The sequence below is a fragment of the Pteronotus mesoamericanus genome, unplaced genomic scaffold (assembly GCF_021234165.1).
Source record: "Pteronotus mesoamericanus isolate MK-2021 breed Mesoamerican mustached bat unplaced genomic scaffold, CSHL_Meso_final contig_591, whole genome shotgun sequence".
NCBI lineage: Eukaryota > Metazoa > Chordata > Mammalia > Chiroptera > Mormoopidae > Pteronotus > Pteronotus mesoamericanus.
Window position 1 is genome coordinate 362,950 of NW_026555208.1, and position 72,089 is coordinate 435,038.

Below are 72,089 nucleotides of genomic sequence, written 5' to 3' on the forward strand. Positions count from 1 at the left end.
GTTGTAAATATTTCTAATCAATTTGAGTCTGAGTGTCTCCCTACAGATTGCTTAACTATATGAAAAATTCAGAAATATTGTAAGATGGAGCAATGCTATTTTAGTAGTTTTCTTTGACATCACTGTCAAGATTTATCATTGAAATTAGTGGATTTCTCATAACTAGAAAAGATCTTGCAGAGAGAAGACCAGCCAGAAAAGCTCTAGAAAGGAATAATTATTTTGTTTTAATTGAAATATAACTCATACACACTATAAAATGCATATTTTGTAGCTTTATACTTAAGTATTTTTCTTTTCTGATCTATTAAAGATAATCTTTAAAAATTCATTTTCAATTGTTCATTGATATTGTAAGGAAATATAATTAATTTTTTTTACATTGATCTGTTTTCATGGTATCTTGATGAAAATCATTAGTTCTAGGAGGATTTTGTAGAACATTTGATATTTTCCACATAGATAGTTATATTATCAGGTTCTTTGAAGGTATTATTGACAAATCAAATTATGAGATATTTAAAGTGTACAATATGATGATTTAATATATGAATACATTGTGAAAAAATTTCCCCCACTGAGTTAATTAACACATCTATCATTTCACATATTTATCTTTTTTTGTGAGAATATTTAAGTTTTATACTCTTAGCTTTTTCAGTTATACAGTACAGTGTTATCAACTTAAATGTAATAAACACATTATCAAATATTATATTATTATTTGACACACTAGGCCCTACTCCTGAGGGTAAAGAATAAAAATGTAAGCTTCCTAACATAATTTTACAAGCAGTTAATGATACCCTATGACAAAGAAATGTGTTACATAAACTTTGTAATAAGAATGCAGCTTCAGATTTGATACATTTGAAATATTCTCCAAATTTCTATAAAGCTTATTGCCTGGAGATGTTAAGTAAATTACTCTGATATTAGAGTTTCCTAAGTAGTCACTGAAAAATTTCATAAACATTACCAACAGAGGTGGTGAAAAGTAGTGTCAAATTGGAATAAGGATGAAAATGATAAATTCTCAAATTGCCCTAGGCAACAAGAAAAGCCTGCAGTATTTTTCTTGATGCTAAAGATATAAAAATTTTATCTTTTTGTTTTTTGAAAATGTAAAGTGCTCTAATGGTTTCAAACAATTTTATTCGTGGTAATAGCTGTAGTAATAATAATAGTAAAAATTCTTGTAACCATAAGTCCCTATGTATTAATATACAATTATATAAAATAGTAATATTATATTTACAAAGATAAATATCTTTTGTTTCCTTAAGCTATAATTCTGGCCAAAGGCCAGAAAGTAGACTAAATTACTGTCTTCCTTCATTTTAGTCTACAAATTTTCATTTCTCTGATTTTCTTTCCCTACACTCCAATTGATTTCAGATTCTTCTTGCTCTTAAATGACCCATGGTTTGAGATTTCCTTTTTCTTTCTTGGAAACAACTCATGATTGACTGAGTGCTTTCTGGCCATCTGCCTTCCAGCAAGGGACACCTTTCTCCTACAAAAGTGGGCTCAGTTTCAGCCCAGTAATGACCTCTCTAGGGCAAGGTTTGAAAATTGCACTGGGATCAGATAAGATTCTAAGGTCAAGAAAAGCAACAGCTGAACAGGTGATGACACTTAGTAGCTAATACCTTTTCAAATCCAAAGCCTGGCAGAAAAGGGCTCATTTGTCTACTGATTTTACATTCTAGCCAGCTGTTTTTCTAGGTGAGTTTCTTCTCCATAAATTTGGATCTGTGTATTGCTCAGAATTTCTAATTGCAACAAATTTTAACTGAAGCGGAAAGGATAGTGAATCAGAGTCTTGATCCTGTATCTTTTCAGTAACAAACTTTTCTTTAGTATGTCACCGTTTTTTCTTTTATTCACGTTTATCAATAATAAGACAGATAAATTACACTCATTTAGAGATAGAAGAGATGCAAGGATAATCTACTACTATTTAGTAATTACATATGGAGAAAACTTAGAACTGACACGTCCCAGTTAATTAGCATGACAAGATGAAAATAAGGTTTTCAGCTTCCTCTTCTAAGGTTTACCTGCAAAGTAGTTCTAGCATTGCTTGGTTTATTAAAAATAGGAGATAGTCTTGTGATTTAGAAAGAGTATGTGCGTGTGTTTGCAATTTGAGCAGGACAGCTTGAAATATGTGGAAAGAATGTCAAAGATAGAAGCACCTTTTTACTTTAAGAGCTTTGGTATCTGGTCTTGTTATCATTGTAATTACAGATAATATCCTGTCCCCTGAAATATAGGCTATTCTTTATGGAAGCATTAAAACCTCATATTTTCATATCTTGTTTGTAACACTTTACCCTACTTCCATTTAAGATATCTTTTTATTCCTTTCTCTTTCATACAGAGAATGAAATGTATGCTCATGCTGTCTTAGAAGATATTTTTATTATTTTATTTTGCCTATTCAATCTTAGAAGCTATTTTTAATATAAACACTTTTAGAAAACTGCTTTTCTTCTCCATATGCTTTCCGTATACCTAGTAAGACTTTAAAGGAGGATATGATTATTTCTCAGTTGAAGTGGCCAAATCAACTTAAATAAGTGAAATATAGACCCCATCAAGGTCTTCACATCATTGGAAAGTCATTTCATTTGCCTACATGAATGTCCAATCTTATGGATCAAATTGAGGAAGGTTATCCTGCTCCAGAAAATTTATCATCTCATGGGTTTCTAATCTTTTCTTCAGAAAGTATTCTCATTTTCGTATGCTTGTTTTAGACATCCTTAATAGGCAATATGTCTTTCTCTTCACAGAAATTCCCTACAAGTTCTAACAAACACTTGCTACCAAACATTGAGTGCTTACTTTCTTCCATACTTTGTACTGAGTTTTTCATTTGTAAACTTATTTAGCCCTCCCAATAATTCAATGAGTTAAGTGATATTATTACATTCGTTTATAGTTAGGTAAACCTAAGAAACTTGGACAAGTTTCCATGTGAGGTAAATACATAGATGATATTATATTTCAAAATTTCTATCCCATGATTTTAAATATGTTTTCTTTTTGTTTGTTTTGTTTTAAGAGATGATGAGTCAGATGAAGCCACAAGAAGACAGAGGAAAGGCTCAGGAAAACAAAGGTTATTATGCCAACAGGTCCTGGAGACTTGAGGCACAGCAGGCCTTACAAGATCAAATGAAAAAAAACAATCACCAAGGTGATAGGAGGATGAGGCTGGGGTGTGAGCGTGTGAGACAGTAGGAAGAGATGGCGGTGGGGGAGCTTAGGTGGTTAAGTCAAGGCCTTTACTAGGGTTTCCACAGTAAATGCAAGACAGGGAAGGGTGAACAATTTAGAACTGAATAGTCTGAATAATTTCAGTGGACTTTGGGTATATGCATGACCTCTACTAGCCTAGTACCTAGACCCAGTACAATTAAGGCAGGGGAAGATTGCCTCCTGGAGGGCATAGGACAGACAAAGGCCTATGGATTGTTTAGTTTGCATATCAAAGGAATCCTCCCCGCTGGGCCTTTTGCTATGTTTAAGAGTTGGCTAGCTCAGACAGGGAGGGGCAGTCTCTCCCCAGAAAGAAAGGTTTTTTAAGATGTCAAAAATTATAATACAGAAGTAATTACATACATATATAGATATATGTATACATATATCTATATATATACATATAGATATATACACATATATAATATAATATATGTTCCTAGAAAATATTATATATTTTATATTATGTATGTAAATACATATCTACATATATAATATGCAGTCATTAATATACAGGGTCTGGCACTAATAATGCCACTTTTTTATTACAAAATCATAAGCATGTAATACTGTAATATAATATCACACTCAAGCACAACGTATGCCATTTCAGTTGAAATGTTCAAATTAAAACTATAAATTATTACACCCATATTGTTACCCTACCAATCACACTCAAGCAGGCATTTCTTCTGCCAGACCCTGTATTATATATAATACACAAACAATGCTTACACAGAAGAAAAGTAATTTGATAAATTCATTATCACCTATATCTGTTTACTTGGAGCTATATTTTACTTTTATCCTTATATGGTCAGACAATTTATAAATAATTTTGTAGGCTATAGTGTCTTTTATACATCAAAGCTATTTCTTTGCTTATGTCACACTAACAAGATATATCTATGTTTATCACAATCACGTCCAGGGAATCACTTTCCTAACCTTATTTTATATGGGCAACAAAGAGAATTTCTTATCACATAATTTCTAATCGTTTTACTCTATATCTTTTTATTGCCTTAGACATAGTCTACTGATGAATGTAACTACTGAAACTCATATAACAAGATCTCCTTCTCTTAACTATTAAAGTATTTTATTACATTGTGGATTTTCAAGTTAAATCCCTGTTTATATTCCTACTGACTGTGAACTTGTCTCTTTTTCTATAATTTTACAGTGGTAATCTCTCTAGTTTCCTTTTAAAGAAAAATATATAATATCTCATTTATAGTGTTATTCCTTATTCAATGTATTTGGATTTGACAGAAGCATAAGGAAGACAAAGAAAACTTTCAAAAGATGTTAAGCATGTAAATTGGTTAATGAAAAAGAAAAAAGAGAGCATGTAATGTTATCTTAAGCTTTAGTGAGCAGATTTCTAAAGAAAAAGAGTTGGACAATTATTAAAATATCAGCAGTTTATGGTGGGAGTGAAGTGAAACAATATAAGAAATATCAGAATTTATTTTTACTTTCAAATGGCAACAGTAAAACAAAAGAAAGCACTTAGGTTAAGTTAAACTCCATTATAAATAATAGATAGGCCCACAGCCCAACCTGCTTTTTTGTATCTAAAACACATTAATATCATCAAAATATTTAAGTTACAAAGTTTAGCCAAAAGGCCAGTTTGTGTAGGTTACAATTCTACCTTAATTGATTGTGACTTTTAACTCAGCTGACTTTCTAGCTTCTCAACTTTCTGTCTCCTTTAAGATCTGTGAAGATTTATATCACCTTCTACCCCATTCTATTACACATCCACTTTCCTAATAGGCTAGAATTATCTTAGTACACTAAGTATACTTCTCCACTACTGATAAAAAACAACTCTTCCACATCACTTCCAAGAACTTGGATAAAGGGCCTGCACATAGGCAACTCAACCCATATTTGCTGAAAGAACAGACCTCTCTCCACCGAGTCAATTTGTTAGATTTGTGGGGAGGTATTTTACTTCCTCTAGTAAAGAAAATGGAAAGAATGGGAAAGTCAGCCACTCTCTGGGGATTCTGAGCTTTAAAAAAAATGAATGAGGCAATGAAATTAAGGATCCAGTCTATAATTTCAAGTGTCACAGGTAAATTTTGCCTAATATGAAATGTGTCTGGAGTTTGGAGATACAGACAAAAAAGTTAATCTCCTCTGTGACATTATCTGAGAACACTTCAAAGGCTAGCAAGGTCAATGTTGCTATAATTTCAATTTCTACAATTTCTAGGCAATAAAAACTGAATTTATCTTTCTCATTCACAAATACCCACATTGGCTAGAAAATATATCCATAAATTCTACTATGATACTGACTTAAATTAAGTCCCAAAGATTCAGTCATGTGGCCACATTTTCATCATGCTTTTCAGGCCCTTCTTTCCTCCTATCCATATATATATATATATATATATTTTTTTTTTCTGCATAGGTAATAGAATCAGTGGTGAGGAAAGGATTTACCAACCTGATGGAATCTACCAACATGTCATATCTGAACCCAAAGACAGTGATCCTGATTGGGATCCCCGGACTACAGCATGTGCAGTTTTGGATTGGATTTCCCTTTCTTGGTGTATGCCTGGTGGCTCTGCTGGGGAACATTTTCTTGTTAATCATCATCCCTACAGAACGTAGTCTTCACCAACCCATGTACATCTTCCTGGCAGTGCTGGCAGCTACTGACCTAGGTCTCTGTGTAGCCATTGCTCCAAAGATGTTGGCCATCTTCTGGTTTGGCTCTTGTTCCATGGCTTTTGATGCCTGCCTCACCCAGCTCTTCTTCATTCATGCCTTGCAGGGTATGGAATCTGGCATCCTGTTGGCCATGGCCTTTGACCGCTATGTTGCCATCTGTGATCCTTTGAGACACATGTCCATCCTCACACCTTTCTTTTTAGTTCTGATGATTCTGATGCTGGCAATCCGAGCAACAGTGCTTGTTGGGATTTTACCCATTCTCCTTAAACGACTACAACTTTTCCGCTCTGTGGCTATTGTCCATTCCTACTGTGAGCACATGGCTGTGGTCAAGCTTGCTGCAGAAGATGTCCATATTAACAAGTCATATGGGCTCTTTGTAGCTTTTGCAATTCTGGGTTTTGACATGATCTTTGTCTTCATCTCTTATATTCTAATTCTGCAGGCTGTTTTTTGTCTTCCCCATAAGGAGGCTCGGCTTAAAGCACTCAGCACCTGTACTGCCCATATTCTTGTCTTCCTGGAGTTTTATATCCTTGCCTTTTTTTCCTTCTTCAGCCACCGTTTTGGACATGTGTCACCCCACATCCACATCCTATCATCTACCATCTATCTTCTTGTGCCCCCTGCACTGAACCCCATTGTCTATGGTGTGAAGACCAAAGAGATCCGCAGGAGGGTCAAACAGATTTGTATTCTGAAGCCTGACACACCGAAGTGATCCAAAAATATTGTAATATGACATAGGAAATATATGCATTTATCTGTTTAAGATGGAAACTCCTTGTACCATGTCTATTCTGGTGAGGTTTTAATATTATAATGCTCTTCCTTAAATCACCTACATTCCCAAAACAAGAGCACTCAGAATATGAGATAAACTTTAGTGAAAAATATGTATGTAAATCACAAATTCTTATTAACCTCAATCTCTCCCTTTCTTCTTTTATTTCTTCTTACAATCTTGATATGAGAATTAATAATATAATTTTGTACTACTATAATTGGTGCTTAAGAAAAGTACCCTTCTTTCTTTTTTATGGGGAAAACTTTGTGCGTCATCTACAAACTAAACATATTTTTGCTTTTTTTCTGAATTGAAAGTGAATATATTTACTAAAAAAACTTATAATTCTTACCATTATTAAAATAGAATTTGAAGGCTTTGGCTACTGGCTCTTCAAGTACGAGAAGTATATGCTAGACAGACTACATTTTTGTGACCACCAAATTTTATGTATTTCAAGAATTGATGATAAAATGGTAAAATTCACTATTGCTAAAAACTATATGGAAATTCACTGCTCCTAAAATAAAAATGTGTTTGTGTGAATAAAAATCTATCAGTGAAGATTTTTCATATAGTGAATGAGTAATCCTCTATAAGGGTAACATTCTTCACATGGCAGATGAGGTTTAAAGAACATCATAGCAACTATAAGTCCAACTGGCTGGATTGAGTCAGGGCTATCAGCAACCATTGTCCACAACAAATAAATTTGCATTAACTATAAATAAAGACACTATCCATTCATAGCATATAGAGTACAAAGATGTCACATTCCAAAAGATGTTATTATTGGCAAGTGCCAACTGTGGCTATAATTATTTTTAGTAGGTAGAAATGTGAACTGATGAATGAGTGTTTGTTGGAGTATTTAATGAGTGAAAGTAAGTATTTCTTTCCTCTATATGGTTTACCACTCCTAAGGTTGCCCAACCCATCTTTCTTTTCTTTCTTTATTTTTTTTTTTTTCCTGGAATAGTACCTGGAGTGGATTGAGAATCTTTTCACTGTGGAGCAGGGGCCAGAAGGTAAGCCAACTGCTTGAGTTACGGGAGAAAACCGCTGTCATGCAGAATAAGGCTCACGTGTTGTCTTGGAAAGGAAGGGATGTGTCCTAGCTCCATGGATTCCTATACATCTATCATACATAAGCAAGGCACTTTGGCTATGTTGGAATTTCCAGAGGGGAAAAAAAAACTAATTCACAAAACTGAGAGAGGACCATATATGTATATAAGAACTAATCTGGGGAGCACTGTGGTGAATAATGATAGAGATGTTTGGAAACAATGTAGAACCTAGAGAGGATATAGAAACTGAAAAATCATTTATGATGAAAGTGAAAGAAAGCTTAATGTGGCAAATTGTATATTCTAAGCATGGCTATAAGTGTATCTTCCATGTGTGATCTTGCCCCACCCTCATGAAAAATGAATTTTTTTCTCCCTGGCTGGGTAGCTCATTTGGCTAGAATATCCCGATATGCCCAGGTACCAAGGCTGTGTGTTTGATCCCTGGTCAAGGCACATACAAGAATCAACCAACAAATGCTTAAATAAGTAAGACAACAAATTGACGTCTCTCTCTCTTTCTCTCTCTCAAATCAGTAAAAGTAAAAAATTAAAAAATGAATGATTCTATACCTTTCAATAAGTTTGAGACCCTGCACCTGCTATGAATACAACAGAAGTCAATCTGTGCTAGTTCCTGTAGAGTCCTTAACTGATATTGTACCTTTTCTTATTTTCATGCCATCATGTAAGAACCCCCTGGGTTCTATTGTGATGGAACAGGAGTCAGTGTGGAAGAGGACTGAGGTGTCTGATATCTGAGTGAAAAAGAGGCCTTCTTCCTGGACCTGGATTCCTGTTCTAAACACTATCTGCAACTGTTTGAGGGACTCCAAGTGAGAACTTCACAGCTGAGTCCAAGCAATCAACTGAACCTTGAGGAAAAAGAAATCATAAACTACTGTTGAAAGCCACTAAGTTTGGGGCATTGTATTACACAATAATAATTACACATGGGGGGAAAATGGTGTCAAGTGTTGAATTCTGCAGTAACAAAAGCCTGAAACATGCAGCATTGGCTTTGGGTGGATGGACAGAAGCTTAAAGTATGCCAATATTGAAGAAGGTTTTAAATAGAGTGACAAAATTGTTATGTACCAGAGAATAAAGGGATCTGTGCTTTGTAATGGTGGAACAATTGACAAAATTGTTGCCCTTTTTCACACAGAAAATTTATATATCTCCAATGAACCTGTAGGTTTGATAAATGGAATTTCCAGGGAAGGTTGAAAGTACCACATAAAATAAACATATATAGGAAAAGATGAGTCAAAGAAGTATTTAACTTTCAAGTAGGCCTCAGGGAAACCATAAAGGCTTCTGGTATTTCTGAGTTTGAACACAAAACTGTTTCTTATTCACTTTTTCTTTTAGACATTAAACACTGGCCTCTGGGGGAAAATGATGCATTTTTAAGATACTATATTATTCAAAAGAACTACCAGGTTAGACTGAAAAGGATAGTGACAGATAACGAAAAGAATCATTGCAATCCCCAACCTATTAGCTTAGATGAAGTGAAATGTGAGCCATTTAAAAAAAATAAATGATGACTCAAAGTATAGAGCCTAAATCTTAAAGGATAAAACCAAGAACAATGGAGGAAAAAAGAATTATTCTTATGGAGCTAAATAGGACTCTAAATCAAGAAACTGGCAATATGTGCCTTAAATTTCAGTATGCTATGAACCAATAAGTGCATGTTCCATTTTTCTCCCTCTCTGAGATAGATTGTTTCTGCAGTTATCTTATTGCTGTATTAACATTGTATGTTGGCAATGTAAGAAGCAAATGACTTATCTCCTCCATTAATATATGTTCAGAGAAAGAGAAACCATATTCCAAGAACAATACTTAAAGAACCACACTTATCAAGGTTTGGGTATAATTTAGATGATGAGATTTTGGATGAATGCCAAAATGGAATGACACCTGAAAGTTTGGAGCAGGCATGAATGTATGGTGTGTATGAGGGAAAGTATGCTGGACTATCTTTGCCAAAGACGAATATGACAATATCTTCTAAACATCATGTTCTTTGGCAATGCAACCACCAGGAGTCTATTTCTCATCCCCTTGAATTTGGTCAGATTCTACGACTGCTTTGTACAACAGAATACAATAGAAGTGATGCTGTGTAAGTCTTGTATATAAACCCTATCTAGCCTAGCAGCTTCTGCTTTTTATATTTTGAGGCCCTAAAACACCAGGCAAGAAACCCAGGCTAATTTAAAGGGACAGAGCCTAGGGGAGGAGTAGTTAAACACCAGGCTTGTCAGTGAAGAAGCCATATTGGATGACTTCCATCCTTATGAACCTTCTGAGAATCCAGCTGCAGCCCCTTTTTTTCATGCAATCATGTGAGAACATAAAGTAAGAACATTAAATTAAGCCCAGTCAACTCAAAACTCAAAATTTTGGTTTTCTGTGATGTAGCAAAAATTATTCATAATAATTAAGAAGGGGGATTGTAGTTGAGGAAACACACTGCCCAATTGAAGGTGAAAGAACATATCCTACATAATATTCAGAAGTGGAGCTGAGATTTCACTATGAAAGGATCTTCAATGGAGAAGAATGTTGGCCAGTCAAACAACATGCTTCATTTCTCCATCCCTCCCACTGTCTGCCATTTCTCTACCTCCTTTCTTTCCTCCCTCTCATCTTTAATTTGTTTCTTTTATTTTTACCACATAGGCTGAATGTATTAAGTTCATGCATTCTTTTATATTCACTTGCTTCATTCAGAGACGTTATTTGAAATGGGCTTTGACCTATTCAGCACATGTTTATTAAACTTATATCACGTACTATTGAAATTCTAGATATAATGAAAACAAGTATAAACCAAACATTTGTTAACATTTGAGAACATCATGTAAATAAGCAATTATCATACTGTGCATTATGTGTTATGATTTAGAAAGAATAGGATGACACCAGAGACCATTGAAATCAATTCAATATAAAGTGAAGGAAAAAAAGAGGCAGGAGTTTAGGGAAGGCTTAAAAAAGAAGTATTGTTTAACATTAGCTCTAAAAGTTGATAAAGAGCATGTAGTTATAGCATTCTGAGGGTTATTAATTTATTTAAGCATATTTATGTATCTGAAAACTGGTGCAGCCAAATTGGAGGAGGTTAATAGTGATTTTGCATATTTATTAATAAAATTGATATGTGCATCACATATATATGTATATGTAAACAGGTTGTTATGAATGTATAAATATCTCAGAAGAGGTGTATGAATGTGTGTAAATATGAGTATGATATGTTAGAGAGAGAGGCAGAAAGAGAGATAGTGAGAGATGTTTATAAACAAATAAGATGATTAGAGATATGTATATGAAAGAAAAACCATGTATATTTATATATGGTTGTATGAAATAAATATCACCTGTGTGATGTTTCTTCCAGGTAGACCTGGGGTTATCTAAATTATGAACTTTAGGGATGGGGAAATGGTCATGATTTACATGTCAAGTGTTTAGAATTTGCTTATGTATAGTGAAAAAATCAATTTCTGGGCACGGCCTTTGTTCTTAATGAAATGTCAGTGTAAAAAGAGAACCCTAGTGCACTCTTGGTGGGAATGCAGACTGTGGAAAACAGTATGGAATTTCCTCAGAAAACTAAAAATGGAGTTGCCTTTTGATGCAGAGATTCCACTGCTGGGATTATACCTTAAGAATCTTGAAACACCAATTCAAAAGAACCTATGAACCCCAATGTTCATAGCAGCACAATTTTCAGTAGCCAAGTGCTGGAAGCAACCTAAGTGCCCATCAGTAAATGAGTGGATCAAAAAACTATGGTACATTTACACAATGGAAGTACAGGACAATTCATAGACAAATGAGTATCAAAGCAGCTGAAAGTGTTTGGCAGTACAGAAAATGACAGTTTGGTGTCATTTGAGGACAGGCATTAAGGAAAGCGAATGAAAGAAAGTGTCTCTTGAGGTGGGAAAGAGTTCAACTAAGAAAGATCAAGGGAAATGCCCCTAAAGTAGCACAGAAAATGAGCTAAAGCAGCAAGGAATGTGTAGTTTCTTTATAAATAAAGTGGGTTTGGCTGGATTGATGTCTGTACTATAATTTAGTAAAAATAAAGCACATGGAAAGGGAGATTGGAGCTAAGTCATGCAATTATTTTAATGTCATGTTATAGAGTTAAGACTTTTTCTTGAGAAACAGGCCGCTGAAGATTTTAAGTAGACAAAAGAATATATTTGTTTGCAAAATACAACATTTTCAGAGTTAATAACAACTTTGAATATTAAAGAAATTGATTATATGAAGATTAGTTAAAAGAATTTTAAAGTAAAAAAATTCAAAGTGATAAAGTATGACAGAAAGAAAATACTGGAAATGTGCAGGGAAACTTGGTCATTGTTTGGATGAAGGGAAGCAAATAAAAATAATTAAGAATATCATGGTTTTAAACAATTTAACTTAAGTCAAATAAACAACAATGGGGAATATAGAGGGATAATATAGCTGGCAAAGAGATTAAGAGTTTAGCTTGGAAAGACTTAAGTTGAAGGTACTTATAAAGAGTGGTTCACAATGCTGTTGCAATGTGTCTTCTGGAACACAGGCATAATTCATGGTTTAAGATACAGATTTGGATGCCTTAACCATGTGAAAACAAATTTAAGTAGTTAGGGAATGAAAAGTAAAGCTAGAGAAAAAATAGTTTCTTTAGGTTCTTTTTTTTTTATTTTCCATGTTTTTCCTTCAAGTCTAATCTACTGTATATTGGTTCCATAATTTGACCCTAACAGTAATTCTTTGAAGAGGACTATTCTCTATTAAAACCCTTCAGACAAAAAAGATCTTTACTCAGTGATGTGATTGTAGATATTTTTACATATTTATTCCCATTAGGATTATTCTCCATGATATATAATTTGGCATTGGTAAAATATCTAAAACATAAATTAGAGGAAAAATCATTAAATCTAAAAAAATCTTGGGATAAATATTTTTTCCCATACATCTTGATAATATATTCCTAAATTCATTGTTATCTCATTTGAAATAATGTGCTTACAATTTATGGTATTAATGCAATTAGATAGATGATAAAATTAACAAAAAAATATTTTCCTATGTTATTACTTGTATAATCATTTGTGGAGGGCTCTGATTATGAGGGTTGCATAACAGCTACATTCTGATGGAAATAACATGCTTCAGTTACATTCCCATACTGAATAAATTCTCCTCTTTCTTGCTTTGGTTATTCCTTTCCCTATGAGGCCCCAAATCTCATGGGAATTATGTCTACCTCCAACCTAACATTGATTTCCAGCTCCATATCCCAGGTCTCCTGTCCACTCCAGGAATCAACCTTAGTTTCCATGACAGTGCAGAATCCGCAACACCCACTCCCGCATTTGCTTGGTCCGCACTCCATATATCAAGGGATTGATCATAGGAGGCACAAGGAAGTAAAGATTGTCAATGATAATCTGTAGATGAGGAGCCATATGATAGCCTAAAATTTGGGCTAGAACAGAAAAGACAACAGGAGAATAAAAGAGAGCAATGACACAAAGATGAGAGCCACATGTGCTAAGAGCTTTGCCCCGTGCCTCCCAAGAGGGTATCTGAAAGACAGCATGAAGGATCAACCCATATGACAGAATGATAAAAATCAGATCAAATCCCACAGATGCTACAATAACCATGAGGCCATAGAAAATGTGGTCAGAGATGTCTCCACAGGCTATCTGTACCACAGCCATGTAGGCACAGTAGGAGTAAGCGATGATGTAGGTTTGGAAGCTTTCCAGTCTTTTTGCTAGGATGGGTGCTGGGGTCAGCACTGCCACTGCCCTTACCAGGACAGACAGTGCCATCTTCAGAAGCATGTTGTTAGCAAGGATGGTCGTATATCTCAGAGGGTGCCAGATAGCCACAAATCTGTCAAAAGCCATGGCCAGGAGAATCCCAGACTCCATGACATAAAACAAAGGGATGAAAAACATTTGTGTGAGGCAAGCATTGAAACTGATTTCTTTGGCATTCATCCAGAAGATACCCAGCATGCGGGGCACAGTGGCACTGACTAGGGACAGGTCAACAATTGATAGCATGGCCAGGAGGAGAAACATCGGTTCATGAAGACTCTTCTCCACCCGGATGATGCATAAGATGGTGGCATTGCCAATGACTGCAATGACAAAGACCAAGAAAAAAGGCACAGAGAACCAGCCATGGGATGATTCTAGGCCAGGAATTCCAGCCAGGACAAATATCAAGGGCTGAGGAATGGAGCTGTTGCAAGAGGACATTTCTACTCTGAGCTCCTCCCAGGTCTGATTTCTGGGGAGAAAGAAATATGGGATATTTTGAAATTACTCTATAATTTGCATTTAAAATACCAGGTATTATAGTACTTTATGATGATAATCATAGCTGTATTATGTCAACTAATGATCAAATAAATGCTTCAGCTACTTGGGGTGAGGAGGATGATAATCCCAGCCTAGCTTCTTGGCAATAGGAAGAAACAATCTCAGGGATAAATTCTCAATAAAGACGTGTTAACTCCACACTTTAGCTTCTCCTATGGCCCTGATCCCATTTCATATTCAATGTGTGAAATCCTATAGGATTTTTTCCCAGATAATAGGACCTGGAAAGAGACACAACATTATAGGCAGAAGCTGGGAATCACAGTTTCCACTCCAGATGAGGAAGCTGAATTTCATCATCCCAGGGTTCTCAGCCTTTGAGATTGGCCTTGGTGCTTTAGGATTATTCTTTGGAGTATTTGTTGATTTTTACAAAAAACCTAGAAATCTACTGATCTTACACCTGAGAAGTATGAGAGTATTTTGGAGAAATAACATTTTTAAAAAATTTCATTTATTATTTTTTAGAGAGTGGAGAGGGAGGGAAAATGAGAGGGAGAGAAACATCAATGTGTGGTTGCTTCTCATGCACTCCCTACTGGGGCCCTGATCCACTACCCAGACATGTGCCCTGACTGGGAATCGAACCAACAACCCTTGTTTTGCAGACTGGAGTTCAGTCTACTAAGTCACACCATCCAGGGCAGAAATAACATATTTCTGATGACAAAACTGGAATCCAAATAATATAATAGTTAATTTAGTATTCAAATTCCAGTATTTTAGTATTAAAGCATGGTTGGGAAATGGGTAAAAAATAAGTTAAATTAATGGGGCAGCATATGTATGTGACTTTATGTGGTTTTATATGAGGAACTCATTAGTGGTTAATTGCTATATGTATTTCTATGGATATAAGGCTATTGTATTTGCTGAACATTTTGACCCACATAACTATTTTTAATAGAAATGTGTATTTAAAAATTTACAAATTATTTGATAAAAGTTATAAAGCATATACTTAACAGATTAAAATTAAAAAAATAAACAAGTGTATAATAAATATAAAAATAAGATATAGAAATAAAGTTTTTTTGTTTTTTGTTATTAATATGATTGAAATTAAATTTCTCTATTAAGGTTTAGACTCTGGATTTTGTCAGAACCATCCCTACTATACAATATTTAAAAGAATCACACAAAAGAGAATTTTCAATGAAAGTTTAAATTAAGCTTTTAAAAGTTTATTTTTACAAATGTTGCAAAGCTGTTTGCAGATGTACCTAATTATGTACAAATTGTTACAGCTTGCTCCAAATCTATGGTTTAAAACATTTCAATTTCCTGTGACTATAAGCAAAACTTAAACTGAAATTAGAATGAAAAAATGTAACACAAAGCTGCTTTAAAAATAAAAGTACAGAAATATTAAAACTGTGTCCTTTTGTTTTAGTTGTTGATAAACTTATCTTATTTGTCTTTTTTGGTATTTTATTTACTTTAAATATTTAAGCACACAATATAAAATGACATACCTGTTCAGATCTAAGTATTTCAAATAGGAACTGCATTTCATAAAAGGCTCACCATATAGATAAATGATAGGTAGGTCTCCTGGAAGTGAACTTGGTATATTAAAAATCACAAGGTCTTTGAGATAATACATAGCTGAGATAGAGTTTCAGCCCTGATAGCAGGGTTTATTTTGTCTGATTTGACCAAGTAGTGTAAGGCTTTGACTCTCGTTCCTTTTTTTTCCTTTTCTCTAAATCATTTGTTAATTTTTATTCTATTACAGTTGTCCCAAATTTTCCCTTTGACCTCCTCTGCCTATCTTACCTCCTGTTCCCACAGTCAATTCCCACACTGTCGTCCATGTCTGTGGGTCATTCATACATGCTCATCTAGTGCGTTCCCCTTATTTCCACCATTATCCCTCTGCCCCCTCCCCTCTGGTCACTTTCAGTCTCATTTCTTCATCTCAAAAGTGGGAGGAAGCTTACCTTAAATATTGTAATGAGGGTTAAATCCATCATTAAATGTCAACATTGTATAACACATGTAATATTCCTGATGTAATTCTTTGAATATTTTGGTGCTTTAAAAATTCAAACTTTTTTTTCTGTGAAGTACAAAGTTTAAATGAGAGATGCAAAAAATAATGTCCTTTTGTGTTTTGTTTCTTGAAAGGACTGTAGCTAGAATAATTAATAGTCTTGAATTGACAACCTAAGAAGAAAGATTAGTTGGCCCTGGTAATTTTATCATCAAGTATTTTTAGATTCATTATATGTTTGAGTGAAAAAAAAATATTTAGTGTTACCAGAGACAGATACATGGCCAAATAAAGATGCTAAAAAATTTAAAAAGTACATTTTAGTTTAATAGGAGAAAGAACCATATCACAGACTCAAACAGAAATAACCTGTGGAACCAAAAGTTCATTATCAGGTAGAAACTGAATGATCATCTATCAGGAATGTTGCAGATGAAAATTCTCCATGTGGTTGGGAAATTAAGATATTATCAGAGCTTTAAGCAAAATGGTAAAGTTTTGACAGAGCTATCAGAAATAATTGCCAGCAACAGCTATAACAACATTAATTGTAAGTAAAGAGATCATCAATTTAAGTGTAAAAATTAGAAAGATAGTTATTATTTTCTAAAGAATGTCACTGGGTGTTCTAAAAATTGCAGATCCCAACCATGGACTTAAAAGAGTTGGTGATTGGTATTTAGGAATCTTTTTTTCTTGTATGATTTTGCATCTGGGATTTTCTACTTTTTTCCCTCCCTCTTTTTATGTCTTTTCCTAGAATAGTACCTGTAGATTGTTGTGAGTCTGGTCACAGTAGGAATGGGACCAGCAAAGCAACTGTCCACTTGAGGTATGGAAGAAATCTGTTGGTGTCCAGATTAAGATGGAGTGTCAGCTGGAGGGAGATTTATGCTGGTGTGTCCTGGCTTCTTCTCCTCCACCCCCTGGGTCTCTAGTGGCCTCTTTGTTAGGCAAAATGCTTTACCTAGCTTGGATATTCTGGGAAACAAAGGCTAGAGCCAGTCATTGAGGATAACACAGGTGGTTAAAGGGACAGAAGGAAAGTAGACTTTGGGCAGTGCGCACAAGAAGGAGTACACAGATGCTGTATTATAAAGTTGTATATCTGAAACTTATATAAGGTTATTAAACAATGTTACCCCCATACATTTAATTAAATTTTTAAAAAGCAGATGTTTAGGGGCACTGTCAAACTAATTGTTGGTGTGTTGAGGGAGGCGAAGTGTACAGTTTGGGAACTCTAGGGAGAAGAGTAAGGACTGGGGAATCACTTAGAATGAAATTAAAGAGCACTTGGAGTGAAATAAGGCAGAGCTGTTTGCAGCTATGATTATATACAAATTGCTACAGCTTCTTCAAAATCAATAATTTAAAACATTTTAATTTTCTGTGACCTTGGGGGCTTCATAAACAAAACTTAAACAGAAATTAAGTCTTAATTTCATAGATACAGTTAAGACCCACCAAAAGCTGAAAAAATGTATGCACTAAGTAAATTTAATTGACTGAATTAAGACCATTGTTTGGTAAATCAGATATATAAAAGAAACATGGATATGTGAGATTTAAGTAGAAGAAATGAAAAAGCTTTAGAAAAAAATATTGCATAATTCCAAGTTTAAGAGAGATTGAATTTCAGAAAGATGTGGCAAAAGTCAGAAGCTCAACTTGAGAATAAATGTAAAACAGGGAGAAAAACTGTTGAGAAATTCTTAAGGAACTTTATTGGAGAAAATGGTCAAATATAAACATTCTGAAAGTAGTGATCGGGGCTAAGTTTGTTCAATGGTATTTATCCAGGGCTTTGCAAATAGTAGGTCTTCAAATATTTTATATAAATAAATGCATGCCATATGCACATAGGTTCTTCATCAATCATCCACTCTAGACTGAAGGCCTAAAATAATATTGCAAAGCTAAGCATCGGTCACACAACCTGTGAACTTGTCAAAGTCTTCAATTAGCCATACTCCACAGTCTAAACTACAATATATTCAGGATACTCAAATCAATTTAATTCTTTTCATTATGACTGCAATCTGGATCAAGTCATTATCATATTGTCTTAGAAAATTTTTATAACCTCTTACAAGGTGTTTGCATTCATTCCTTTCATTCTTTGTCTCAAACTATTTCCTCTTTGCAGCCACATGATTTGAAAAAGAAATTCAGGGGTCACTCATTGTTTTAACTGTCCTATGTAGTAAGAATTTTTCATGTCCAGGAACCAATCCAAGATTACCTTTTACATTTCAGTTGTCATGTTTCTTCAACCTTCCTTCATTTGGATCAGTCTTAGTCATCCTCCATCCTCTCAGCTTTAACATTTTGAAGAGATGGGGCCAGTTATTTTGTAGAATATACCTCTATTTGAATTTCTCTGTTACTTCATTAGGTTCAGGTTATGGATAGGTGGCAGAAATACCCTAGAAGTGACACTATGTTCTTTCTCATTGATTCTCTCTGGTAGCAGGCTATTGTGACTTCTTCCTACATTGTTGATGTTAACTTTAATCGCCAAAACTGGGACCTGTCCTCCAAGTTTCTCTACTATAAAATCACTATTTTCCTCTTTGTAATAATAACTAACCTAGTAAGTCAAATTTAAATTTTCTTTGCAGTTTTTTGGCCTTTATATCTTCAGCTAAGGGGAGTGAATCTTCTATAGCTAAAAGTTACTTGAAGTCTTTCTATTCCACTTTCTTTTAATATGATTGTTACCCATTTGTTATGTAATTCAGTTTATTAGTTTCTGTTTGTTTCCAACTTGGAAGTTAAAAAAAAAATTCTTGTAGATTTAACTATCGACATTCTAATTATAGTATGTTTGAGTGTAGGTCTCTTTGGATTCTTCTTATTTGGGATTCTCTGAGCTTCTTGGACCTGAATATCTGCTACTTTCACCAGGTTGGGAAAATTTTCAGCCATTTTTTCTTTAGATTGGTTTTCTGTCCCTTTCTCTCTCTCTTCTCCTTCTGGGACCTGTGTGATTCAATGTTGGTATGTTTGATGTTTTCCCACATGTTGCTTAAGCTATTCTCATTTTTTAAATTCCTTTTTCTTTTTGCTGCTCTTAGTGGGTGTTTTCTGCTACCTTGTCTTCCAAATCACTGATTGGGTGCTCTGCTTCATCTAATCTGCTGTTGATTCCCACTAATATGTTCTTCGTTTTAGTTATTGTATTAATTTCCAGCTGTTTTTCAATACTTTCTGTCTCATGTTTATGTTTCCTCTCTCTTTGTTGACATTCTCACTGACATCATTGAGTATCATTATAACCAGTGTTTTTAACTCTTTATTTGATAGATTGCTTGTCTATGTGTCATTTAGTTCTTTTTCTGGGGTTTTGTCTTGGTCTTTCATTTGGAATATATTTCTCTTTTTCTTCATTTGGCTTTCTCTTTCTCTTCATTTGGCTTTTTCTTTGTGTTTGTTTCTATGAATTAGGTGAAACAACTTTTTCTGGTCTTGAAGGAGTGACTTTGTGTAGGAGCTGCCTCTTTTCAGACTCTGTGTGCTAGGTGTCCTTGGCAGGCCAGCTGGAGCTGAAGGGTGCATGGGCCACATGGAGGCAACCTGCACTGGGACCACCTTGGATGGCCAGTTGTAGCTGAAATGGGATCAGCCTCTGGTAGTCCTGGGAACAAGCCCACCAAGACCTGGAGTTGAAACTGGAGTGGGTTTGAGCTGTAGAGATTCCTAATAGTAAGCCCCTGGGGCTATAGCTGAAGCAGATTTAGTCTGCAGAAAGTTCTGGAGTCAAGCCATACCTAACCATGAGCTGTGCTAGGATAGGTACAAGCCAGACAACTGGAAGGTAGAGTTGGAGCAGTCTGCATGGACATCTATCTCTCCGCACCAACCCCCCCTCCATTTGTTGTGCAAAAGCTATTCATTCAGTCCTCAGTTTTTCTTCAGGGGGAATTGTTCTGTCTGTCAGTGTAAATTCATTGTGTTCCTGGGAAGAGTTGAGTTCAGGGTCTTCCTGTTCTGCAGTTTTGGACTGGAAGCCTACAATGATCATTTTAAAACACAAGCCTGATTACATCACTCCTGTGCATAAAACTTACATTGTCTTCCTCTTGTTTTTAGGATAAAATTAAAAGTCTTTAGCATGCCCTATACACCGCTGCATGCTCCTATCTCAGCCTGGCTAAGCAACTCATTTCAGCCTCTGTACTTCAGCCCATGAAATGGATTTCCTTCAGTTCTTTGAATGCATGGCTCCCCTTCCAATCTTAAGATCCACACATGTTCACATATCTTGTTCTCTCTCCTGTAACATTACTACCCTCTTTCATTACCTTTCTTTCTTCAACTAGTTAACTCCCAATCAGCACTCAAATAAATGTCATTTTAAAGGAAGCTTTCCTTAATTCTCCTAGACAAGATCAAAACCTCATGTTATGTACCCTTACAGAAATCTGTATTATTACTTGGTAGCACCTAATATCAACTGTAATTATGCATTTGAGCATCACTTGATTATGTCACTTCCACCAGAATATAAACTCCCTGAGACATAAACTTTTTTGCTCACTTCTCCTCATAATCTAGCAAAATCTGCCACATTTTAGCCACTCCATAATTAAATTTTTGTTGTATGAGTATATAAATAAGTTACATATCTTCTTTATCTTGACTAGAACTTAAGGTATAGTTTTTGAAGATTTAGTTTTGTGTTTGTTACTATTGTTGAATATTTCCATTGATAGATAGCTTGTGAGTGCTAACTCCTTAGTTCACATTTACAAACCTAACGTAGAAACAACCCTGATACTTGTCAGGAAATATGTTATAATTAAATTTTGTAATTAATGGTATTCCAAATAAAAAGAAAATACAGCAAGAAGGTCCAGATTTGACAGTTTATCTTCAAGAAACGTCCAACATAATGAAAATAGTCTTAAAGTTTACTTTCCTCATGGATTCTTTTTAGCCTTGGAGAGATCTGTCCCTATTGTCATTGTCATTTTTCTCCATTATCTTACAAAAAGATCATCAATCCTATCCTTCTAGTTTTTATTCAGGTACCTTATTTATAATCATCACATAGTTAGGAGTTCCAAAATATATGACACATGAATTCAAACATCTTATGTTCATTCATTCCTTTAGAAACTTTCATTAAACATACATAGGACACTGAGAAGTATCATGATAAAAAGTAAATAAAGGATAGTTTTTATATTTAGGACTGAGTACCTTTGTGCTTGTTTAAACCCAGGCTGCACCTGTTAATCAGTATGTGATATTGAGAAAATTATTTAATCTCTTGGAGTCCAAATTTCTCATTTGTAAAATCAAACTAACATTCTAGTGATTATGGTGATGATATATATGTGTATGGGTGTGTACATTGACATACATATGTCTCACAAAATCTGTCATATAATAAATAATCAAAACTATACTTGTTATGATAATCTATAGTTAAGCAGTGTTTATTTATTAAAGACTTATGTGTGGCACTATTATAAGTGTCTTTCTTATATGCTTTCACTCATTTTATCCTTAAAATTCTTTAGGGAAGGAAATGTTATGATCCCCACTTTATTGATTATGAAAACAAGGCCCAGAAAAGGACTGAATATAAATAGATAGTAAGTGGCAGAGATAAATGATGAATCCAGGCACTCTGACTCTACAACCAATTCACTTAACCTCTAACAGTAATAATTTAATTAATAAAAGGCATATTAAGAGTTAAAGGCATATTAAGAGTTAACTACAATATATCATGACATTTCTTTACAATGATGGTAGGGACAGGCTTTAGTTAGTTTTACTTGAAATAAACTTTCTGATAAGGTGAGGGAGTTTAAACAAATACTGAACCTTGAAGAATAACTGAGTTCTTTGTAGATAAGAAGGTGTCTAGACAGAGAGAAGCAGTCTAAGCAAAGCTGTGAAGATATAAAGAGGCATATTATTTGAATGAATATTGGAGTCTTCACAAATACAACAGATAGTGCAAGGGATTTATGATAACAAGAAAAACAATAGAAAGGTAATTCATAAAACCTTAATCTAGTAATCTGTGGACTCAATTATTACAATGTTGAACTGTTCCACATTATTGTTTTAACAACTTTTATATTTGTCGATTCATGTGAAAATAGCAAAGTATTTGTTGTATTCAGAGGACATGAACCTTGTTATATTGACTTTTCTATTGAACATTGAATAATCATTATTTTTTCAATTGCAGATATTTTATGTGGAATATTTTGAGGTTCTTATGAGTTTCTTCAATTTTTTAATCATTCTTCATTGGAAAAATGCACTAATACTTCCAGTTACACCACAAAAGATCAGTAGCAGCAGGGAGCAGAAGGGGATCCCTTTCAAATTCATCATGTTCTAGGTAGGCTCCCTACAATTCAGGTGCACAAAAATACAATATGCCTATTAGTTCCATTAGAATTGGGAAATTTCTCTTTTGGGTGGTCACACTTCCTTACTGAAATCTGATAAAATGTTTGATTTCAGCATAAAAAAATATCTTGTCTGTTATGAGAAAGAAAGATTATTTGAACTCTTTTCTTCCCATTCTGATGCTATCTTTGCAAACAATTTCAACATAATCAGGAAAACTTTACCTTTGGAAAACTAAGTACATAATCTCGAATTTTCTTTGTCCTAACACCATATACAATGGGGTTAAGAAAAGGTGGGACCAGAAGGTACACATTAGCAATGAAGATATGAATCTGAGGGGCCACATTGTGGCCAAAGCGGTGAGTGAGGAAGGTAAAGACAGCTGTGGAGTAGAAAACAAGGATTACACAGACATGGGAGCCACATGTGCCTAAAGCTTTAAGACTTGCTTGCCGTGATGGAAGGTGAAAAACTGCACGAAGGATTAGAACATAAGAGATAGCAATGAAAAAGCCATCACAGGAACCAATGACAGAGGCCACACTGAGGCTGTAACGCTTGGTGGCTCCTGTATCCACACAGGCGAGCTTCACCACAGCCATGAACTCACAGTAGGTGTGGGCAATTATTCGAGTCCTGCAGTAGGGCAGCTGTTTGAGCAGGATGGGATGTGGAGAAAAGAAGGCTACTCCTCGGAGTACAACAGAAGCTCCCATTTTGGCAATGTGAGCATGGGTGAGAATGGTGGTGTGGCGCAGTGGGTGACAAATGGCCACATAACGGTCAATGGCCATGGCCAAAAAGAAGCCTGATTCCATGGCAGTAAAGCTGTGGATGAAGAACATTTGGGCCAAGCAGGCATCAAAGGCGATGTCATGGGCTCCAAGCCAGAAGAGGCAGAGCATGCGGGGCAGCGTTGACGTGGAGAGGACGAGGTCGGTGACCGACAACATGCACAGAAAGAGGAACATGGGCTCGTGGAGGCTTCGCTCTGCCCTCACCACAGCCAGGATGGTCACGTTCCCCACCACAGCCACTATGTACAAGGAGCAGAAGGGAAGCCCAATCCAGACATGCAGGTGCTCTAGTCCTGGGATGCCCATCAGCAAGAAAGTGTTTGGAGATGTTTCAGATTTATTGGCTGGACCCATTGTGCTGATGCTCTGTACCTTTTGTAGATGGAATCGTCCTTTTTTGTGTAAAAGGTTTCTGCCAAGGTCATCACACCAAATCTGGTAAGAGATGAAAAACACATCTGGAAGTTCCCAAAAGTCATGTTAGAAAACCTAAAGGACTGTGATTTATAGTGAACAAAACTTAGAAACACTAGGTAAAAATTATGTAACCAAATACAAAGGTACTTACTGGAAATCTAGTCATGAATTACAAATTTTTTAAAAAACAAAACAAAACAAAAAAATCCCAATACCATTAACATATAGGTACAATAAAACTCAATATCACTTTCTGAACTCACAATCTGATTTAATCATAAGGCTAAATTAGCTTTTGATAGAAATGCCTGATATTATCAATAAAATAGATCTTAAAATTCATCTAGCCCAACTTCCTTCTTTTTTTAATTAATTAATTTTTTAGACATAGGGGAAAGGAGGGAGAGAAGTGTTGATGTGTTAGAGAAACATTGATCAGTTGCTTCTTGCATACCCTCAACCCAGGATCTGGCCCACAACCTAGGCACATGCCTTGACTGGGAATCGAACCAGTGTACTCTTGCTTTGTGGGATGAGACCCAACCCACTGAGCCACACTGGTTAGAGCCTGACTTCCTTAATGTCATTCTTAAATATAATTTTCTAGTTGATGTCTGAGTACTCTCAAGTATGCTTACTCATTTCTTACACTGTCCTTTACATATCCTAGCACTATCACAGAACCAATCCCCTGGAGCTATGAGATAGTATTACCTTTTCCTATGGCAATACTTCTTACAGACACACCTGTCTTCTTCATAGAAGTCTTCAAAAAATCTGAGTTATTTCTCATGCCATCACCATGTCTTCTCTTCTTCTATGAAACACTGCCAGGTTATATACCTACTTATCTGAAGTTTAGTCTTTAAAAAAATCCTAATTACCTATCTCTTCTGTATATTCTCCAATGTACCTAGTTCTTAACTTTTATTTCTTATATCTGAACATACTAGTCACTACAGTGATCCATCCATGTACTTGGTACCTGTTTTGATTTATACAATATTAGTGTGATTTCAGTTCATATCATTTTTTTATATGAAGTAAGAAAGAAAAGTAATACTTAGTGATCTTAACATGGAAAGGACATTGTCTGGAATCTTTATAGATGTTACATTGTAGCTGAAAAGAAAAATTCGAGCTAAATATTGTCTTTTCAATTTTTAAAAAGATTTTATTTATTTATTTTTAGAGAAAGGAAGGGAGGGAGAGAGGGAGAGAAGCATCAATCTGTGGTTGCCTCTCGCATGCCCCTTACTGGGCACCTGCCCTGCAACACAGGCATGTGCCCTAGACTAGGAATCAAACCAGCACCCCTTTAGTTCACAGAGTGGTACTCAATCCACTGAGTCATACCAGCCAGTGCTGTCTTTTCAATTTTATCATTTAGGAAGTAAAAGTCCAGAGTGTTACAAATAATGCAATGTCATCTCAAAGAGTGGCTGAGACACAAGAATTCTAACACAACTCTGCACGACTTCAAATTTCACACTATTTCCTTTATGCCAAAAATCAATATTTTCTATCGCAGATGTTAAATTCATAGTCACATTTAATCTAATGGTTTCCATAATTTTTATAGTCATATTTTCAAGATGATTTTAAATAAATGCTTAACAATTAGGCTTTTTTATTTTTATTTTAACATATTTGTGTTTATTGATTGATTGAGAGAGAGAGAAATATTGATTTGTTGTTCCACTTATTCATGCATTCATTGGTTGATACTTGTATGTACCCTGACTGGTTACCTAAGCTCCAACCTTGGCTTATAAGGATGATACTCTAACTAACTGAGATACCAGCCCAGGACTAACCTTCTCATTTAAACTTGATAATCTGTATACTTTTAGATAATACTTTAAAATAATTATTACAACTTATTTATTGCATTATGGAGAATTTATGACTGTTAATACCCAAACTATATTCAGCACTTTTTGCTGATTTTAATGGTATTTACTCTATATCCACATTGACACAATTTAAATGCAACTTTGAAACAAGTATAGAATTATTTTTATCATTCTAGAAAATTGTATTTATCCCTCTAACATACTTTGTTTATTGTTAATTATAAATGGCTCTGTTGAACTTAATAATAATGGGATTACAAATAACTGAACCCAGCTTACTCTCTTGCAGTAATTTGTAAAGTCTGATCAACTGTCTTTTTAAACTAGAATATGACTTATTTATCCACTATTTGGGTTGGAGTGTAAAGCACCTTAAACTGACTATACATTTGCTTAGAATTACTCCCAGGGTTATTTGAAAATTTTCTCAGTCTGACCAGGGCTTTATAAAATTATCATAGTTTAAAATACTATGATATTTGACTGAAAGGAAATAAAGTTCGATAAATCTTGAAAATTACCAGCTATTATAAGTAGTGCTATCACTTCTGTTTCTTCCCCTCCTATCTGATTATATTTATTCCCATCATAAGCTCTTGTTATGTCCTTTTATTAAATGCACTTATTTCTAAATAAATAAATAAATAATTTCCATAATAAAGTTTCAGTTATCTGATAGATACTGATTATATCTTTTTCTCCAGTGTTCTTAACTGTGCAGTGGGGAAAACAAAATGTGGTTGGAAGATTAAGTTATTTAATACATATTAACAAATTAGTACACTATCTTTCACGGAGCCATTAAAGAAATTAGGCATTGGGATTTGGTCATTTTTTCATATGTAATCTGACTCCAGTAAACCATTAAACATGACATGATCAGATTAGCATTTTAAATAACAAAATAAACCATCCTGCCCAGCCTTTCACCAGGTACTTTTTCTAAACCCTCCATGTGGTAATGCTGGACTTCTAACTGTTCCCCAAACATTGCATGCGTCTTTGTAAAACTGTGCCTTTTTCACACACTTTTCTGATTGCAATTTTCCTCCTTTCTGTCTCTTTTATTTATTTGCCTCTTCAACCTACGGCTTTTTTGTAGTATCTAGGTTAAAAACATCTCCTCTATGACTCTGTGTTAAATTAATTCAGACAAAAATTTGCAGGATATTTTTCTTTGCATATTTACATTTTCTTATATTTATTTGTGAAAGACCTAATCAAATTGTGGATTATTAGATTCATGAATACATTATTATGACTCATGTCTTTCTTATAAGATTAAATTCTTCTCATTTTAGAAACTGTTGCATAGCTATGTTTTACCGTAACTGAGCCCACAGACTGACATTGGATGATGCTTAACAAGAGTACTGTCCCTGCCACCTCTGTCCGTAGTGAAATAAAAGAGTTTCTTCTCCTGGGTAGATCAGTGTTCTTGTTTTGCTCTGCTGTCATTGTAAGGCAGGATTCCAGGCATAAAGAAGCAGAGCAACTAATCAAAAGTAAGTTTCAAGTCAATTACTGCTTTATCTGAGGGTTTAAAGATCTTGATTACCTAGATCTCCACTTCCAGAGAAACATAAAGCTATTCACATTTCTTTCTTAACCTCCAAAACCTTTTAAATTTAACATATTCATTCAGAGAAGACCTAGATATTTGTATTCCCATAAGGCTAAAGAGGCAAACTACCTCTTTACATTTTTGTACATCTGACATTTTCTTACATGTTGCCATACACACATTATGGTGTAATACGGGGTCTGGCACAAAAAACGCCCCTTTTTAAATATAAAATCTTTTCTTACAAAATCATAAACATGTAATTCTGTAACATAATAATATCACACTCAGGCATTGAGTGCATACGGCATTTTAGGTGAAATGGCAAAAATGCATATAGAATTTTGCGTGAAATATTCAAATTAGAACTATAAATTATTACACCCATATTATTCCCCTACCAACCACATTCAAGCAGGCCTTACTTGAGCAGGACCCTGTACATCCAGAGATCCAGGCACACAGGGACTCTTTAATTTTTCCAATGCTATACAAAGGTTCCTATATCAGTGCTCAAATGAGTGCATTCACATAGGAACACATATATTTTAAAAAGCTTATATTTAAAAGTATAAGCAAAACACTAAGTTTTACTTACTAGAACACACCCTGATTATTTTCAAAATTATTAGTCTTTCTTCAGGACAGAAATCCAGGTCTGGGTATGGAAGCGGTAGCGAGAGATGTCAACAATCTTCTGGAAAATCCATTCAGGAGAACTTATGTTCCATTCAATTTCAGTCTTGAAATCTTTTATACTTTCTACTCTCTCTTATTTGTATAGATTAACTAGTTTGAAGATAAACTACATCAAATAGTTAACAACAGTGAATGTGACTAAGAGAACGTAACAGTTTGGAGAGTTTTGAAAATGAAAACAGAGAGAAATGGTTGGCTGTGGATTGTCCAAGTGATTGCATTAATAAACAGATAGTTTTTCACCTTACTCCTAAATTTTCTTCCTCCCACAAGTGTTGCTTAATCAGGTTTAATGCTGAGTGGAAAGAAATGTGTTCTTTGCTCACAGCTTTCTCTGACTCCAAAGCCTGTCTTGGTCAAACAGTGTTAATGTTATTTTAAATATAATTTACAGTATCTGTGGCTTTATGCTCCCTATATTTTAACTAATCAACAGGTAGCTATATTCATATCAGTTACGGGAGAGAGGGTCCATCTCATCTTCTTACTATATTGAATGCTTACATTATTTTTAGTAAAGTTACTTATTCTTACCTTTACTAAGTGTTTTCAAAGAGGTGTACATTACCTTTTTGAATATCTTATAATTCTGTAAATGGAAATGTTTGAATGTAGCCCTTTCCTCTTTTTTCCTGTCCTGCATCTATATCAACTCACCAAAATTAAAATTGAGAGTCATCCAGAGAGCCAGTTTCTATAAAGAATAGATGCTAAGAAGTGTACTTCGTGAATAAGAGCTGGGTTATACCCAACTTCTAATCACATTGGATTAAAGAGTGCAGGTATCAGGAGAATCAGTGGTCCTCTGGAGTATGGGATCTTTTCACAAACTACAAGACCTAAATTACTTTCAGGTAGAGTAATTATTATTAATTATCCCTTAAGATAATAAATAAAGACATTATTATTTCCCAAAGTTCTGCTGAGTGCTTTGATATTGAATTATGTTTATATACTGAAAGGTTATCACTTTCTATGCCCCAGACTTAGTGCTTAAAATCCCTTTTTCATTGATCTTCACTAGACTTCACTAGTTCACTAAACTTTTTTTTTTTTTAATTTTCTATCAGATTCTGTTTCATGGTTTTGTTTCAGCTTCTAATGTTCTCTGCATCTAACATTGATGGGGGACTCAAAAGTTGAAAAATTTTAGCTTCAGGAAATAATTTGCTAAGTCTATGTAGTAAATATGTGTGAAAAAGCTGTTGTTTCTGGAGCTGCAGATATGGTCCACCCTGATCCCGAGAAATCACAGCAATTGATCTTTGCGTTCCTCAGAGACCATAAGCAGTCAAGGCGATATTCAGCCATTTTGCTCCAGGGAGAGACAGACAACTGCCTAGGGTAAAGCTAAGGCAACTAAAAGCTACCAACCACCTGAGGCACAGCTGGAGATATCCGGGGGGAGATGTCAAGGGTGAAAATGCTGCAGTTTTTCTTTTCTTTCTTTTTTTTTTTAAATCTAATTTTCCCTGAATTCTAAACCCCTTACCACACTTTATTCTCTGTTATAAAAAGACTGACTTGCAAGGAAATACAAGATGGTGTTTTAGGGTACAAACCCTCCATCCTCTCAGATCGCTGGCCATCTGAATAAAGTGCATATAAAGATTCAATCCCTGTCTTTGTTTATTGGGTCTGGTGATAGGCGGCCCAAACACTGGCTTTTCCAGTCTCAGTATGACTTCTCATTTCCTCATTTTAAGGTTATAGATGGAATGTCACTGCCTCAAAGATGACTTTATTTTTACTTTAAATTATGCTTATATGTTGCACTTCTACTAAACTTTGTATTTCTCCACTCTCTCATACTGGTAAAGATTTATTAAATGACTATGATGCAAGTATTATCTATATAAATCTGGGTATATGTTCTAACCTATATAAGCCTGGGGATATAAAACTTATAGACTATAATATAAATGGTGTCCTCTGGACTTATGGAATGAAAACAATCTCTGCCATGTAATACTGATATCTAATACCATGCCTACACTAAGTAGCCACTTTTCAAAGTGTTGAATGAATGAAAGAAAAGAAAGAGAAAGAAAGAAAAGAAAGATAAAGAAAGAAAAGAAATAAAAGAAATAAAAGAAAGAAAGAAAGAAAGAAAGAAAGAAAGAAAGAAAGAAAGAAAGAAAGAAAGGAAGAAAGAAAGAAAGAAAAAGAAAAGAAAGAGGAGGGGCGGGGAGGGGCGGAGAGGGAAGGGAAGGGAAGGAAAGGAAAGGAAGGGAAAGGAAGGAAGGGAAAGGAATGAACCATTTAAAATGCCTTAGGAGAATTCTAGGATAACTCTCAGGAAGATAGTTGCAACATCATCAGTGTGATTGTAATCAACATCATGACAAACATTCATCGAATGCTTATTGCATACCAGGAATTTTGCTAAATTCTTCATGTGTTACCTCCCTTTATATTTACAGAGACAGACAGATGCATACACACCAAGAATTTTGCTTACTTATTCATAAATGTTACTCTTTATATTCATAGAGACAGACAGACACACACTCACAACCTTATAAAGAAAGTGCCATTATTTTCACCAATTTATACCTAATAATCTGCCTCCCAGATCTAAATTATTCAACATTCCCTTTTCTTTGTGGATTTTAGTTGCTGGTTCATTATATCCTGAAATTGTTCTTATGTCAGTTCTTCATGATGTCAATAATATGGTTTTTCAATTCCTTGATCTCCTCTCCTCTAATGATTTTATTCTCTATCCTACTGTAGGTAGTGTTGGGAACTGTCCCACCTGGTTTCAGGAACTGTATATTCACCAACAAATGGGAGGGCCTCAAGGCTGGAGTTGAGCAAGGAGGCCTTGGGAAAATAGGCCATTAAAGGCAAGGGGACAAAACCTGTCCCCCTGGCAGGGCCATAGCCCCTGCCTCCCTCACATCACCCTACATTGCCCCGGAGGATGGCTGGTTAGTCAATGACGGGCAAGACCCCTGAATGGCAGGGGCAACCTAAGACAGGCACAGTCTCATAGGGGCCATCTGGGAAGTACCTGGGGGACATGGAGAAGGGGAAAAAGACCCTCACCCCTTGGCTTTGTCATGGCTGGTGTCCTCATTCTATCTGAAAGAAGTCTCCTTATCTCTTGGCTGCTCTGCTCCACCCACCTGACCAGGTCAGTGAAATAATACTAAAGGCAGGTACAACCCTAAACTGGATCAGGCAGTTCCCTGAGGACAATTAGACTTGGAAAAGGAATGTATTAAATCCTATGAAACTTACTTTGCTAAGAATGCCCTCGAGTTAATGAGTACTGATGTTTGGGGTCCAAGCACAGGATGCGATCAGTTTCCCAGGTTTCAGGTCCAAATGGGCACCACCTTGTCTACGAGACCCTGACCTTAGGAAAATCTCTGTGTTCCTTCAATTGTTATCTATCATCTCTATCTGTTTTCTGTAAACATAGCCTTTAGACATTGATTGATGAGCTTTGCATGAATGCTGTGTACTCCTGAATGCATATATTGTTCTCAATAAAAGCCACTTCAAGAGAAGGGCTTGGGACATTCTTCACTAGAGGGAATTGCCACCCCTTTTTCCTGGCACACTGAGTGTCTGGAAGGACTTATTTCCTCATCTGTGTGGCTGGGGGGTGGGACTCCACTGGAAGGGGTACCCCCCTCAAGGTAGTATCTTTCATTTTGTATCCTACATTTTATTAATAGTAAACCAGAATCTACCCATAAACTAACTCAAATTCAAGTCATCTATTCTTCACTTGCTCTTTCATATCTATCCAACATTTTCTGTCTAATATTTCAACAATCCATTGTTATTGCTTATCTTCAGATCATCACTTTCTGATTTACCTGGTGTAATATCCAAGGTCAGACTTACATGTGGCCTAAACTCCCTTTTCTTTCTTGTAAGTGTACCTTGTTGAATATAATTTTTATTAATTTTACTCTGAATATACAATAAGTGTTCTGAAACATACATATTTAAGATAGATTTCTTATCAAATAACCTCACCGTAAATATTAAGTGGATCATCTCCCGGCTGTTTAGTCTAGGGAGATATGGTAGAGCCAGGTCAACTGTCTTTTTTAAGCAAACAGCTGGGCAGTCCACAGTCGTAGGATGGGGGAAAAAATTATTTTCTTTCCTTGCAAAAGGAACACAGAACCCTTTTCCAAAAGGGTCTCCTTTTTATACCAGCCCTTTGGTATGTAAATACAATCTCCAGGAGTCATATAACCAGAGTTTAATGAAGTTATTTAAATCCTGGAGAAACCTCCAGGTTCTTAGACCCTCATTCTTCCTTTAAAACACAGAGAAGTTTTGCAGCTCTGGTCTTGGCACCTTGGGGACTTATCTTAAGTGATCTATTCTTGGTTATAGCATTTCAGAATTTGAGATGATAATAGAAAATTTCCCTTATCCTTTCATATTAGAGTAATTTAATAGGTAAATGACAATTAAATCTAACTCTTCTAGTATGTGGCATTGTAGAGATTCCAGGCTGATGGAGAAAATATATATGACCATGAGGTGGCAGTAGCATATATAAACTTCATTTGAGTGATATTTTTGTAGGTTTATTGGTAGGCTGGGAAAGGAGAGAAAAAGTCCCTCACAGCATAAGACTGCCCAGGTGCTATAACATGGGGTCACTGTCCATAAGTGAGGAAGACAAAGAAACTCCCAGGAGAAAGGGGCATCTGAAAGAGGCTTGTCTAGGTGATGCCACTCAGCAGCAAGGTGGGGAGTCTCTGGGTCAGAGAAGCTCATGTACAGAGACCATCTTTGGCTCACTAATATAATAGACCTTTTTATGCCTGCACACTTCTACTACAAAACATGGCTAGAGAAAAATGTCTTCTACAACCAAGCTGTTGTTTTCACTTTGGATTCATATTTACTATATCAAATGGACCCTGAATTCTGCATTTTACTTTGAATACTCTTTATTTCTGTCTCCTCAAAATTATTTCATATGCTCTCTCAGCTCAGATCTCTGTCACTCTTCTCTATCCCCACTCTCAGATGGCAGATGATCTGGTTCCAATTTTACTGAAAAAAAATCAAGAGAAGATCCCATTTACATGCCTATCCATCTACTTGCCTCTAAGCTCATATATTACTGATTTCCTACTGCTATAATGAACTGTATTTGTGCTAACAAAAGCCAATTTCTCCATTCATGTGGTACATTCTACCCTGTCTTTCAACTCAGATATTTTGGCCTGGCAAGTTTGCATTCTTTCTCATGTGTAATCATTGTTGTCTTCCTGTGGCATTATTTCTGTAGTCATGTGAATAAGCTATCCTTAAATATATAATAAATTATTTTTACAAAAAAAATTATGATCCACATATCTGCTAGCCATTGCCCTATTTCTCTTACTTATTTTACAGCAAAACACTTCAAACAGTAGTCTATAGTAACCCTCTCCAATTTTACTCTTCTCATACTTTCTAAAACTTATTGTAGCCAAGGCTCTGCCACACATGGTTAAAGGTGCAACCGTTTTACAGCATCTATAGTGTTATACAGCTCCTACATGCAAAGAGTTTGTATGTTTGCCAAATATTTGATCATCTCAAGTGTGTCCATAGTTGTGTCTTTTCTTTTATCATCATCATTTACTTCCTTTTCTTCTCTTTGGTTATAAACTTATACATTTTCTCTAAACTCTTGAGATGTGTGTTTAATTAGCTCTGTTATTTGTAGCCTATATTCTTTTCTGTCACATATATTTAAATCTATGTTTATTATCTAAGCTCAATGTTAACTACATCTCACAAGAAGATTATTTAACACTATCATGTTTTTATTTCTGTTTGATTAATTAGCAATTTAGAAGTGGGATTCTGAAATTTGGAAACAAATGAAAATCTTTCACATAACTGTTTTTTATTTTTTGTTTAATTCCATTATAGTAAGATAATAGAGACTATAGGATTTTAATCTGTTGAACTTTGTTGAATCTATGACAAAATACATGGACAATTTCTGTAAATGTTCTATGTGTGCTTGCAAATAGAAAATATTGTCTTTTTGTGATATATAATAATTTCTATATCCATTAAATTTAGTTGTTAAGCATGTTGTTCAAATCTTCATCTTTATTAATATTTTTGTTTTGTAATTTAATGAGATTTAAAAAAATCTCAAACTATGATTAAATTTATTTATTCTTATAATTTTTTTCCTATTAAAGACTGAACAAATGGGAAGTGGCTAGACTTTATATTACAATAAAATGTGATCCACATGGGAAACCCAGAAGGACCATCCACAACCTCTTCAGCAATTAATCCAAAATGGTCTACAACCTTGATCAGCAACTGCCAACTTCCTATTTTTATCTCCATGACCAACACAGGACTAGGAGAGAGAACCATATATGTTTCCTAAGTCACTCATAGAAGAAGCCCACTTCTAGGTAACCCACTTCTAGCTTTGACAAGCTGACAACCTCCATTCAGAACATACTTCAAACCTTCCATTTTATTTCTTATAAGATTTTCCTAACACTCTGATAACCTTTGAATTTCTATAAAAGACACACAATAGTTGTCAATAGTGTGGCTAGAGCTCTGAATGAATCATCTCTGTTCTCACTTATTTCCACAACAGTATGGATGTTTTAATGTTTTGAGGTAATTATTAGTTTTATATGTTTAAAAAATCCATGCTTTTTGTTGCTTAAAATTTTTTTCATTATTAAATAGCCATTGTATCTCTAGTAATGCTAACATCCTAAATACTATTTTGTCTGTTACTAATGAAACTATGCAAGCACGTTTTTTGGTAGAAGTTTGTAGAAGAATTCAGACATTAATTTCACAGTACTATGACCTGTGAAACATTGTACTATATCAATCTGAAATATCCATGAATTATACCTATCAGCTTATTGGTGAGTTATGTTGATTGATATTAATTAATCCATCAAATAGTAATGAGAAGTCATCTCATACTATATGACATTTCATAAGGAAAACAATGCTTCACTAAAATATTTGACTTCAATTAAAAATGTTGCAACATTGTTCTTTTGAAAGAATGACATGAATAAGAATTATAACAGTTTAAATTATAAACTTATTTAGAACATGAATGTTAAAATATTAACATTTTCACTCATTTGCACTAAAAATATGGAAATTCACTTACAGTGAGTTTCAAAGATAATTTTCATGAGAACAAAATGACATGTTCCAAGAAAACAACTCCTGTAAGATCTCGCTTATATGTAGAATCTATAATAGTGAAACTGGAGGGGGTTATGGTAAGTAAAATAAGCTGGGCAGAGAAAGACAAATACTGTATGATATCATTTACATGTAAAATCTAAAAAAAATCTGATTTCACAGAAACAAAGAATGGTGATTGACAGGGACTGAGGAGAGGAGAAAATGAGGTAATGTACATCAGAGTTTACAAATTTTCAGTTCTAAGAATAGTAAGTTCTGAGTATCTAATGTACCAGATGGTGACTATAGTTAATAAGATGGTATTGTATTCATCTTACCACACACACAAAAGATTGTTAACTGTGTGAGGTTATAGATGTGTTATCTTGATATTGGTAATCATTACACAATGTATATGTATATCGAATAATTATATTAGTCATGTTAAATATATTAAATTTTATTCTTCAGTTATTCCTTAATAAAGTGAAAAAAGAAAATAATCGAACTCATGGAAGCAGAGCAGAACTGTGGTTACCAAGGGTTGAAGGGAGAAGGAAACAATGAGATGTTGGTCAAGGGGGATAAAATTTCAATTATGCAAGATGAATAGATTCTGAAATTGAATGTATAGCATGATGACTATGGGTAATAATAATGTGCCCTATATTTGAAACCTGCTAAGTGGTAGATCCTAAATGTTTTCCACCATGCACACATGCACTCATGAGGAACTATCTGAGGTGATGGGTATGTTAGCTTGATTATAGTGCTTATTTCATAATATATATTTACATACATCAAATCATCAGGTTATACACTTAACATATATACAATTAAAATTAGAGTACTTTATATAAAATATAGTCATGGCATTCTTTTTCTTTTTGGTGGAAGCGAAAAAAACCAGATTATATGTTTTGGTATAATAATACTTAAAAAATAAATGGGGATAATTCCAAGATTGAAGTGCATGTCCAATCTATTGTCTTTACTTATATGTTCTATGTAAAGTTCCTAGGGCTATTTACATATATATTGTTCTTTGTGGAAAGCGTATTGAACTTGTAAGAAGTATTGGGTTATATGTTTCCCTCATTTTTCCCCTGGTTCAAATTGAAAGTTCTGCATTTCTCATAAGAAGTAACAAATCTGTCTTATGTGAGAAAAGAATGCTTTTAGGCATTCCAATGGTTATTATTTCAGATCTGTAGAATCTTATAAGAATTGTCAAACCCAGAAAAGAAACTGAGGAGAGTAAATTTATACAATAAAATAAGTCTGTTGTCTTGTGTCCTGGAATATATATGATATGTGATGTTGCAGTGTTAGCTCCACTATCACCTTCCATTTTCATAGGTAGCAAGGTTTCAACCTTATGGAGTTTTTTTTTTACTCTTCACCATAGAATTTTCTTTCTCCTCTTCTCTACACATTCATTGTATTCTGTTCATACATGCCTCTTTTTTATGATTCCCAGCTCCTATTAATTCTACCCACAATAAAATTCAAGATATGGTAAAATCTTATCTTGGTATTTTATACCCGTGATTGTTAATTATGATTAAAAATACATTGATATTAGAAATATTTCCTAAATAGAAACCTTAATGTGATATTTGGAAGATAATTGACTGACATACATAAATGTAAACATTGGGGTTCTAAGATTAAAAATATCTTCTAAGCTTACTTAGAATGTAATTATTTGATCTGTGAAATTCCAATCAACTTTAAGAGAAGTAGATGTAGAACTTTTGGTATAATGGGTGCAAAAATTTTGCTGACGTTATATGAAGCTCAATCTAAGTACCACACAAATCTACTGAAAGCTTCTCTATAAGGTGTACAGTTGATACATTTCTTAGGCCAACCTCCATGGCAGTTTCCAGAGATACTTACCATCCCTACAGAGATTCTCACCTGCTCCTTGCTAATGGAAGCACGGAGTTAAAACTATACCCAAGTTAAATAAAAAAATAAAAAAATAAATATGTCTGCAACTTGTATTTCTACATATACACCTGGTTATTTTCTTATCCTAAAATACATTTAGCTCACAGAGAGCTAAAAGAATATCTACCTGCCCATTTGTTTTCCTACCAGCAGAAAGGCTGTCAGGTGACAGCTAAATAGATAGTATCTCATGGGAATACCTGGCAATTGACACAGGACTTCTGATGATAGGTACTCTCAAGGTGCTCCTGATTCTTAATTTGGTGGCCTGGCCATGGAAAATATCTGATACAACAAACATTTATACTTGAGAATCACCTGGGAAGAATCTCTGCACATCAGGATCATGAGAATCATTGTTTCAGGCAATGCATAATAAGCATGCAGATGTTATAGGTATTATCGCTGACAATAATCATTAGAAAAATCTATTAAGAATCCCCATTCCAACACTTCCTAAACTATACATATAATAAATATAATAACATAAAACTGTTAAAATTGTAACTTGAGTCATTAATGTCCTACTGACAGAGATAAGATGATAACTACTTCTACTGAATAAACTACGTATTTTCCCAGTAGTACATTTTGAAAACAGAAAAGGTAGAGACCTTTTTGGGGTTAAAGAAAATGTATTATGTTAGGATTTTGGTGTAGATTACATGGGTTATAAATTTGTTCAAACTTACCTAACTGTCCACTTAAGATCGGTTAGCTTCACTGTATTTCATTATACCTCAGAAATACATTCATACATAATTAATGAAAGTCTAAAATTTGTTTAAAATGTAACAAATCATTGGTATCTTAATGACAGAAGTAATACACTTGCTTTATCTGAGAAGAAAAATAAAAAGTGAGAAAGGGCACACTTGATAATTAACTGGGACAATAGATGTAAATGAACAATGTCTCAGGCAAATGTAGGTAGATGGGGGCATGGAAGCAAAAATCCAGCATTTTTCAGATTGTCTTTATTATTTTCATCATATAATTGCTGCTTGAGTGAATTTACTTATAGTAGACTTACTACCACCACCTCTTACATGTTTAAGGTATTTAAATATTTACCTTAGCTAAGAACTTCCCCCTTAGGACATACATGATTAATATTTCCATGAACCTCAAACCTACCATGCCCAAATTAAATTCACTAATGTAATCAAGTTGTTACCTATCCTGAATTCAAATGTGTCCGGTTTTCCAAAAGAGAAAAAAATTACACTTTATTGGTAGTAAAATTATGACTTGAGTAATTGGTGAATGCAGAGATGTTAGCCTGCTTGTTTAGCTATGGATGTATGTTCCTAAGATAAACAAGCAAGGAGTAGGGAAAAAGTCTCTGAGCACAAATAACAAAGACCTTTTATTTTTCCAGATGGCTTCTCAGAAAAGAAATATCCCATAGTTCTTAAAGAATATTTATACAAATACCATATGATCTCACCTATAAGCGGAACCTAACCAACAATACAAAGATGCAAGGAAAATAAGACCAGCAACACTGAAAGGAAAAGAAATCAACAGAGACAAGAGGGAAGGAGGGAGGAGGGACAGGGAAAAGGAAGGGAAGGGGAAAGTCAAGGAACATACAGCAAGGACTCATGGACAATACCAAAGGGGAAGAGCTGAGGGAGGGATGGTGGGAGGCGCAAGGGAAAGTGGTGGGGGGAAGGCAGAGACAACTGTATTTGAAAAAATAAATTAAAATAAAATTTAAAAAAAGAAAAAAAAAAGTTAAATTTTCTTTAGGAAAAATAAAAAAATAAAATAAAATAAATTTATTTTATTTATCCCTATTAATAATACAAAAACTGTTTGCTTTAAATAAAATTATTATTAATTACAAAAAACAAAAAAAACCAAAAACAAAAACCAAACACCAAAAAACAAACAAACAAAACAAAACAAAACAAAACAAAAAAAGAATATTTATTTTAAAAGATGAGAAATACATAGCTGGGAAACTAGTGATATATAAGTAATATTTCATAGTAGATAGGAAATGCAAAATTAATCAAAATGTCAAAAAGAACTTATTTATAAATTACTTACTAATCAATTTATTAACATGTCCATTCTTGGGAAAGAATATATATTAAATTCAGAAAAATATAATTTAAAACAATAAAATCATTGAGTACTTGTGTTAATAGGTTAATAGAAGAAAAATGTTAATGGGAGAGCACTTACACTGGGAAGATATGAACAAGTTGTAAAATAAATGTTAAAATAAATAGCATTTTTAGTAATCAGTATGTGCTAATGTAGCATAAGTAGCATTTTTAGCAATCTCATGTTTAGGGTGGATGGGCTTCAGCCATTCTTCTTAAGTGACTTTTTTATTTGTTTAAAATATTTACTGTAAATTCATTTGATATTGCCAATGGAAGTGTTTTGAAGCAAGATGCACTGGATTCAACTAAAAGAAGAGAGTAACAAAGAAACTTCAAAGACAAAGTAACAAGAGGGAAATCTTGGGAGGCAAGGAAAGGATGTTAAGTCTAGTGAAAAAGTTTGAGTTGATCTGGTGGCTCTATAGATCTTTATTCATTGGATTAGGCTATTTGCTGTCTCCTGGAGAAAGACATTCAGCCTTTGCTGATATAATTCCCACACTGGCAACTAAGCAGCGCCATATGACATTTTAAAAAGAGTGTCAGAATTATTTTCTGAAATTTCTACTATCAATATTTTTATTTAACCATTAAGGAAACTTAGGTAGAGAGGTTACATAACTTGACAAGGATCAATACAGCTTATATGTGTTCTGGGTTTCAAAACTGAGCATTATGTCTTGAGAGCCAGTTGTCTTAAATATTACCTTTATTATATCTCTTAGATTTTTAGACATATAAATATATTTCATCTTACCCAAGACAATGTGAAATAAGGGATAATAAAATAAGTTTAAATAACAAGAAATATGAACACATGCTTAATACTTTCCTTTAAAAGGGAAAAGGTGTAAAATCATATGGCAGTCAGCTAAAAACAGACTCATGTAATTTCTGACACCTGAGAACCCACTTATCAGAAAAGAAAAATTGAAAGTTTCAAGGGAAAACAATGACATGACGCTGAATGACTACAAACTGAGAGAGGTACTTTAGCTGCAGGAGAGATTGGTAAAATATGTTAATATGAGCTAATGCCAAAACTATGTGAGTCACCATCAAGAGTAGTGTAGTAAGAAAATGCTATAATTGTATTATATACCCATAATGACTAATTCTACATGATATGTTATACAAATATGTGTTATTACACTTCAGAAAAGGAAAAAAAGAATAATATCACAGTCAACAATGGCTAGAAAGATGAATTATGAGGACATTCCAGAGTAGAATGTTTCTTTATTTTATAAGTTGTGAAAATCATCAAAGAATGGGAGAGGGAGCTATAGATATTTTCAAAGAATCAACTTGAACTGTATTGAGGAAGTAAAAAAAAGGAAAAACAGTAGAGCAATTTTGGATATCATTAAGTCTTCTGGTGGGTATTGTGGGAAAAGATATTATTTAAAAATGTTAATATGATTCTAGCTAGATAGAGTAAAATAATATGCTACAAAAATTGCTGATGACCTCTGGAAAGCATATCATGACAGTTTATTCATCTGCGGTCAGAGAACAATTTGCTAGAACCATCTCAATTTTCAAGGTTATAGATTAAAATGCTTTTAATCTTTTTGTTCAGGTGATACAGACAACCCCATTAATTAAGTTCTACAAAACTATTGTAACTTAGTGAAAGTCAGAGACAATGGATCAATAACAACATCTCTGATAAAACTGATAAGACTAAACAAGATAGTATGTGGGAACAAACATAGCAAATAAGATCACATAATAATGGAGATATTGCATTATCAGGCAAATATATTTTTGAGTAGAACAAAATATTTTAAAGATTACAAATAGAATATGTAGGGGTTCAGCTTTATACAAAGAAGGTTAATGTCTCTTTTTTTGTCTGTAAGTCTTAGAAATATGTTAAGGAAACAGTTAGTTGTTTTAAAATTTGTGAGAAGGCAAAACTTGGAGGAATCTGTCTCTGATCCTCTTGGTTCTTATGCCATAGATCATTGGGTTAACCATAGGTGGAACAAGGAGATAGATGTTAGCCACAAAGATATGAATGTGAGGAGCCACATGGTGTCCAAACCTGTGAGTAAGGAAGGAGAAAAATGCCGGGGTATAGGCTACTAAGATAACACACACATGGGATCCACAGGTGCCCAAGGTTTTGAGCCGAGCAGCCTTGGATGGAAGACGGAAGACAGTGTAAAGGATGAGAATGTAGAAACATATGATTAATATGAAATCGAAACCTCCGGTAAGGAAGGCAGCAGTTAGGCTGTATATTCTGTAGATCCTGGTCTCTGAACAAGCAAGCTTGATCAGAGCCATAAATTCACAGTACGTGTGAGGGATGATATTAGTTCTGCAGTAGGAAAGCCATCGAAGCATGAAGGGCTGAGGACTGCAAAGCAAAACCCCACGAAAGACAATAGTCAGCCCCAAGTTCTTGATGACTGTATGTGTCAGGATAGTAGAATGTCTCAGAGGAATGCAGATTGCCACATACCGGTCAAAGGCCATGGCCAAGATAAACCCTGAGGCCATGCTGCAAAGCGAATGAATGAGAAATACTTGTATCAGGCAACCTTCAAAATAGATCTCCCTGTCATGGAACCAAAAAATGCTGAGGATTTTGGGCACAGCAGTAGTGGAGATGATCAAGTCAGCCACAGAGAGCATACAGAGGAAGAAGTACATGGGCTCATACCGGTTGGAATCTGTTTTAATAATAAATAGAATAGATAAATTTCCCAGAATAGCACTTAGGTAAACAACGAAGAAGGGCATTGATAGCTAAGTATGGATGGCTTCCATCCCTGGAATACCGAGGAGAAGAGAGGTACTAGGGTGTAAATTGGTAGTATTTGTTAATGACATGATGAAAACTGGCTGCATTCAGTTGTGGGGTGATGTAAATTTTTTCATATCCATTTGTCCATTTAGTTAATGATACCTTTATTTATTAACTTATATGAAATATTTGATAATATTTTATACCTTAAGGGAAAAATGATAAGTAGGGTCCAATACCTAACTTTAGAAATACATTCTAGTAGGTGAGAAACTGGTGCAAGGTGATGATTAAATTTCCATGTGATTAATGAAATGAAGTTATAGGAATCAGCATTTTAACCCAATAGATAGCGTTATTTATTCCACTTGCATGAGTCAGAGAATTCATGGATAAGATGCATTCTGAACCTTTAAAATAAAGAGAAAATTGTAAGTTAAATAAAGTTCAAGACTGGAAAACTCTAACCTTAACTTTATCACCCTGATTTAAAATTCATTTGTCCAGAATTATTTATGAAATATATTAAAATGGCAATGACATTGTAGAAAGAAGAGAATGGAAGGTTATTTTCTAAATTTCACTTGACTTCCCACTACACTGCACTAATTGGCATGCACTGATAAATAATTTTAATTGCATATATTATAGACTCTTTTTCCAAGGAATGAGAGCTATAAGAGTGACAGAAAAAGGTTCTAAACCCAGACACATATTGCACCTGTCCCCTTAGACTAAGCAGAAATTATGAGTCACTCTCATATGGCTGTTAACTATTTTTAAACCAGGAAATAGTCATCCTTTTTTAGTTTACATCCCATTTCCTCTCCCAAAATCTTTCCAAACTTCCATCCAACAAATTTAGACTTCAGAGTTTGGGTGGTTGCCAAATTTAGCTATATATAGCTAAGCTGTGCCATGTTCACTAGTCCCACTGTTAACCCTGAGAACAGTTTACAACCAGATACATAAGAACAATGATAGTGGCACATTGTACCCTTAGAGATGTATAAATCAAAACAAGAAAAAACAGACGAAAATGCAGAAAGTAGAGAGCCTTGAAAAATAAAAAATAGCAGATTCTATCATTATTATTTTTTTTCAATTACAGTTGACATTCAATGTTATAGTTGTTTCATGTGTACAGTATAGTGGTTAGACATTTATATAATTTACAAAGTGAACTTTGATAAGTCTAGTACCTACTGGAATTTTGCATAGTTATTACAATATGATTAACTATACTCCCTATGTTTATTTTAGTGTGACCAAAGAGATGATTGCACAGAAAAGTCCATCTCTGCTAGGAAATACACAGAGCATGCATATCTTCTCAGAAGGTGCTCCTCAACACCTACTTAGGAATAGGCCAGAGAACATAAAAGAATTAATAGTCATAAGACCTAGAAGATGGCCTGGGAGAAAAAAACATATTACCCAATTTTGGAATTCGCAACCACTGAGCACAGGAAAAAATTTTCTTATTTAAAAATAACTAAGGGAAAAGAGAAAAAGAAAATCTAAAATTCTCTGGTAATGAAATAGGAACTTGGTTCAATATATACAAGGGTGGGCAAGAGTAGGTTTACAGTTGTGACTATGAGAGAAACAGAGTTTATTCTCATATTATTATTGATTATTATATTATTTTCCATATAAGCAACTATAAATCTACTTTTGCCACCCTGTATAGTTCAAGATTTATTTTGAGTATCTTCAGCAAATAAAATAGAAATTTAGAAATAAGATATTAATATGTAAAGGGTAAGTGAAGCACACCCATGATTATGCAATTAAATTTGCATTTTAGAACTCTTCAATTTAAAAGTAAATCAGATTCATAGCAACATTATAAAATATGAGAACATATGCCATCACTATGGCATAATTCCAATTCTGAACTTTGTAGTAAATTAATAGACTGCATTGCTTTTATTATATGGGTGATAAAAAGAAATAAAGAAACTTTGAATTAAGAATTCTAAAATAACACCAGCAATAATTCCTAAAAAAAAAGAAGAAAGGAAATGATGAATAAAAGAGAAAAGAGTAGTATTGAGTAGAACAGTAAAACGAGAGCAAATATTTCATTTAAAAGAGGACCAAACTTGAGAAAATTTTACCAATTTTAAGAAAAACAATAAAGATAGATTATGCAATTTTAGAAATGTAAGACAGCAAACAGTATATTTACTGTAAAATTTCACATACATTTCACATTAGGGAATTACTTGACCTCTATAGTGAGCCTATAAGCTCTTCCGCCAGGAGAATATTCTGTTGTGCAAAGACTTTCTTTCCACATTCATAACACCATAGAGTCACCATTTTTTGGGTCTTCACTTTCTTCTGGAGAATTACTAAGGCCTGAATAGTAAATTCAGGTGTCCTAAGATTTTTGCCATGGGGTGTAACAAAACGCAGGACTCAGACAGCCTGGATCCTCTTTGGGACACTCTCGTTTAGTCTATTTTTTCAGAAGCCAGATGGACACAATACTTGCTTAGAATATCTTCCTCTTTGCTCCATTGTCATTACAAGCACTGACTTTTCTTCAGTAGATCACAAAGCTCCTGCTTTTCACTTCAGCAACTGTAATAGATACTTCAGACATAACATGTGCTGGTAGCATTGCTGAGCATGCAGAATTGGACAACAGAGTGAACACACACAATCCCTCCCCTCCCAGGTGCTTCGTTCTGTCTCACAGGCTAGACTTCCTCACTCTCAGCTCCCTGATAAATGTGTTAAGTAACCTGGCTTATCTTTGAATCTATTGTACATATAACAACTGCTGATGTGTGTACTTTGCCCTGGGGCTTGGCTAAATGGGGTAGGGGGGCAAGGGGCTGTTACTTTTATGTCTCCTCTTTTCACTGGCATTAGTTATCATAGAAAACTTCAGCTATATGACACGACTTTCCTAGAAACAAGATCAGATGGGAAGACCATAAAGCCAGGGGGGAAAAGGAAAATCCTAAAGCAAATTAAAATCTGGTGGTTCAAGAAAAATCACAGTTGATTCAGACCCTGAATTGCCAGAAATAAGTAAAAAGATGTAATAAAAATGACTTTGTTTCCTTTATAATACTCATAATCATCACCCCATCATTTCCTCACCTTCTACTCTCCTAGAGCACTCATTTTAAACTTCCAGTGTCATTTTGGGTTCTGATCCCTTTGGCCTTGAAGAGGTACCCAGAGCCTCCTGCTCCATAACATTGGTGATGAACGGAGATGCTGAGATGACTGCATCATTTTTGACCTTACCTGTCCTATATCACTGGAAGCTCCTGGACTATTTTTCTATTATACTTCGTGGATTTTTCAGCTAACCTCAACTATGTAAATAGTTGTAGAACAGCAGCCTCTCAGGAACCAAGAAAATGGCTCAGGTGTGCATGGAGCCCTGTGGGGCTTTCCCCCCGCCCCGCCCCGCCCAGGGGAGACCAGCATCTGCCAGAACAGAGACTTGAGCAGAAGGCAGTATCCAGTCGTCAGAGTTATTCTTCCACATTTTTATTAAAGATCAAAAAAGAGGGGAAAAACAGATAATTTCTTCTCAGGAATCTGCCTCACTATACAATATAAAACTCCTTTCATTGGAGACATATGATTGGTCAAAGTTACTTATAGATGTGCAACTTACATGAAATTCTTTCAAATTTATAACCACATCAACTTTACATTATGATTTTTAACTTGGTTGAATACATATTATTCCTAATTTTCTATGAGAAAATACAGTGCGGCAGAGACTTTTCTCTTAATGCTATAGTTTTCATAATTATAATTTTAATCATTATTAAATAGGTCATTTATTTTATGTCCTATAGTTCTCTTAATGATTTTCCAGTTTCTGGATATATGTGTTATTTTCATTGCTCCATGGTTAGGAAAAATATGAGGATCAATTCTTTATGCAAGTGTGATAGGAACATAGGAGAAGTAGAGAAGAAACCTCATAAAACTATTCATATTTATTGCTCTGAAAATCATCTTACAAGGAATCTTTATGATCTCATATTATACCATCATGCACATGGAATTTTTTCATAATCCTGTATTTATTCATTAAATCAACTCTTTTCTATTCACTAGGTAATAGGTAATATTCTAGGAAATTGGGAATGTAACAAAACATACAAGTTCTGTGAAAGGGTTATATGTTGTAGTGGAAGAAATCAATAATAAGCAAATTTTTAAAATAATATTTTAACAAATTAAGGTATGAAGAACTTAGAAAAAAGGTAAGGAAGACCTCTGTGAAGAGATAATATTTGAATTGAGGCCTGAAAGATAAAAATTAAACTAGCCATTCAAAGAAATGAGAAAAAGTATTACAAGGACCAAAAGGTTACCAGAACATGATGAAAGAGACATCTTCTATACTGGGAGAATATTCTTCCCAAGTATTGAAGGGGAGAAAAGTGGTAAGATACTTGGAGCAAGGTAAGGAAAGGGAAAGAGTCGTTCTTGAGAAGGTCAAAGAAAAGCACAGGCTAGGTCATTTAAGACCTTACAGATCAATGAAAAAAGGCCCAAATTCAATCTAAGCACAATAGGAAACAATTTTTTCAGCAATCTTTAACTTGTGTACATTAGCACTGTTAAAAGGTCAAATCATATTGATACAGCTAAATTATATTCTATATGTACTCCTTTCCATCCATTTTTAGACACCTCCAAATTTGGGTTTGTATTCTATTAGCTTGTTTTCTCATTTTATACATTTCTCAGTATAAATGAGTTTATATTTTATGTATAGTAGTTTATATTATAGTTATATTATAGTTTATATATTATATATAAACCTATACATATTTATATACATATATACATATAGAAATGTATTGGAGTACATACATATATACATGTTTCCATATGAATGAAAAATCCTAATTTTATTTCACTTTTATTTTTAATTTTTAATTCTTCTTTATTGATTATGCTATTAATGTTGTCCCAGTTTTTTCCCCTTTGCCCCCCTCTACCCAGCATCCCCTACTCCCTCAGGCAATTCCCACACCATTGTTCATGTCCACAGGTCATGCATATAAGTTCTTTGGCTATTCCCTTTCCTATACTGTACTTTACATCCCTTTGGCTATTCTGTAACTACAAATTTGTACTTCTTAATCTCTTCACCTTTTCACCCATTCCCCCAGAATCCCTTCCCTTCTGAGAACCATCAAAAGTTCTCTGTATTTATGTATTTCTGTTCTGCTTGTTCACTTAGTTTATTTTTAGATTCAATTGTTGATAGATATGTATTTTTTGCCATTCCATTGTTCATAGTTTTGATCTTCTTATTTTTCTTAAATAAATCCCTTTAACATTTAATATAATAATGGCTTGGTGATGATGAACTCCTTTAGCTTTTTCTTGTCTGGGAAGGTTTTCATCTGCCCTTCTATTCTATGATAGCTTTGCTGGGTAGGGTAATCTTAGTTGTAGGTCCTTGCTTTTCATGACTTTGAATATTTCTTGCCAATCTTTCTAGCTTGCAAAGTTTCTTTTGAGAAATCAGCTGACTGTCTTATGGGAACTCCCTTTTAAGCAACTAACTTCTTTTCTCTTACTTTGTTTATAAAAATTGGTATTATGCTAAGTGAAATAAAGCAGCAGTCAGTAAAGGACAAATATCATATGATCTTACTTATAAGAGGAAGCTAATGAACAAAATAAACTAATGAGCAAAATAGTACCAGAGGCATAGAATCATGGAATAGGCTGACAGCTGTAAGAGAGGAGAGAGGTGGGGCCTATTTGTAAGAAGGTGAAGGGATTAGTCAAAGAACATGTATGAAGTGCCCATTAACATGGACAACAGTGTGGGGATTGAGTATGGAAGTGGGTTATATAAATATATCTTATTTATTTTATTTTATTGACTTAATTTTTTAAAAATTACAGCTTATAGTCAATATTATTTTGTATTAGTTTCAGGTGTACGGAATAGTAGTTAAACAGTCACATACTTTACAAAGTGTTCCCTGGTATTACCAGCACCCACATGACACCATACACAGTAATTAAGTGTTCTTGTAAACTTTAAGCTACTGATGTGTACTCCATAATATAATTATGCCACAGATATTTTACTTAATTACTTTATTGATGGACATTTTGAACATTGCAATTTTCTTCTATTACAGGAAGTTTTACAATGAGAAACAATGTATATACTTTCATGTTTATTTGAAAATTGTTTCCTAGGATGGTAAATACTAAAAATGCTGTACCAAAATATTATTTTTAGCAATAATGTTTACACAATTTTCCTCTATAAGTTGGGCCAATTCACACTCTTGCCAGTTTCCACCTCTGTATTTTTCTTTTATTTAGTTTTAGAAATTATTTCAATCTATTAGTAAAATGAGACTCAGTGATTTTTAAAACCTCCTTCAGACACTGTCATGTGAAACCATTGATTATAATTGATTGGATGAAATGTATCTTAGTAATTATTTAGGGTATACTATTTATTTAAATGTAAAAAAATATACCTCATTCAGGTATAGCTACTTATAAGTTATGATAGGTGGAAACAAATAATACAGGCCTCTTAACTTTTATCTAAAGAGTTTTATCTAAAACTCTTTTCAATATACAGCACTATTTTTTCTGATGACCCTGAAACCATTTAGCACATGGTTGTGCACAGAGTTGTATTAAAAAAAACTTGCAAATTTAATTCAATTTTCATAATTCATATATCTACATTTGTTCAAAGACAAAAACTAAAGTAAGATGAAAAGGAAGGTTTATAGCTTCCAAAATTTGTGTAGTTCTTAAAAATAAGTAATATGTTTTCACATATCTTATTCTGGCTGCTGTAGGAACTGTGCCTTATGCAATTTGTTACCTGTAAGAATAAGCACTGTGCTTGGTGTAAAAGAGGCACTTACTTTTATTTTTATTTTTTATTTTATTGTACTTTTTCATTACCATTTATCCTTCCTATACCCTCTTCTATCTCCACCCTTGCCTTGCAATCACCACACTATTTTCTGTGTCCATGAGTTCTTTCTCTCTTTTTCTATTTTTGAATGTGTTAATGGTAAAGAAATATATGAAGAATAATGAAATAAATGATTAAATAAAGAATCACTAGTTGGGTATAGATATATATTTTTTTCTCTCTTGGGAGAAAATATTTTATCTGCCATGAGCCCCTATTTCATATAATAAAAGAGACTTTACTGACTTAAAATTATGATTTCAAACTTTAGGCATTTGGAGTACATCTAGAATTTCTAAGAACCTATTTCTTATCTCTGGGTTTAATCCAAGTATGTCTGTTTCCACTTCCCTTTATCCTATCTTTTTATTCTACTTCTAATTACCCATCTCTTTTAACACATTCACCTTGATGAAAAAGATATCAACTAAAAGTAAATCAAAATATGTGAACATCAAAATAGATAATTATTATAATAAATGAGTAAAATAAAATTGATGAGAAAGAACATTACCATCAGCTGTACATTATATAAGTAACATTTGACTACTTATAAACATCTTTAAAATAAGACCTTCAAATACAAAATATGCATATTAACCAATGATGCTGAATACACCATTGCTAGTGCTTATGCTGTAAAAAAAGAAAGAGAAAGTTTTATTGATTTTCTTGCTAACAAAAATATATTGAAATTATTGCATCCTAGATTTTACAATTCCAGTACATACCAGTACAACTATTTAAATGGCTACCTACATAAATAACCCAACTTTTCAGTTTATAATTTTTTATCTACTGTGTTAGCTTCTAATATGTATTATTAGAGTTACATTATATACATAAAATATATTTTACCCAAACCATTTAAAAATACATATTCTCAATATTAAGATAATTCTTCTCAACAAAATATGGTTGTTGAGAGATTAGTGATTAAATCTATGAATGAATAAACGAATGAATGAATAAATGGGTGGCAAGATTGCATTATGAATTGAGAACAGAAGCATCTTATTTTTGAACCTTTATTAAAGGCTGGAGTCTAGTCTTCTGGCAATCAGGTAGTGCTCCTAAAAAGGAAGCCCTCTTTTTCCTGCCTAGAATTGCAATTTGATTGACACATCTGTCTCATTTGTATATGTGTTTATAAATTAGGAGATGCTCTTACTCATATTGCCTTCTTTCATAAAGTTGTGCTTTTCCTTTTCTTTGCCTTCTGAAAGCATTCTCCACTTTCCTGCAGAATCTTTAAGATATACTGAAGCTTAAATAATAATTCATTTTTTTATGTCAATCCTCTATCATAAGCAAAATACAATGCAATTGTTTTCATAATGCCAATTATTGTCTTTTGGATTATTCATTGATCATTTTTATGCTGCAGAAGGCCCTCTGTGACAAAATATGATGGCAATAAAAAATAACAGAGATGGTCACTATCCCCTTCACCATATAAGTGTTTGTCATTTTCTTTTATACAAAGCATTGTTGCAGGATACTTCCATATTTCATTTAGTCATTCTGTCATTACATTTAATAACTGAAATAATAAAAAAATTCTTTAAAGAAGTACCACACAGATGACAGCCTTATTACACATAGAATCTAGAAATAGCCATATGCATTTATAACAACAAGATGTAAGTATTTTCAAGACATTCAATCCAATCAATTCAACCACTAGACTAGGTATATATTTACATTATGTCTGATGCCAGGGAAATAATTTAGTTCTATTGTTAATCGAAAGGAGTAGAGAAAAGGGATTATATTGCAGGAATTATAGCGATAGGTTTATAAATGATAAAGTATATGCAAAGTGCTATGAAACACAATTAGCAATAATGCTTGGTGTGGGAAGAGCTAAACTGGGAAAATTGCATGTGCTTATATAAAAGAGCCAAATTAATCCAGTGAATGTAATCCTGACCATTTGCCATGATTCCTTTCTTGAGAATTTATCTGATAGAATTTAATCCTCATTTAATCAGAATATCAAGGGTCATAAGAGAGTGGTGCAGGTTTAGCAACCTGACCCAATGTGGGGCAGTTATATATCTTGTCCCATAATCATTGCAGCTGGCACAGAATAATGGCACCAAATCCATTCAGGAAGTCCATGCTTTCCTGCTGTTGATGCCCTACAGCAGTTTGGCTTTTGTTCTTCCTGAGAACAAATTATCCTTGGATGTCATGGCATAATTTAGAGCCTGTTTTTTTGTTTACTTAGTATAACCAAAGTAAATTTGTATTGTGTGCAACAAAAAGAATCTTTATTACACTAAGATATTAAACAAGATATTTTCTGGAAGCTTAGGGAATGATTTCTAAGAAGAAATAAACATATGTGCTTTAATTATAAGCCCTATATAATGTGTAAGAATAAGCCAGGGAGTTTGTTATATAAAATCATTAGCATTTATTATTTGATTAGTTAAGCCATTTATCTAGTCAAAAAATATTTATTAAATTATTTTTATATTCTGGATCCTCTGGTTGTAATGATGCATTTAGGATCAGAACTGTTCCCTGAAACTTACTGAGCTGACATTTGTTCTGTATCAAATTGACACAGAAGAGGCATTGCATATTATTAAAAAAGATTTTTAAATTCCCTATGCTGTTACAGTGACATTCCACTGTTATACTACCTTAATATGCTGAGGTATTTCTTGATGGAACTTAAGCAGTTTCTTTAGTTTCTTGTTTACTAGTGCAGGGAAGATAGCATGTGAAAATATGAGTATTTGAAGCTCAATCCAGGGGTTAGGTGTTCTGGAGAATGTTGCTCAAATTAATTCAGATGACATTTAAGCCTGGTCTTCCATCCTGGACTCTCCTGTTTCTTGTTGCTTTGTAACACTTGGATCATTTTGAATAAGTACAGAGCTCTAGTAGTTTCATCCTTATCTGTTTTGTCTTTATCCCATAAACAATGGGGTTCATGGTAGGTGGCACCAGTAAGTAAAGGTTCGCCAAGAGAATAAGCGTGTGCCTGGGCACATGGTTTCCAAAGCGATGGGTAAAGAAGGAAAAGAAGGCCAGAGTGTAGAATATCAAGATGACACTTACATGAGCTCCACATGTTCCAAAGGCCTTTGTCCGGGCTTCCTTTGATGGTAGTCTAAAGACTGTCCTCAGGATTACCCAGTAGGACACGGATATGAGAACAAAATCTAGCCCTGTAGTGAGCAGAGCTGCAGTGAGCCCATAAATACTATTAAGGGCAAAGCTATTGCAGGCCAACTTGGCAATGCCCATGTTCTCACAGTAAGTATGGTGGATGATGTTGCTCCGGCAGAAGTGCAGACGGAGAATGAGGAGGACACCAGGGGTAACTATAGCCACACTTCGAACCATCAGAGCCAGGACTACCTTGCTAATAAGAGAACCTGTAAATAAGTTTGCATAATGGAGTGGTGCACAGATAGCCACATAGCGATCAAAGGCCATGGCCAGAAGAACAGCAGACTCAGAGATGAACAGAGCATGAACAAAAAACATTTGTGTGAGGCATGCATGAAATGTTGATGGGGAAGGGCCCTGCCAGAAGATAAGAAGCATTTTGGGCACTGTGACAGTACAAAGAAGAACATCATTGAGTGCCAACATGGCCAGGAAAAAATACATGGGTTCATGGAGGCTCCTGTCCCAGGCCACCACTGCCATAACCAAGCCATTGCCTATCACTGCCAAAAGGTACATGAAGCTGAAAGGAATGGAGATCCAGATTTGGAAGTCTTCTAATCCTGGGACTCCAGTTAGTAGAAAGACAATGAGGGGAGTAGATGTATAGTTGTATGTTGTTACAGAGAGGTAGCCAAAGTCTGTTACATGAAAAACAGAGAAAAAGAATATAAGTAATAGTAGAAAATGAGCATTCCCTCATTATACTCAAGTCCTAACCATTAATTTTGGCATGATGAAATAGGAGAATAAAATAGTTTCATAAAAATTATTAAATAAATAAATTATTATAGGCAAACCACTTCTCTTTTATGAGACATGACCTCCTTGAAAAAGGTTAGTCATATAAATTAAGGGTTGACTCTGTTATTTTTGTAAAGCTAATTGCTGTATCCACATAATTTACCTATATGAGTTTTAAACTTTTAACTGTGCTATGTATATACAACAGTAGTTTTGCCTTTCTAACTTGGTAATAAATTCTCAGATCCCAAACATAACTTTTTCTCTTTTCATAAAACTAGATAGAATTAATATTCCATTCTTTTATGGAAAGATTTAATGGGGAGAAATGGGTTGGTTGGTAGACTGATATATAACTGGAGCAAGCATGAAGACTCCACTTCATGTTTCCCATCCTAAGGGTGTAAAATATGTTCACTTGGCCTAAGTTTTACACAATAAAGAAAAAAGTTATATTCATCTGTCTCTTATCTGAACTCTTGAAGACAGTGGTTGAATTAATATGAAATTTAAACTGTTACGCAAAAGTTATATTATTCATACTTTAATAAGCATTAACTCTCAAAGATCATGAAATGGAATCAAATAAGACAAAAATTCAGAGTATGGAACACTCTCATTCAGAACAAAAAAAGTCACTGAAGAATGTTAAGGTTCATAATTATTCAATAGCTGTCATTGAAAGAGCCTTCTACAGAGTAGAATGACTATAATTTTTGTATTCACCAACAAAAGTATGAGATCAACTTTTAGCAACTTTTTATTTTTTTATTTAATCTTTATTCTATTTTTTTATTACCATGTAGTCCCCTTACATGTTCCTCCCTGCAACTTTTTAAAAATAACAGTAGTTCTTACTTTTAATATATCAAAGTTATAAAATAAAAGAAGCTCTTCCTTAAAAATGCTGGAAATATAAAATTAATTTTCACCAAGGCTATAAATCACTAATTTAATTAGTCAAGTTTGTGATCAAATTCTGTGCTTTTGGCAAAGGCACCAAGTGTGTTTATGAAAAGTTTTTGACTGCAAACCTTAGGAAGTTTCAAAGTTATGTTAGATAATAAGTGCTGTTCATCTAAAAAAAGCCACCAAAATCTAGAATCTGCCTGGCTTTAATTTTCATGTGGAATTGTCACACCATCAAATAGATGGAAAACTACACTGCATTTCAAGATCTTTAGCTATTATCCCTTAAGTTAATTGAAAACCTTTCAAATATCCCAGACCTTAGTGAAAAAGTAGGATGCATCATCACACTATCAACACAAATTTCACTCTATTCTCTCTTACACTGTCTCCTCTCTTTCTCTCTGACAATTCAGGTAAAAGTAAAAATAAAAACAAAAAATTCTCATCAAAAGACAAACACATAGAAGAGATGACATGTCTTTCAAAGAAACTCCAAGAAAAAGATTTCTTGAAAAAGATTTCTTGAATGGTTAGTTTGTTAACAATGTGGAGGTATCATCAGCTCTGTAAGACTGAGGCTTTGCTTCATTTTCAATGCCTGTCTTTGCTGCATAACCACCACACAGAAAATATCAGCATATTTAAATAGGAGACATATCATATATCAGCAAAGGAATGGGCAATATAGCAGTAATGGTAAAAATAATAATTACAAACATTTATCAAGGTTTACAAGTGCTAAACATTTTCCTAAAAACTATTATAATCACTTTACATGGACTATCCAATCTAATGGTCACCACTACTATATGAAGTAGCTATTGTTAGTATCCCAATTTTACACAGAAGGGAATTCAGGCATTGAAGGACTTTCCCAAGGTCACATAACTAGGAAGTACATAAAGCCTGTTTTAAAATCCAGGGATCCTAATTTCAGAACCCGCAGTTTTAGGCACTAAACTATTTTAATTTACCTTTTAGATGCATGATTTTTCTAAATCTTTGGAAACATAAAAAAGCAGATCTTGAGTTTCCTCCTTGTGATATTCTTAGGTCTTAAGTCTTAGGTCTTATGAGCAACATAATCATATTTAGCTTATAAGAATTCAGAGAAGAGATGCATATAGTCATCTATATTGTACATCAGTATTTATATTAACAACTCAAGGAATACCTCTGTGCTGAGAAGTCTTTTGGGTATTTTATATGATGAGTAATTGCTTTAACATCTGAGACCTACAGTCGGTATTTGGATTAGCTGACTAGACTTAACTTTTATAATAACAATTCATGTGTATGGATACACTACCTTGATTAGGAGAAGAGTACATAAACTATGATTATAAGCCCTGCTTTTTAGTGGAGACTATACATGATAAGTTTAAGGAAAAAATACACACTTATTATTAATTAAAAGAAGTTTGCAAATATATATTTACCTAAGGGGAAAACAAAAATTGATTCATTAAATCTTAAATAGAGAAGTAAGGCAAGTTGATTGCAAAGATTAGATAATATCATTAAAGTAAGATTCCTTTAGTGGAGAGAAATAATTATGCTACCATCCTGTATTTTGAGATGTAAATCAATGCGAGCTATCTTCATATATAATTTTATTTTAAAAATTAATTATATTTGTACTCTTAAACTCTGAAATTTCATACCTTCTTAGTTCAAAATGATCCTGTAAATCACCTATTTTAATCTACCAATCTATTCATCATGAAATTATTCTCTTGACACCCATCCTCCTTTATCACTAGTGTGAAATTTAATATGTCAGAAAACACTGAATAATATAAAACTGCTTCCTATTCCACTGATGAACATTCAAGATAGGGTTCTTGAATATGGTATTTTTTTAGAACTTTCCTACATACCAAAATACAGGTTTTAGCGTCATCCTTGTAGTTGATCTCAAAAGATGGTGTCTAATCATAAACATCCATGTTGCTACAAAACAAAATCGTCTTCTCAATTGGTTTTCTTTAATGTATACATTATTTTTGTGATTTTTCTTGGCATAGATTTTAGCTTTGATTCTTTTGTCTTCATTTTTTGGTTTATGTTTCAAATAATTTGTGACCATTCATTTATTCATTTTTTAATGTATATTTTGTAGGTCATATGCATTGCTTGGTTTTTTTAGTATAAATACATCAGTGAAAAGAGTAAACATGTTCCTTGTCTTAAACAAACAGACACTGTGCAGTGAAAAAAAAGAAATTATTTTTCCCAGATATGGGCATTGAGTTTCAAAAATAAAATGTTCTGGAATGATATGAAATATGAGAAAGGTAAATGAAAAACTAAAAATAACAATTTCAGAAAATATCGATCTGTGTGTTAGAGAATCTAGACTCAAGGCGAGGTAGGCCAGCAATAGATTGTTTAGAGACACAGGTGAGAAAGTGGGTTAAATTTACAAGTTCCTAGTTTACCATTCAACCTTTTAGAAATATTATGGATTTCTCATGCATGTCTAGAAAAGTATGCTTTTTGAACATAGTGTTGTGGAAGTTTTCAGTGTTTTTTTTTTTTTTTACCTACAATAAGTATAAGAAAGCTATAGTCAATGAGCAAAATATGGGAGCAAGGAATATGTAAGGCTCCATATGCCCTTTGAGAAGATCTTGAAGTATTTCCCATTCTTGGCAAAAAAAAAAAAAAAAATGATGCAAATAGAACTTACCTAAAGTACTGACACTTCTCTATTATGTTATTTTAATGATATCTAAGAGACAAAAACTTTTTAAAGTGGGTCCTGTCCAAATAAAATATATCTTTCCTCTATCAAATATTCTTAGCAACACATTTTCCAACAGCTACTAAGAGATAATAGCCTACTTTTATTTAAGTTTAGTTATGAAATTTCATAAATCAGCAAAATGTTAATCAGCAAATAAAATAATGAGACAAAGAGCACTACTTGGCATGTAAATATATCAGTTGATCTCTGATTTCAGTCTTTTCTGTAATTTATTGCTTACTTTTCTAAGCTTTACATGTATACTTGTCAATAGATTCAAAGAGCTAGGGTCAAACACATGGGAAAATAGAGTAATATATTTGCAAAATAAAACTAAACACAATAAAACTCTTATAAGTGAAAGTTGAGAAAAATATAATTTCAGGGATGGGTATTAAAATTATGGAAGAGATCTTTGTAGAAGATATTCATCAGAAGTTAAATTGCAGACTATATGACATCAGATTATGATGTGACCTGTACTAGAAGCCTTATGTTTTGCATTACAGATTTTTTTAACAAATCATCCATTTCCATGAATATTGGGGCTCTCTGACTACATATATTATTGAGAGTCCACTCTTTATTTGTACAATTATTTTTATCTATTTTAGTTTAGTTACTTGTGTGAAATAAAAGGGCGTTCGATATTGTTGCTTTCTTAAAAACTTCCAGAATAGTGAGACAAAGAAGTGCATAAAGGTTGTAAACATAGGAATATTCCTCAGATATATATATATTTCCTTTGCTCCAGTTAGAAGTTAATTTCAAAGAAAATATTCCAGAAATATATAAATGACCCTAAAGTTTTATCTGCTATAATTTCGGTAGATTACCCAAAGTATAGATGTCTACCTCCTGGATTTTAATACAGTACACAACAGGCTTGAGAACAGGAGAAATCAATAGGTACATGTAGCCCATGATTAAATGCACTGTGGGTGGGAACATGTTTCTGAAAGTGATGCATAATGGATACCCCCAGCATAGAGACACAGAGCAGCAGAACAGCACAGACGTGGAAACACAAGTTTTAAGGGCATTAAACTACTCTTCCCAGGAGGCAATGCCCAGCACAGTGACAGAATTTTCAAATAAGAGAGCAAAATGAATACAGAGTTCACAGAGTTGATGAGAATGGTGATGAGGTGATTGATGCTTGTGACATGGTTGTCACAACAGGAGAGTGATGATATCTAGGTGTGCAGTATGAGTGGGATAATACATTAACTTTCCAAAACCCCAATCACTTAATTAGAAAGGGTCCTGGGAAGATGACAGCCATAGCCCATAGCAAAAGCCCCATACCTATCTTGGCAATTTTGGAATTTGTCAAAAACAGTAGTGAACCTGATTATGTTAGAGATGGCCACATAGTGGTCAAAGGCCATGGTGAAGAGGATGCTTGATGCCATTGAGAAAAAACATGGATGAAGAACATCTGGATGAGGCACCAGTCTACTTCACATACATCAAATGAGAAAACTTTGAGTAGGGTGATCAGGGTGGCAGTACAGATTCCCAGTTCACTAACTGCCAAAATGGAAAGAAAGATACATGGATGCATGGAGAGACTGTTCTAACTGAGAAACCACTAACATGGTGATGTTACCCATGAGAGCAATTAAGTAGAGAGCACAGAACAAAATGAAAATCGCTAACACAAGTCTTCTAGCACAGGGAAATCATTCAGAATAAAATGTACTACTACTGGAAAAAAACCAAGATGCTTACTTTCAAATACAGGTTTCAATAGCCTTTTGTCTCTAGAGTAAGAGAGCATGGGTTAGCACACTATCATCATGATTCTTATTTCATGAAGTGTACATTATGCACTTAGTCTCCTTATACATAAATCACCATCATCACCTTTTCAAATCTATAGTCAAAGAGAATCTTACAGGCACTAGTAAACTTTTATATAAGAAATCATAATATGAAACTCATATCAACTGTTTAACTTCCCCATACAACACTATTTAAATCAGTACATAATATATCATATGTAAACAGTGCCTTTTAATTTTTCTTCCATTTTTTTAGTATAAAATGTGGTATGGTTGCTAGGAGAGAGCATCTTAAAACTAGTTTAAAGATTAAAGTTCAGGTAAATTAGTAGAAAGTATAAAAACCTCTGCCTTATTCTTAGATATTATTGCTCTTTAAGGCTATTAAGGAAATTGAATAACAGAAATACAGATACATAAATTTCATCCATACAGAGTCCCCTATACTTGCAGGAACAGCACCTCATATGTCTGATTAAGTCGCTATCAATACATAACCCCTGGGTTATATCAGAATAAAATGCTGGCTTTGATAGAATGTGTGTGTGTGTGTGTCTGTGTGTGTGTGTATTCTTACATATTTTTACTTTCAACTTAATCTTAAAGGTGCAGAGCAAGAACAAGACTGGTATTCAAGAAATCCCTCTTTTATTCCTACATTTGACACTAGCTGTATGACATTGACTAAATGGCTTCTATTCTCTGAACTAAGGTTTTTTTTTTTTAATTTTAAAATATCTAAAATGTGGAGTTTAATAAATGATCTTCTCAAGTTTCTTGCCATAACAATCTGTCAGGTATTAGGTTAAATTTATAAATTTATTTTTAACAAATATATATTTAAAAAATAATTATATGCCTGCAAAACTGCCTTATTTAGACACTGCCCTATTTAGACACTGCCTTTTGTAGTCAAAATACATAATGGTCAAACTAGTGATTAATGCTGTTGAACTACGTGTCATATATATTGGGAAAGCTGAGTACCATGTTTCTTTGCTATATTTAAAAACCAAATAGAGTATAATCCCAACAGTGGGATCACTGGACTAAAAGGCAGTTCCATTTTTAGTTTTTTAAGGAAATTCCATATTGTTTCCCACAATGGCTGTACCAGTCTGCATTCCCACCAACACTGCACTAAGGTTCCCTTTTCTCCACATCCTGGCCAGCACTTGTTTGTTGATTTGTTTATGATGGACCTTGTGACCAGTGTGGACTGGTATCTCATTGTGGTTTTAATGAGCATTTCTCTAATGGCTAGTGATGTGAGTGAACATCCTTTCATATGTCTCTGGGCCCTTTGTATGTTGTCCCTAGAAAAGTGTCTGTTCAGGTCCTTTGTCCATTTTTTAATTGGATTGTTTGTCTTCCTGGTGTTGAATTATATGAGTTCTTTATAGTTTTGGAAGATCAAACCCTTGTCCAAGGTATCATTGGCAAATATGTTTTCCCATATGGTTAGTTTCCTTTTCATTTTGATGTTTTCTTTAACTGTGCAGAAGCTTTTTAATTTGATGTAGTCCCATTTCTTTAATTTTCCTTTATTTCCCTTGTCCTAGGAGATATATTGGCAGATATTGCTGTGTAGGATATCTGTAATTTTCCTGCCTATGTTTTCCTCTGGGGCTTTTATGGTGTCAAGACTTATATTTAAGCCTTTTATTTATCTTCAGTTGATTTTGGTGTATGATGTAAGCTGTTAGTCTAGTTTCATAGCTTTCGCATGTACCTGTCCAGCACTCCCAGCACCATTTATTGGAGATGTTATTTTTATTCCATTTTACGTTCCTGCCCCGCTTCATTGGATATTAATTGGCCATAGAGACATGGGTTTATTTCTGAGCTGTCTATTCTGTTGCATTGATCCATGTGGTACATTTACACAATGGAATACTACAGAGCAGGAAGAAAGCAAGAACTCCTACCCTTCATGACAGCATGGATGGAACTGGAGAGCATTATGCTAAGTAAAATAAGCCAGGAGGTGAAAGACAAATATTTTATCATCTTACCTATAAGTGGAACCTAGTGAATAAACAAATGAGCAAAATGGAATCAGAGATATGGAAATAAGGAACAAACAGACAGTGACGAGAGAAGGGAGAGGGAAAATGGGAAAAAGAAGGGGAAGAGTCTAGTCAAGGAACATGTATGAAGGACCCATGGTAGTGGGGACTGACTGAGGGAGTCATGGTTGCGGGGAGGAAGGGGAGAGCAAAGGGAGAGAATTAGGGCAATTGTAATTGAACAATAATAAAAAAAAACCCCTAAAAATAAATAAATAAAACACCAAATAGGTTCCCTGAATCATGTTGCTGGCTGCAGAATTAAGAAAAATGCAAGGTTCATAAATTTTATAAATAAGATTCCAAGAATTCTTTCTATAATGGCATGGCATTCTATACACATTTGTTGATAATCTATTTCTTCATTTAACATCGCCATTGCTCATGTTAGAAATCCGGTGAATCGGAGAGAAATGTACGTCTTTGGAAAGGGTGTCCTGAACCAAAGTCCTCAAAAGAAAGCAGCTTCCCCACACCTTGGTCTAATTATATAAACAGATTTGAAAAGATAATACAATAAAATCTAGAATAAGAATTACCTTATACCCTCTCCTTTCTTGGAATTTTAGTTAATGTAAAAGATATTTCTGGAAACACCATAGAGAGTAGATCAGTACTTAAAGGAAACATTCCTGAAATTGTGCCTAAAAGTAGACAGTTGTTTATCTGTTTGTATGCATTTGTTTACCAGACTGTATCTGAATTATTTTGGTTTTCCCATGAGAATCATGTCTACTGAGTCAAAGTTACCATAAGTAATTTCCCAGAATACATAGAAATAATGTGGCTATTTTCTGCTACCACTTTATGAGGCATAAATAAATTTTACTTTTGTACTATTATTCACAGTATTTTTCTCTCCAAATTAGGATTTTAATCCCTATTATTTATGAGGAATTTTATGTGATTAATGTCTTGGTTCTGTGGATAGTAGCTTATTAACTATATAGCCATTTTTATTGCACTGCTAATTATAGAATATATGGGCAAGAGTTTTGCTTGTTTTTTTAAACACATTAACTTTTTTTTTAAATGTATCTATGTTTTATGGTTGAGAAGAGGGTGGTTTGGCTTCATAGGAAAGAAAAATAGAAAGAAAGAAAAGAAAAAAGAAAGTAAATGAAGAGAAAGAAAAGGGAAAAAAAGAAAAGAGAAAAGAAAGAAAAAGAAAAGAAAAGAAAAGAAAAGAAAAGAAAAGAAAAGAAAAGAAAAGAAAAGAAAAGAAAAGAAAAAAAGAGAAAGGAAAGAAGAGCCAGCCCTGGCTGTTGTGGCTCAGTTGGTTGGAGTGTTATCCCATAAACCCGCCAAAAGTTTATGGTGTTTGATTCCTGGTCAAGGAATCACATCAATGTCTGTCTGTCTGTCTGTCTGCCTGCCTGTCTCTCTTTCCCCAACCGCCTTCTGCCCTCTCTCTAAAATCCGTAAGAATGTCCTCGGGTGAGGATTAAAAAAAATAAAAGCCATGAAGATATGTATAGTAATGCTGAGTAAAGTTGATGCCAACCTGACTATATTACATTAATTTAGGAACACTACAATATGAGAGGCCACCCTCAAAATGTAACTGTCTTCTAGAGGCGACCCCTTGTTATATAAACTTCCCTGGCTAGGTGAGTGTTCTAGAAACCCACCTGTATCAGTGTACCAGCTGGCATTGTTGTTAGAGGCTGCATTCAGCCTCAGGTTTTTTTTTTCAATCCTTTCAGTGTGGTTGCCCATTTCATGCTGGGTAATTTATGAGTGCATCTGTCCACATTGTGCTGAGTGTTCAGCAGTTTTTGACTAAAAATGGCCTGACCCCTGTGCCCCACCCTACTATTCTCCAGATCTAGCCCTGAGAGACTTTTTTTGTTTTTTTTTTTTGGTTTCCTGGGATGAAAAAAGTCCTCAAAAAGAAATGTTTTGCAGACGTGGAAAAGGTGAAACAAAAAACAGCAGACGCCCTAAAAGTCATCAAAATTGACAAGTTCATAATCTGTTTTGAGCAGTGGGAAAAACAGCTTGGTAGGTGTATTGCATCAAATGGAGAGCACTTTGAAGGTGATTGAAGTTTAAGCGTGTAAAAATAAATACACATTTTTTAAAAATAAATTCTGGGTTTTTTAAGTCTCCCTTCATCCTTCAAAAATTTAAATACTATGTAGATGGATTGAAAATACAAATATATGAACTGATATGGTTATTAATAATGGTGACAGTGTTGCTAGTGATGATTATGATAATCATAGTGACAGTACTGATTATGTTAAGTAGGCCAACAAAATCCTTGACAAGAGTTTAATTTTTGTTTCCTTCTTTCCATATCTGTATTATATATAACATAAGACAGAAAGATAGGCATTGTTGCAGATGGAGAATGCTGACTATTGCACTCAAGAAAAGAATGAGGAAAACATAGGGAATGAATAGTAATTGTTTCAATGACTGATTGGATATCAGCTTCTTTGAGCAGGAAATACCCACAGAAGAAAATTGCCTAAAATATTACCATGCAAAATGATTCATTGTTAAATAAATAAGTAATCAGGATTGGCATTAGTCAATGCATTAAGAAAATAATAGATATTAACTGCAGTACTTAGAAGAACCAAAAGTAAAATAGCACAGGATTATATGTTAATGTAAATGAAAGCAGAAGACAAAAAAGATACTGTCTTGGAAGAAATTTCAAATACAACAATGGGTCACTTTCATAAATTTAGTCAAATAAGTCTGCATTTTTTTACTTTTTATTTATTTTTTGCCCCACCTACCGCTACTTCCCACCCTGGGAAGGGGAAAGTCAAGGAACATATGGCAAGGACTCATGGACAAAACCAAAGGGGAAGAGCTGAGGGAGGGAAGGAGAGAGGGGGCAAGGGAAAGTGGTGGGGGGGTTGGCAGAAACAAATGTATTTGAAAAAATAAATTAAAATAAAATTTTAAAAAAAAGCATCTTCAGTTTATGATCATGTGGATAAAAAAAAAACAAACATCTTAGGTATCATTTGATTGGAAAAGTGAAATAATCATCCTTACATTACATTCTGACTTACAGATGTGAGAAACAGTCTTCATTAACTGATATACTTTACAAAATGATATCAGTTGCCTAATAGTTACAACATTTAAAGGTTTCCTCCTGGGAAGTGCAAAATGACACTGCTACTATATCGATGAATTCAAGAAGACACAGACTAGCTAACATTTTAGCCCTCAACATTAATTAGCACTTTTAAAAATGACTTTTTTGTTTGAGGGTCTTGGAGTATTCAGGCTAATATGGAAGTTATGTGTATTTTTAACATCTGGATGGTTATCTCTCCAAGATGAAGTATACCATCAATATTTCATTGTTCTTAGGTACAAGATGGACTCCTCTGAAGTGGTCCAGTCCAGTTCAGCATATGAGTGTAGGTAGAAGCTCATAGGGACAAAGATAACAATTCTCAGGGAAAGTTTTTATTTTTTGTTCTGTGACCATTAGGAAATGGTTATTTGGCAGGAATATAGATCTTTGGGAAGTAAATATACTGATGCAACAATAATAAATGCCAACAAAAGAAAATACAAATAAAATTTAATCAAGTATCTGTTATACAATTAAAAACAAACACAGATGGAGAAGGAGGGAGGAAGAGAATCAGAAACAGAGGAAGGGCGAGTTAAGAGGAAGGAAGGAAAGAAGGAAGAGAGGATGCAGAAAGAGTCACCTGATAAAAACAATGAGGGATTTATCTGCTTAGATGGACTTCTTATGGTCAACTGAGGCCCAGGTGTTATCAACAATAAGAGCCTACGTGCTATTTGTTGACAAGAGCTTCTCACATATTCTGTACTGGAAAGACCTCAGGCTGAAATCCAGTCTTTCCACACTATGTCCACTTGTTTACACCATCTGAAGTCATTAACTACAGGAAAACCCTGGTTTCCCCTTACTAGCCCTCCCTGTTCAATTAGATCTGCACAATTTGGATAACTAATTTACACAAAAATGGTCCTAACTGGGAGCCTGTGTGAGAACTTTTGTTATAAAAGGCAGTGTCCTCTTTGTCTTGGTGGAGACACAATCCAGGTTGCTGCCTGAATAGGTGTCTCCGGGGCTGCAGCTCTTGTTCTCAAATAAATGCCTTTTCATTATTTATTAGTTTAAAATTAATTTTGCTTTTCAGAAGACAGGAAGGATTCTAAATCACTCTTTAACTACTGCAATGTTTATGTTCTAACCTGTGTGGCCAAAATCCCAAAATATTTTTCTACATCAATTTTATCTGCTCGAATTTTTCTATGTGAAGTTTCAAAACATTAGCTCCTTTCCCACTTTTCTGCAAACATTGATCATGATAAAATTTCCATTGTTTATCTAAACCTAATGAATGCTTTTCAGTAACAAATTTAAGTCATTATTGTGTGATTTTGACATATTCATTCCACTCTTTAAAGCATCTTTTCATTTGGATTCATTGACATTATGCTCTCCTAACATTTTTATTGATTCTTTTTCAGACTATTTTTAGTGATTCAGCTCTACCGTATTATAATAATCAAGTTTTTTTTAATATACTCGTACTAGTTCCTCGATCAAATCATCCACTCCCATGATCTCAAATACCATGTTTATGAACATCACTTTCAAATTTATTATCCAATACACTGTTTTCATCAGAGCCCTGATATGTATATCAAACCTCAGGCTGGAGTCTCTGAAATTTTCAAATAAATAAAATTAAAAAATAATATATCTAAAACAAATCCTATTTACCCACACATTCCTTGTATCAGTATAGGACATGGTCTCTGTAATTTCTTATTCCAAAAATATAAATGATTGGTATCTCCTTTTCTCTTACCCTTCATAGCCAATTAATTCCAAACTCTTACAATTCCCTGCTCAAACATTACTATATCCTTTTATTATGACTCTTTTATCTAGTTTTCTGCTGTCAACTCTTGTTTCACTCATTTATTCAATGGGACTGATGTTCTTACATACACATTTGATCATTTCATGATTCTAATTGCAATTCATTAATAGTTGCATATTGTTCTAGGAATTAAAACTAAATTAAAATATCATCCTTCATTAGCCTGTTTCTGTTTAATTTTCAAACATTTACACTTGAAGTTTTGCAGTCACTTATTCACCTGTTTTTCATTTGGTCCAATGTATTCTCAATTTTTCCTTTTCCCTCTTCTATCTGCCTAAAAATTTCTTCCCTTTTCTATTCCTCAGGTTATTTACCCTTACTTTTCAAACTTCAACTATATACCACTTGCTCAGGAAAGTCATTGCTTACATTATCTTTTCTCATTAGATCTCTCTTTAGGCTGTCATTGTATTTTTCATTCCTTAATAAAGGCATTTATCACAATTGTAGATGTATATACATCCTTAATAATTTTTTTTTTGTATCACCTGTTATACTGAAAGCAAAGTACTCTTTTTGTTCTCTTCTGTTTTTCTATCCCATAGTAGTGTCTAATATTGCATCTGACAATCTGGGAGTACTTAATAATTTTAATGGATTTACATCAATTTACCAAAATTACTTCAAATTTAATGTGTTCAAAGTGTGTTCCACTAACATCCTTTGCAAACAATATTCACTCTTTGTCACTATCTCATTGAATGACAGACCACCAACTTGATTCCACAAGCCTGAAACAAGCATCAACTATGAAACTGCCCTCTGTTCACCAATGCACAATCAGTTAAGGTGTGTTTACTTATCCTAAGTATTCACCTATGTAATTATATTTTTATTCCCCCAACCTCTAAAAAAGGTCACCATCTATGCTCAATTGTGCTTTTGAAATCATTTCTAAACTCTTTTTCTGCAGACTTTATGAACAACTTAAAATGCAATGAAGAAATTGTAATGATAAAATATGAATAAAAATATAATGAAAAATTTATGTATAATAAAATATCTTCCTAGCATAGAAAAAAGTTAAGAAGAAGAATCTTTGAGATAAATCGATTATAAATTTACTTCAAAAGTTCTTTAATGTACTTGCATTGTCACTAATGGGAAAGAAAGGAATATAGTGGAGAGAAGGATCAGCATCATAGTTACCTACATCACTTCTATGAATAAGGAAAGTTCAGTTTAACTGCGTCATATATTTTGATATCAACACCATTAAAAAAAATCTAAACAATAGATATGCTCCCAAGATCTTAAGTAGAAATGTTTCTAGATTTAAATGAAAATATTGGATAACTAAGATTAACACAATTTTCATATGGCAAACATACTGCAAGAAAATGTCAATGAAATGCAAAGACACTTAATTGTCATATCTGTAATATCCTCCAGCAAACTTTCAGAAATCTTTTCTGGAATGTGTATTAGGAAAACTCGGTTCTATCACCTCTCCTGTATCACTTAAGACACTTAAGTTCTTTAATACTCATGTTCCCATAAAAGAACAAAATGTTTTAGAAAATGTTATACAAATTGTAGGTTATTGAACACATGGGAACAAGCATTATTTTTTTACTTTAATGGACAAAAAGGTAGGGACTGACTGAGGCAGAAGGGGGTTGAGCAGGGCAGGGGAGAGCAAGAGGTGGGGAGAAATTAGGACAATTGTAATGGAACAACAACAACAGTAACAAAAAACCCAAACATTTTACTGAATAACATTCAAGGGTTCCACTCCATTTTCAGAGAAAACCACTTCTTCACCCTGCTTTGGATCTGCTGGGTCTTTACACTATAAATGATTGGATTCATCAGTGTTGGAAATAGAGTATAAATGTTGCCCATAAGAACATGAACCAAAGGTGAGAGGTGTTTTCCAAAGCAGTGTACCATGGTGAGACCAATGATGGGAATATAAAAAACCAGGACAGCAGAGATGTGGGAAACACAGGTCTGCAAATACTTGAGCCTCTCATCCCAAGAAGCAATTGCTAGCACTGTATACAAGATGAAAATATAGGGGATGAGAATAAGGATAGCGTCCAAAAGCAAGGTACAGATCACCAGAGCCAGGGCATACAAGCTATTGAAGCGAATGTCGGAGCAAGCAGGCAGAAAGAGGGGGAGAGCATGTGGGAGCGGCAGTAATAGAAGAATTTCCTCATCACAATGGCCAACATGATATGAATGATTCTACTATTAGTCAGGAGGGATGTGTATCTCAGAGGATTGCAGATTGCAGTAAAGTGATCAAAAGCCATAGCGAGAAGGACTCCAGACTTTGTGCTGGAGAGACCATGGACAAAATAAGTCTGTGCAATGCAGGCATCCAGGCTGACTTCCTGGCTGAGCCCCCACAGGCTCCCCAGCACTGTGCGCACTGCGGACAGCCTCATGCACAGGTCAGTGAGGGCCGGCATGGCCAGGAGGTAGAACGTGGGCTGATGCAGGCTTGGCTCAGTTCGGATCACGTGCAGCACCAGGCAGTTTCCCAGAAAAACCATACCATAGATGGAGGAGAAAGGAATTGAAAACCAGGGATAGTACTGGTCTAGGCCAACGAACCCTGTAAAAATGAATATCGAGGAATTGATGGAAGAAGCAGGGGAAGCAGGCATGAATATTTGAAGGCAACTTTCAAAGTATGATAAATATTTATTCACGGTTTCATTTAAACTGTCTGTTGTTGTTGAGGATGGTCAAATATAGCGCAGCCACTCAGAGTATAGCACAGGTTGTAGAATTCCAGGGCCGCCCAAGTCTGTGGGAGAAACCACAGCACAAGATAATTTCACAGGGAACCTTCTTAGTATTACATCTCAGAGGTTACAGACAATGTCCTCACTATTTTAGGCAAACCAGGCCACTAACTTAATTGACTTTTAGACTCTCTGTGCCACTAACTGTGCATAGCAGGTGACAGTGACAGCCTAGGGCTGCTGTTGCTCTGCTGCTCTTGAGTCAGCTTCAGGAATGCTCATTTCCTTACCAGTCCTTATAGTACAGGGAGTCAGAGGCCCAGATTTATGAGGAGAAGGGCAGAGCATTGTGGGCCACGTGACCCCAGGCTCCTGGGAAACTACTACTATTCCTTCACTGTCGGTACTATTCCCTCACTGTCGATGATGTAAGTGAAAGATTCTGCCAAGAATATTTTTCAGCAGTGATGATAGAAAACTTGCTTATTAGAGCAGGTGTGAGGTCCTAACAGCAGAAAAATATCATTCTAAGAGTCACAATATATCTTTCACATTCTATATCTACAGTAGCTACAACTATTTTTTATACACACACACACACACACATTATCACACTAAATTATACGATCAAATTTTATCCCAAATTGAAAGGCATTGTGGGGTGTTGCTTATTTATTTATTCAGTCATTAATTTATTCATAAACCCTATATGTAGTATCAGCACAGAAGCAAAGAACAATTTACAATGGCTCTGTTCTTTTGGAACTTACAATCAAGTATGGAAAGTATGGAATATAATAAAAATAGGTATACTGGTAAATTCATATAAGTATTCTAACAATGAAAATAATGCAGTAACAATGAAAATTTTGAAAGACTTGTAATAATATAGTTAAATGACAAAATTAGAATATTATATATTTGATACAAGAAACAGAATGGCCATCATAAACAGATAAACAAAGAACAGGTGCTGTTGAGGCTGTGGAGAAAAGGGAACCCTAGTACACTCTTGGTGGGAATGCAGACTGGTGCAGCCACTGTGGAAAGCCATGTGGAATTTCCTCAAAAAGCTGAAAATGGAACTGCCTTTTGATCCACTGATTCCCCTGCTGGGACTATACCCTAAGAATCCCAAAACGCCAATTCAAAAGAACCTATGCACCCCAATGTTCATAGCAGCACAATTTACAATAGCCAAGTGTTGGAAGCAACCTAAGTGTCCATCAGTAGATGACTGGATCAAAAAATGATGGTACATATACACAATGGAATACTACGCAGCAGAAAGGAAAAAAGAACTACTAAACTTCGCGACAACATGGATGGACCTGGAGAACATTATGCTAAGCGAAATAAGCCAGGGAGCGAAAGACAAATACCATATGATCTCACCTATAAGTGGAACCTAACCAACAATACAAAGATGCAAGGAAAATAAGACCAGCAACACTGAAAAGAAAAGAAATCAACAGAGACAAGAGGGAAGGAGGGAGGCGGGGCGGGGGAAAAGGAAGGGAAGGGGAAAGTCAAAGAACATATAGCAAGGACTCATGGACAAAACCAAAGGGGAAGGGCTGAGGGAGGGAGGAAGTAGGAGGCAAGGGAAAGTGGTGGGGGGTAGGCAGAGACAAATGTATTTGAAAAAATAAATTAAAATAAAATTAAAAAAAAGAAAGAAATAGCATAAATAAAACTTGAATGAAAAGATTATATGGAGGATTCAAAATATTACAATTCCAGATAGTTTTTTTTTTTCCACCATTAGAACTATAATGAAAATATTTGATCAAATTTCTGTCCCCTTTTTGTGTCTATTACTGGACTTCTTCTATGAGAATAAGCTCTCTTTAATCTACAGCTTCTCTGTGGTTCAATGTCTTCTCATTTTCTTATTGCCAGATAATCTTATGTTCCCTAGAGATCCACTCTTGTGACTGATTCCCTTTATTTCTATAGAAAAAATTTTTTGACTTTTTTAACTCTCCAGAACCGAGGAAAGAACCTTACTGAATTCAACAATTCAGTAAATGAACTGAAATGTTGAACTATAACATTTGTATGTGTCTTAAACTGTGATAACTGGAACACAACAATCAAAATTATGTTTTTTATTTAATATTAATTTCCCATGTAATTTTACTTCATAAAACATTTCCAAAGTTTAAGTTTTTTGCTCTAGATAACATCTGCTCACTTTATTCTGGCCTACAAACTCAGCAATTCTACAACCCCTTCAGTGTCCATCTCTCTTCATTCTAGTTACATCCTTTCGCTCTCAGCTCTACCATTTTATTTTATTTTTTTTATTGTTGTTCAACTACAGTTGTCCTCATGTACCTCTACCATTTTAAACATCAGTACATTTCTTCAATTCCTAAAGCTGTTAGTGGACCAAGCCCTTCTTATTATTCCTTTCTTTAATAGAATGTCTTTTCCTTTCCCCTGTTTGGCAAACATTTGTCATATGTCTCTATTGCAGTTGGATAAAAATTCAACCTTCAGCACATTTACAGACAACCCACTTTATTGTATTTGACTTTTTTAAAAAAAACCTGTTCTGACCTATGTGCCGTAATGTTCAGGAGGTTGGGGCATATCTCTTTTGGATGTCCATTTATTTAACTCTTTATGTCCAGAGTTGAGCATAGTAACTGTCAAATAGTTGCTGAAGAAATAAATGAATATTTATCTAGAATTCATACAGCAAAGATGAAAATGTTTCTTCATAATGATTTTCAAGATATTTTGAACTATTAAAGAATGAAAAGGTTGCTACTTTGTAGTACTATATTTATTATATTAAACATTTAGCATAAATATTTTCTGTGATATGTTATAAAAATATATGACTTTATGTTTATACTTCCTTTAAGTACTTGGGGAACATTAGCACTTTTACTATATACTACTTTTTAGTGTTTAATGATATCCCAGAGTCTATCAAAGAATATGGTAGTACTTATAATTTTGCTTTTTAATACTTATCATTGTGCTTTTTTTAACTAAACCTAATTTAGTTTTCAAAAATCAACAAATACATGTTCAGATATGGCTTATCTTCAATCCATGTGTGTTGTTTTGTTTTTTTGTAGCAAATATTCATGTTAACTTGGCATGAGAAACATCTTTCTCTCTAGCTCTTTTTGAAAATTGTCCTTCATAATATAAACTAGAGTGCAAATATTGTCCAAAACCTATTTATATTTTTACCTTCCAATATTACTAACATTAATATATATTGAGAGGAAAGAATAACTGCAATGCTTGATCTTTGTCTTTCATGTTTGATTCAGCAGTATAATTAAAAACTTATAATGTTTTTAAGATAAATACTTTGAAGGAAATTTAATAAATCTCATATTTGCTCTGCAACAGAGCCACTGTATCAAAACATTTACCTGGAGCTGTTGAGTTCCTTCTGGTAGAATATTACTTCCAGCCTATTATTAGCTTTTCTTCCTGTACCCCAATACTACCCCCTTTCACTGAGTGAGGCAGAAAAAAAAGCAATTTCTTTTGTCTTTCCTCCTCCCAGCACCATGGAAAGTAAGACATCACAGGTCACAACATCTGAAATTAGTTTGATTATATTTTTTGCTTATACTTAAAATTATTTTGTAGTATTTTACTTACTGGGTTATCTAAAATCAACATTGTTGATTTTAAATTGTTATAAAACCAGACTTTTAGAGGCATTTGAAATAATTCATGAACCATGTCTGAAAGGAGATACTTGTTTCTAGCTTATTCTTTTGCTCTCGAAGTAAAAGAATTTTAGGTATCAGTATTTTAGTTAAAAAAACAAATGAACAAACAATACTTTTGGGTCCCATATAATTTATTCATATCTTTATATTATAAACAAGAATATGATCCTTTTGACAGTAGCCTATGAACAAATTTCAAAATGTATACCCTTCAGTGTAGCATAAATGTCAAGGAAGCATTTTAAACATGACTCTGTTAGGTCTCTAATGAGTCTACTTTCCAGTAAAATATTATATGAAATTTCATGGTTAAAAACTAAAATCTAAAGTTTTAGATTGAAGTTGTGAAAATATGGTATGTGAGGTAAAGTCACTGTATTATCTATGGTTTGA

At 34.2% G+C, this 72,089-nt stretch overlaps 5 protein-coding genes and 1 pseudogene across 5 annotated transcripts; 1 reads left to right on the forward strand and 5 right to left on the reverse strand.

The window, feature by feature from the left end:
* The first annotated feature begins 5,740 nt into the window (after window positions 1-5,740).
* Window positions 5,741-6,691, forward strand: LOC129076481 (olfactory receptor 52A1-like). Its single transcript, XM_054580641.1, has one exon. It carries the CDS (start codon window positions 5,741-5,743, stop codon window positions 6,689-6,691), a length of 951 nt encoding a protein of 316 aa, XP_054436616.1.
* Window positions 6,692-13,184: 6,493 nt separating this feature from the next.
* Window positions 13,185-14,129, reverse strand: LOC129076482 (olfactory receptor 52B2-like). Its single transcript, XM_054580642.1, has one exon. The coding sequence runs from the start codon at window positions 14,127-14,129 to the stop codon at window positions 13,185-13,187; it is 945 nt and encodes a 314-aa protein (XP_054436617.1).
* Window positions 14,130-22,813: 8,684 nt separating this feature from the next.
* LOC129076483 (olfactory receptor 52M1-like) lies at window positions 22,814-23,783 on the reverse strand. Its single transcript, XM_054580643.1, has one exon. It carries the CDS (start codon window positions 23,781-23,783, stop codon window positions 22,839-22,841), a length of 945 nt encoding a protein of 314 aa, XP_054436618.1. The 3' UTR covers window positions 22,814-22,838.
* Window positions 23,784-41,107: 17,324 nt separating this feature from the next.
* LOC129076425 (olfactory receptor 52P1-like) lies at window positions 41,108-42,052 on the reverse strand. Its single transcript, XM_054580601.1, is given in 1 exon segment — window positions 41,108-42,052. A coding segment is annotated over 1 exon segment (945 nt).
* Window positions 42,053-51,769: 9,717 nt separating this feature from the next.
* On the reverse strand, window positions 51,770-54,762 carry LOC129076426 (olfactory receptor 52Z1P-like). The gene is made up of 2 exons (XM_054580602.1): window positions 54,750-54,762; window positions 51,770-52,760 (listed from the first exon to the last, which is right to left on the reverse strand). Exons 1-2 carry the CDS (start codon window positions 54,760-54,762, stop codon window positions 51,802-51,804), a joined length of 972 nt encoding a protein of 323 aa, XP_054436577.1. The 3' UTR covers window positions 51,770-51,801.
* Window positions 54,763-67,009: 12,247 nt separating this feature from the next.
* LOC129076427 (olfactory receptor 51V1-like) lies at window positions 67,010-67,905 on the reverse strand (annotated as a pseudogene).
* Window positions 67,906-72,089: the final 4,184 nt, after the last annotated feature.

Coding starts and splice junctions, on each gene's coding strand:
- LOC129076481 (XM_054580641.1), top strand. CDS start 5,741: ATGGAATCTACCAACATGTCATATCTGAACCCAAAGACAGTGATCCTG.
- LOC129076482 (XM_054580642.1), bottom strand. CDS start 14,129: ATGTCCTCTTGCAACAGCTCCATTCCTCAGCCCTTGATATTTGTCCTG.
- LOC129076483 (XM_054580643.1), bottom strand. CDS start 23,783: ATGGGTCCAGCCAATAAATCTGAAACATCTCCAAACACTTTCTTGCTG.